General features: G+C 43.5%; 1 protein-coding gene and 1 long non-coding RNA gene across 9 annotated transcripts; both read left to right on the top strand.

Annotated features, from left to right (window-relative positions):
• Nucleotides 1-928: 928 nt before the first annotated feature.
• On the top strand, nucleotides 929-28,161 carry LOC110506624 (liprin-beta-2). 8 transcript variants are annotated; one of them, XM_036963565.1, is made up of 22 exons: nucleotides 929-1,486; nucleotides 4,113-4,199; nucleotides 5,963-6,076; nucleotides 8,913-9,044; nucleotides 10,566-10,853; nucleotides 11,216-11,308; nucleotides 12,032-12,140; nucleotides 12,929-12,990; nucleotides 19,541-19,616; nucleotides 19,762-19,886; nucleotides 20,147-20,199; nucleotides 20,384-20,444; nucleotides 20,823-20,946; nucleotides 22,381-22,516; nucleotides 22,676-22,804; nucleotides 24,579-24,729; nucleotides 24,955-25,066; nucleotides 25,243-25,331; nucleotides 25,751-25,873; nucleotides 26,038-26,163; nucleotides 26,332-26,520; nucleotides 26,719-28,161. In XM_036963565.1, exons 3-22 carry the CDS (start codon nucleotides 6,065-6,067, stop codon nucleotides 26,920-26,922), a joined length of 2,394 nt encoding a protein of 797 aa, XP_036819460.1. In that variant the 5' UTR covers nucleotides 929-1,486; nucleotides 4,113-4,199; nucleotides 5,963-6,064; the 3' UTR covers nucleotides 26,923-28,161. The 8 variants fall into 8 exon arrangements, with proteins under 8 accessions (XP_036819460.1, XP_036819464.1, XP_036819459.1 ...); XM_036963569.1 differs by lacking the exon at nucleotides 10,566-10,853 and having other exon boundaries at nucleotides 933-1,486; XM_036963564.1 differs by lacking the exons at nucleotides 929-1,486; nucleotides 4,113-4,199; nucleotides 5,963-6,076 and adding an exon at nucleotides 6,981-7,112.
• Nucleotides 28,162-49,722: 21,561 nt separating this feature from the next.
• Nucleotides 49,723-50,364, top strand: LOC118944517. The gene is made up of 2 exons (XR_005039861.1): nucleotides 49,723-49,843; nucleotides 50,006-50,364. It is a non-coding gene; the product is annotated as an uncharacterized LOC118944517 (long non-coding RNA).
• The last annotated feature ends 5,767 nt before the right edge of the window (nucleotides 50,365-56,131 follow it).

Raw genomic sequence — 56,131 nt, 5'->3', positions numbered from 1 at the left:
ACACCGAACAGTTTATAGTAATCAGATTTCAGAAAATCAAAACAAGTCCAAATGGATTGCTAAACTCTGGGATAGCTAGCGTTGAGGCACTGATGGCTGTATCTCCACTATGAGGCAAAATCTCTGGGTGAACAAAACTATAGATCATGTACAGTATTTACAGGGTACATGAAGGCATAAGGTCTGTTTTGTGGTGGTCTTTATTCAGGGGTGGATGCCCCCTCCCATCTCCTCTCCACCCAGAAGTAGGAGCCAGAGCAGGGGTCTCTGATCTGCCACTGGTAATGAGATCCAGCGGTAGCTGCTGCTGCTCAGACTGGGAGCAGTTAGTTCCCCTCCTCCATCCCTTCCTCCTCTTTCTTCTCCTTATCCACTCCTTCCTGCTTGCATTTTGATGTTGGTTTTATTTGCACATAAACTTTATCACATACTTACTATGCACATTCAGGGTAAGGAAAGGAACATCTAATAATCTCCCCACCTAACTACACTTCCCATTCCCCCTTCTTTCTCCTCACCTACCCTCCATCCTTCGCCTCACGCCTATTTCATCTCCTCATTCTCTTCCTCCTCCCCCTCCTCTCTGTCTACCTACCATTCCTGGTCTGTACCACATCTGTGACAAGCATGTGTAGCAGAATGCTCCCTCTCTCCCGTGCCCCCTTTTAGAGAGATCACAAAAGTAGCTACATCGACGGGTACTTCAGGGAGAGAGAGAGAGGGGGGGGGGGGGGGGGGGGGGGGGGGGGGGTAGAGCCAAAAAGAACAAAGTGCTAATGTTTGTGCATGAGACGGAGCGGGAGAGGCATAAAAAGAGAGAGACCGACAGAAAGCAAGAGAAAGAGAGAGAGAGAGAGAGTGTGTGTGTGTGTGTGTGTGTGTGTGTGTTTGTGCGTGCGTAAGAGAGAGCGAGAGAGAGAGAAAGAGAATAAGAGAGAGAGAGGGGAGGAGAAAAGGGAGAAGAAAGGGAGGGAGAGGAGCCAGCTGGCGTAGTCTTGAGTCGTAGAGCTGCAGTCTGATATTAGAGACTAGCCACTTCTCAGCCTACCTCTGTCTGGGCTCCAAACCACACAGCCAGGGTCCGAACCAGACACAGCACACCATAGGTTCCCCACTACAGTCTCTCTGCAGCAAGAGAGAGTGAAGGAGGGGAAGAAGAAGATAGAAGGTTTCAGGGAGATTAACAGTGATATAGTATCTTTCTTTCTGATTCCTACTTTATTAATCACTCTCTTTTCTATCTCTCTCTCTCTCTCTCTCTCTCTCTCTCTCTCTCTCTCTCTCTCTCTCTCTGTCTCTGTCTCTGTCTCTGTCTCTGCCTCTGCCTCTGCCTCTGTCTCTCTCTCTCTGTGTGTGTGGAGCCTCACCGCCTTGCCGGGATAAGTTGCAGTGTAGAGTTTAAGGAAGGAAATAGTCAAAGCTACAATGGGCCAACAGAATGGAGTATAACATCGATTTTTATAAGCATTTTGCCTGGCTGAAAAAGGTAAGAGACTTTATGAGGTTTCACTTTCATGCATTTACCTTGCTTATACATCTGTATAGAGGAATGTTTTTTCTTATTGTAAACAGACAGTGAAATTCCTTGCATACTGGTGATGCACATGGAGAAAGACGTGTATTGTGGAGTTGCTCATTGTAACACAGTTGGCAACATTGATAGTACAGACTCACCTGTTTTGACCGTAAGCTGGAAAGTTGTGCGTCATGCTGTTCTAAAAAGCAAAAAGGCAGTAAATGCTAATAGCGTGAAACTGAGAAAAATGGCTTTTATTTACCTTGGTTTCACAGTAACTTTATGCATTTACTACTAACACGACCCCCATTTTCTCCATAACACAATACAATAGAGGCAGGATACTTGTCCACATGATTAAGCATGTATTTAATGTAGCAATAAATTACATTAACTAATTTTTTACCAAATGAGCAGTTACTGCCTTTTTGCTTGGTAGGGCAGCATAGTACTCACCTGTTCTGTTGTCTGTAATTTCTACACCTTCACAGAAAAGGCCGGTATAGGGAAAAGCTTGGGAATTGTTGAAGAGCAACAGGTAGCATTCAATAAAACATGGTAACCAGCTTTCTGGAAAACACTTTGAACTCTCATTGACATGAACATTTGAGTCATTAAGCAGACGTTCGTATCTACTTACAGTAGTGAGAGCATACATTTTCATACCTTGTTTATTATCTTGGTCGTACTGGTCCCCCATCGGAATCCAAACCTGGCATCTACCAACTGATCCACAAAGGACCCAACTCTCCCTGTGTTTCTTTACTGAACAGGAACAATATGATATTTTACTAATATAAGTTTAGTTCATTTGTATTTTTACAGGGACAGTGCACATTAATCAACGATTCAGTAAAAGTTTTCAACCGCAGTCCCTGGGCAGGTTCTTAAAACAATTACAATACAGACAAACAATGAGCAGTGAGCACATGCAGAGCAACATGGAACAATAGCACTAAAAGCAACAAAACAAAATGCATAAAAGCAAGTGTTTCCACACCTCACATGCTACAGACAACATGGAAAGCAGCAATACACAGCTGGGGATTATGTTCACAAGTCAGATTGGCCTTTAACCATTTCTTAGTTTTTTTGTGAAGGTGGGATAGGTGGTGCAGTTATGCGTGTCTGATGACAGTGGGTTCCAGGCATGGGAAGCTCTCACAGAGAAAACAGATTGACTAAAGGTGCTTTTCCATAAGGGAACTATATCCATATATCCATAACTCTGCAGACGATTCATACATGGTACGATAACAGGAAAATGTCATTTCCGTATGGTTCAAATAGCTATATGGCTAATCTGTCAATCCATCTGTTGAGGAACTTTTACTGAATTTCAGTGAAGAATGTGTAGGCTAATCTGAGTCTGTGGCTGAATGGATGTTATCTAGGATAGGAGGAAAATATTTAAACGAGTCACTAAATGGGAACCAGATCTGGTATGGTGAGCTTGTGCACCAGGCTTAACCTGTTTCACGGTCCCTGCGGGCCAATCAGCAATCAAGGTCCCAGTGACCAATCACCAATTAGGGGCAGGAAACGTGTCGGGAGAAGTGCATTCTGGAATGTGTGAAAGATAAACACCAGACAGGTCAAGAGGTCATAGTACCTGAGGAGAATAGATGAATGGATGGGCAACATGTGTTTTCACTTCAGACTTTGTCCTTCCTCTGGGAGGTACAGTACAGGAAGCACCTGAAATAGACCTGATAGGACTAGACTAGATGAAGTTACGATCAGCCCATTCCTGAATTCTCCTTCACCATCTTGTTGTCATTAGGGAGATGTGATTAACTCTTTGCTGGCTCATACCATCTGGACCTCGTTGTTACGGTGTTAACTTGGACACAAAATGGCCTGATAGATGATTATATACGAAGTCTCTTTCTCTCTCTTTTACCAAACTGACTTGCTTATTTGGACTTGTTTACAGAATGTTTATGTTGGGAAAAAATGTGTTATTTGCAGCACTTGAAATAGCTGAAGAGAGAATGTATTTGCATATTCTATTGTTCAAAAGATATATGGCTATATGCATACTTTGTCTTCTTTTTCCTATGACTCGTAAAGAAAGTTAAACTCCAGCCATATGCTGTGGATTCTGAATCTAAAACAGTTAGATCTGAAGAGTATTCTTACATAGTCTATTCTTACATAGTCCTCACGGTCACTGCGCCACAAACTTACAATGGTTGTGGTTTAAAAAAGTTTGTATTTCTCAGCAATTTGCTCTAATTTTGTTTCATTCTTTATATGAATGGCTAAGCCATTATTTAGGAAGGCCCGAGGTCTTGCGCACTTATATCAAATTATTAGAATACTAAAAGGTTCAACATCATTTGATGAAAGCTTAAGAAGCATAAACCTCTTACAGAATTCCACACTCACGGCCACAATAGGTTATTTAAAATGTAATACCAGTGCTGTGTGTGTGTGTGTGTGTGTGTGTTCTTGTTGTTCTCTCCAGAGTCTGAGCTTTCATTTCAGAGAGCCCTGGTTCAAGGTAGAGCTGACACTGTGGGTAACTCCTCTCACTTCACAGTTGTATTTGTACTGACCACAAATTGACCAGTAACTGACCACTCCTCTGTAGGTAAACCAGCGGTCCCCTGTGAACGGTGAGACTAACCAAGAACGGTTGACACGCTTAGAGGGAGACAAAGAGTTCCTTGTCCTCCAGGTAAGATTACCTTATGGCATAAACAGTGCATGCATGTGTATGTTTTGCATTTGTATGGGAGAGAATAGTGTGTTTCGCTGCACATTAGCATATATCCAGCAGCATACCACTCTGCATACCACTGCTGGCTTGCTTCTGAAGCTAAGCAGGGTTGGTCCTGGTCAGTCCCTGGATGGGAGACCTGATGCTGCTGGAAGTGGTGTTGGAGGGCCAGTAAGAGGCACTCTTTCCTCTGGTCTAAAAAAAATATCCCAATAACACTGCCCTGTGTAGGGTGCCGTCTTTCGGATGGGACGTTAAACGGGTGTCCTGACTCTCTGGGGTCATTAAAGAGCCCATGGCATTTATTGTAAGAGTGGGGGTGTTAACCCCGGTGTCCTGGCTAAACTCCCAATCTGGCCCTCAAACCATCATGGTCACCTAATAATCCCCAGTTTACAATTGGCTCATTCATCCCCCTCCTCTCCCCTGTAACTATTCCCCAGATCGTTGCTGCAAATGAGAACGTGTCCTCAGTCAACTTACCTGGTAAAATAAAGGATAAAAAAATAAGAGTTGTGTTAATGGATATATCCTTCACCTACAGAAATTATTTAAATTCAGCTGAAGTTGAATCCCCTGAGTTGAATATGAGCCTACTGATATACATGAGGATACATTACACTGCATTGCCCCCCTTATGTATTCAGTCATAAGAGAGGGAGGAAGAGAGAGAGAGAGACGGAGAGAGTTGAATTTGAGCCTACTGCAATACAAGAGGATACATTACACCGCATTGGCCCCTTGGTGCCCTCTATAAAATATAAACAGTAGTATCTCTATCATGTATCAGTCATAAGAAGGGAGGGAGAGGAAGAGAGAAAAAGAGGGAAGGAGATAGAAAGATAGGGTGGCAGAGAAAGATACAGAGAGAGAGATGTAGAGAGAAAGAGAGGGATAAATATATATATATATATATATATATATATATACGTAAATATATGAGAGGGGGGGTGCTAATCCAGTGGTTGGCCTTAATTGCTGTGTTGTTTTGTTGTCAACAAGGGTTAGGTACAAGGGCAGTACTTCTTAAGTGTGTGTGTGTAGACTAATTCTCAAGGCTGTTGATTAAGGGTTTTTCTGCAGTCAGGTCCAGACTTGCTGGCTACAACACACCTCTGTTTGTTGGCAGATGTGATGTCTTGTTGTTGTGTATAGGTCTCATGTACACACTACCACATTCCTCCACTAAACTCCATCTGATTGGCTGGTTGAGCCCTGCCTTTTGTAACTGATTGGCTATTTCACTAGTTTGTTTTCTCAACAGCTTTATCTACATCATGAGTAGTGCAGAGCTGGCTTGATGGGCTGAACTGAGAAAAACTCCTGAAGGACAAAGAGTCCTTCATTCAGCTTTGGAAATATTTGCACTGTTAAGTTTCATCAATTAAGGAGCTGATATGTTGTAAAATGGATGGCAGGCAAAGAGAGGTGATTTTAATGACTTTGAGAAAGTGCATATGGATGGTGGGGTTAGATAACTTCCCAGGTCTGGAGGAGTAAAGGATGCAGCCAGGGAGGGAGAAAGAGAGTGTGGGAATGAAGGATGAGCAGAGGACAAGAGGGTTGACAACATTGAAAGAAGGGGTCAGAAATGTTGAAGTATTGCTGTCTACTGGTGTGACTGAGTTTCTACTCCATTCCACACACACACACACACACACACACACACACACACACACACACACACACACACACACACACACACACACACACACACACAGGTGAGCGTTCTGACGGACCAGGTGGAAGCTCAGGGAGTAAAGATCAGTGATCTGGAAAGTTCTCTGGAGGAACACCAACACAAGCTCAACTCTACAGAATAGATGCTGCAGCAGGTAAGACCTCACACTCTGGTCCTCTTCCATTCATACAAACCTTTGAACACCAACCTTATTTACAGTCTCAGTTTAGACTGGCTTCAGCATGATATCAACTTCCTCGATTTGTGTGGTTATCAGGTTCACTTCCGTATCTTCCCGTTTCTATTCAAATTGGGATCTGAAAGTCTGCATCACAGCAGCACAACTTTAATGCCTTCTCCCTTAGACTGACATGATGACATTTGCTTTATGTATGACTAGAATGCTTTAAAATGATGCATGTGTGAGCAGGGGACATCCAAAGCTTCCATCTACTACTTTGTATTTTAAGACTAGCACACACCCATGGCACAAATACTCCTCATACAATAGTCTTATATTCAGTCCACTAGCAGACTAGATTTAGACATGCTCTGTCTCCTAGCAGACTGTCTAGACATGCTGAGTCTCATGGTAGACTGTGTCGTAGAGAGGCCAGCTTCCAGGAGGAAATTCCTCCCTGGGATTCCAGTTAGCCGGGCTCCAAAGTCTCTGACAACCCAAATATTTAGTGTGGTCTGTTCCCATCCAGGACTGATTCTTGGAGTGCAGCGGCCGTCTGCTCTGGTAGGTTTGGTCGTGGTGCTCTGCTCTAGGGCTGGTCTGTCTGGGCATGTGTGCACAGGACCGGGAGCGTAGTCGGTCACACCCCTAACCCCCCGGTGTGTGTGTGTGTGTGTGTGTGTGTGTGTGTGTGTGTGTGTGTGTGTGTGTGAGAGAGAGAGAGAGAGAGAGAGAGAGAGAGAGAGAGAGAGAGAGAGAGAGAGAGAGAGAGAGAGAGAGAGAGAGAGAGAGAGAGAGAGAGAGAGAGAGAGAGAGAGAGATCTGTCATCAGTGGAGGTGGTGTGTCCATGTCTCCCACTCCTGTGAGGTGCAGTAGTGTTCAAGCTCAGAGCAGACATGGAAACTCAGTCAGAATCAAGGATCCTCTTTACAGCTAAGCTAAGATAACTTCATGACAGCAACATGCATGAAAAGGACTATCATCAGTCCATACAAACTGGAAACTGAGGTAGGACAAACTTTGTATACTAGTAAGCATTTTTGCTACAGTATATCATCATTCCAGGGAGAGGCTTTCAACTGCTCCAAAGTTCCCCTGAACAAATTCTGTATAGTAGGCCATCTTTGTTAGACTGTCATTAAATGCCAACAATGCATTTCATTTGCTAGCCATGGCAAACTTTGATTCTGTTGCAAAAAGTCTATTAAACAGAGGCAAAATAAATTAAATGGGGAGGGACCTACCAGTATTTGTCCAAAATAAACTTTTGATTTGCTCCGTTTGTTTCCATTCAAGGTTCCGACCCTTTTTTACAATTTTCACCTAAAGTGACATACCCAAATCTAACTGCCTGTAGCTCAGGACCTGAAGCAAGGATACCCATACTTTGAAGTTTGTGGAAATGTGAAATTAATGTAGGAGAATAGATATAGATCTGGTAAAAGAAAAAAACGAGTTTTTAAAAATTGTTTTGCACCATCATCTTTGAAATGCAAGAGAAAGGCCATTGTTATTCTAGCCCAGGCACAATTTTGATTTTGGCCCTAGATGGTAGCAGTGTATGTGAAAAGTTTTACACTGATCTAATGAACCATTGCTTATCTGTTCAAAATTATGTATGAAGACTGCTCAAATGTGCCTAATTGGTTTATTAATACATTTTCAAGTTCATAATTGTGCACTCTCCTCAAACAATAGCATGGTATTATTTCACTGTAATAGCTAATGTAAATTGGCCAGTGCAGTTAGATTAACAAGAATTTAAGCTTTCTGCCCATATCAGATATGTCTATGTCCTGGGATTTTTTTTGTTACTTACAACCTCATGCTAATCACATTAGCTCAACCGTCCCACAGGGAAGACTATCAGACTCTATCAATCCCATAGAGGTTAAACGATAAACAGTTTTAATAATGAATACACCCCTGGTTCACTCTGTACAGCAGGGTTGTTCTGAAGGGCCGGGTTTGTTTCCTTGAGACGTGGTCATTATGAGGCATTCGACCTGAGCCGCAAATATCTTATTAGTGACACAGCTCTAATATTTTCCATGTGCACTCTCCCAGAAACCTTAGAAAACAAACCATTTTCTCTTTAAAATGTCTACATTTTTAAATGCCCATGGTTGGACTGCCTCAGTGCTTCAGATATTTTCTTTGGACCTTTGTAAGGCTGTGTTTACACAGGCAGCCCAATTCTGATATTTTTTTCACTAATTGGTCTTTCGACCAATCACATCAGATCTTTTCACATCAGCACTGTTTCAGAGCTGCTCTGATTGGTCAAAATACCAATTAGTGAAAAAAATATCAGAATTGAGCAGCCTCTGAGACTTTGCACCTGCCTGAAATCAACCTAGTTAGCTGTTGAGTGAAATAGGGACATTCAAAGCAGACTGTTTTTCTGATAAAGAGGGATAATTAGTGGCCCAGGCAAGGTCCTAAGCAGCATCATGTTAGATTGATAGCAATCCTCATTTAAATAGGAAGGTAAGTGCTGAGCCTCTACAGTATTTCTAGTTGTTGTTGTATGGCAACTGTGCAGGGTTCTGTGGGCTCTTCACGCTCTCCTCTGCATGATTTGCACTTGTGTGTCTGTCTGTGAGAGGGGCAGTAAAAATAGTGCCCAGAGGCTGTGTATATTTAGCCGTGTGGACAGTGTCTGACTTTGAGAGAACTGAACAGAGCTAGGACGGTAGCTTCTTTAGTGTCCAGTGTAAAAGTTCTGTTTGGACTTGGTGTGGTTGTACTACTTTTTTTTTCTCCATTTGCATGATTGGTGTTGACAAGTGTCTCCCCTTGTGGCAGGAGCTCCTTAGCAGGACGTCACTGGAGAGTCAGAAGTTGGACCTGATGGGAGAGGTGTCCTACCTGAAACTGAAGCTGGTGGACATGGAGGAGAAACAGATTCATGGAGTAGCAAGGAAGCATAAAGCAGAGGTAAGGACACAGACACACGAGGGGTGACGAGTGTAATCCTAAACTTTTATGTATGACTGAGGCGGTTAGATTTGAGTCCCTGAGACAGACTGTACTGTAGCAAGACTGATTTTAGTTTTTTATATTTAATTTTTTAAACATCTATAGAGTAGTGAAATAATTAAGCTTCCCTGAGGGGGTTTGTTTCACATCACTTGTGATACTTATATTTAGTGAAGTGAGCTTTGCCAGGAAATGATAGGAGTGCATGTACACGTCCTGGTCATGTTTTGGGAGATATAACAATGCTGCTGACTTTGACAAACATGCTAAAGACAGTAAAATGTACTCCACCCTCTTCCTGGACTACCTAGGTATGAAACTACTCTCCATGGAGTCATGGCTCTGTGTTTTTAGTTCAACCTGAAATGTATGTTTGCTTGAGCCCATATGGTATGTTGGGTTACCTACACCCATCACATGAAGGTAAGGTCTAACATTTTTCCTCAGAACTACTGCAAAACCGGATAGTTATGTAGTTACTGTAAAAACATGGCTTGTCAAAGAGCCTTTGTGCCCCAGAGCACATCCAGTACTATGTGAAGCCATGGTGGTTGACTGGGTAAACCTGAGGGTGAGTAGGCTTTAATTCGGTGACAGGTTTCAGTTTTTAGTTTAACGTTTTAGTCTAAAGTCCTGATGTTTATGAAATCATGACTGGCCTATTATATGAACTGCAGAGGCAGGTGGTTTCCAAATGAGGAAACCCCACCCCTTTCAAGACCGGGTAGCATAACACTTTAGACAGGAAATGATCCATACCTGTGGTTTGTAATGCAGAAGATATTCAGTACACTTAGTAATATAAGGACATGTGTTGCGATAGTCTTTATGCTCTGGTCATGTACACACTGCCTTCCCTATGAAAGCTGACTGGAGAGAATGAGACCTCTGTTTTGAACATTCCTCTGATGTGCCATGTGTGACCATTCAAGCGTAGAGTATGTGTGTGAATATGCGCACGCACACTGACTCTCATTTTGGAAGCCTCACTGCTGTGGAGCGGAGTCCCTAAGCTCATGGTTATATATAGCTGTGGACAGGTCTCCATATATGTCATATCCTCTATACTGGACACCATGTGATACTTCCACAGTCCAGGTATAGCTCTATGGTTGTTACACTCTAAGTATGATAACATGCCCTGCTCTAATGGGCTAGACTGTTCCTTTCGTGTGGCAGTATCGCGCACACACACGTGTGAGATTAGGTACCTGTTCACACTCCAGTAGGTCAAAAGCATATTTAGACAAGACTATTTCACAGGCCCAGAGGTTGTTTAGATCTCGCAGCCCTTTGTTTCTCATTGTGGCTCACTCAGACGCATCAACCCAAATCACTGCATGGCTTTAAACATTCCATCTGTTACTTTATTAACTAAATGGGTGTAGAAAATGTAGGTAGTATATTGTTGAGGAACACCACGCCTTTTTCATTCTTTTCGGGGTTTTATTTTCCTTATTTCTCTCTTCCCTTTGTCAGAGTGTTGTGAACTTGATTAGTGAGCTGCAGGAGCAGATGTGTAAGTTTCAGGAGGAGATCAATTGCAGGATCTGGGAGAAAACAGGCCAGGCTGACAGTAGCCCACAGGAGGCCAGTGACATTGGGTTCACGGAGGCCCAAAACCCAGACCAGGGGCTCGCCTGTGAGGGTAGCCCAGAGGAGGTACATGCCAGTGGGCTGGAGGAGCCTCCTGACGTGATCCCATTCCCAGGCGTGGAGAATAGCTCCAGTACTTCTGAGGAGCAGTGCTGCTGTGGAAGCGAGAGTGTAGGCAGAGAATGTCTGCATGACCTTTGACCCTAAGCATGTAGTCGTCCCATCACTGTGTATGGAATGATCCCAAGGCTCTGACACTTAGCTCTATGCTTGCACTAAGGAACCCCTCACCACACCTTGTGTAGTTCATGAAACCCAATGCTATCCCATGACTTGTGTAGATAAGGGGGTTGCTGCATGCACTGTACTGCATCGTTTAAGAGGCATTTCACTGTAGTGTTTTGAGTAGTTGGCAGATAGAACTCATGGACTAATTGATAGTCTCCAGACTATTTAAGCAATCCATTATCTGTTGATGTACATTTGTGACAATGACATGTACAATTTGTAAATCCTTTTATCAATGTCCCCAGGTCATACTTCAAGAGCTCAGACTTCTCAAGGAGAAAGTAGACCATCTTGAAGACCAGAAGTCCCAGTATGAGAGGAGACTCAAAGCAACAAAGGTTAAACATGTTAGCCTACCTCATCTCCTGTTCTGTCTAGACTGTACTAGTAGTGCCCAGATTCCTCTGCTATCTACTGCTTTCCTAAACTATGTCCAATCTGCTTTTCTTCCCAGTTAGATGAGTCTTACAGACAAGTCATTCACAAAAGGCTATTTTCTGAACAAATCTGCAGACCATTTTCTTCGTAGAAATGGATTTAAATGGTGGTTAGGTCCTTGTCTCTTGGCGGTATTACAATACCTTGGTTAACACACCATTGCCATACCTCGCTGGCTCTCTCTACCCCTCAATTTCTCCTTTTCTTGAACTTCATTGCACTATTTTTTTCTTAAACTTTCACTCGCTTCATCTGTCCCATCTGCTTTTCGCTCACACTATGCATTTTAACTTGAATCACTGCTAGTGTAGCTCAGCCTTCCTAAAATGTATCTTTTTGTTATACATGGTCATGTTGCGTTACTCTGAACATCAGTGTGCCCTATGTAAAACATATAGCCTGCTCTGGAAAGATGAACAAGCCAAATCATGTAACTACCTGCTTCAGGTGCATTTTTCTGCACCTACTATTACGTCTGCTAAACAGTTTACGCCACCAATAAACTTAGTCTCCAACAGTTTTATGTGGAGGTTTTTGTTATGAGTGTTGACTTAGATTGTCTTTCTGAGTGTTTTTAGCTTATGCATGCTCCTGATCTTACCCTGTTCCCCTATCTCACACAGGCACAGATATCAGACCTCCAGCAGCTCCTGCTCAGTAAGAATGCAAAGATAGACAGCCTGCACGCACAGCTCCTGGCCAGACCACTGTCCTCTGAGACCTCCGAGAGAGGTAAGCACTTCAAAACTGTATTCAGGGTTTGTTATTCTGTAATGAAGGGGTTGTATGTCCTTTGTTGGTGACTAGCCAATAGGTTTTTGTCGGTCATGGATCAATAACATGCTGCGAGTGGTGCTAACGATGGTTCTCTCTTCACCTTGCATTTTCACTGTTGGAGGATATGTACAGGAGAAGACTCAACAATAAGCACAAGCCTTAACACTATTTTAACAACTTTAAAACACTGCTTCAACATCTTGTCCCTTACATGAATTCACTCGTTCATACCCTGTTGTGGGGCTCCAAGAAAATCAAACCCAGGAATGGATCTTGGCTTCCTCGGTCTGGTAACATTTTAATGAGCTCATGTTCTTCAGCTGAGTAGATTATTGAATCCCTTGATCAGAATACAGAATTTCCACTGGGAAGGGACTCTTGATCTGTGAATGTCAGCCAACTGGTGTCCAGTAACAACCTTGATATGTCATCATGCTCTTGCTACTAGAAGTATGGTTAAGTGAGTAAGTTTCATTTTCAGAAATCTTTTCCATTGCCTATTGCTGCCTGTCAACTTTCTCTACTTAATTTCTGCTTTATTGTATGGACCCCTAGCTCATATTGTTGCTTTTTCCCTGGCTAGGAGAGATGTTTTCCATCTGAGAAAAGCTCTGCTCCATCGATTTTACAAAACTATATGCATAAATGGGGTAGAAAAAGAAAGATTGCAAATACATTGTCATATTATGGTACTGCATACATAAGGTACATGATGGCAACTACACTATGACTCCTTTCTACAGACCAGGAGCTCCAAATGTTAAAGACTGGGATGGAGACGCTGCTGGTTGCTAATGATGAAAAGGTGAGTAGGTGTCTGTCAAAGGTTACTACTAATGCATGTTTGTCTCTCTTGGTCCAGTAGTGAGATCATTTGCTATACGTCACAAAATAAAACATTGAACTGACTGATTCCATTGCTTTGTACAGTGTATACAGTTGGGTGCCGTTGTATACATTAAGCAATGTAGGCATACATAGCACGACCATCACTGTTTGAATGGCAGGAGCTGCTGGAAGGCTGATGGCGTACGTAACCACACATCCATAGCACCGCAGTTTACAGCACAGAGCTTTTGTACTCTTAGTTGCACCCACGGGTGGAGTCTTTGAACAAATAGGCCTCATGCGTTCTCGCTCTCTCCGCAGCCATCCGTTTTAGGCAAAGCCACAATTAATGAGTCTTGGATATGCCAGACCTAATTTTGGAGTTTGGTCCATTAAGAGAAACTAGACCAGGCCAGGGGCACTGGCACCACTTCAACACACATGCACGCACTCCGTTACCACTACTGATTTCCAGCTGTGCCCATGTCACACAACATTTCTCAACTCTTATGTTAAAAGCATATGGGGAAAGCCAATTACAGTGCCTTGCTAAAGTATTCAGACCCTTTGGATTATTTCTGTGTTTGTTGACATCATTTTAATCCCACTAAAAACAATCTAGAGTAAAAAAACACATTAGCATAAACATAACAGACTTGCATAAGTATTCATCCCCTTTTGTTTAGCTAAACCTAAATTAGTTCAGGGGTAAAATATGGCTTAACATATCACAAATTACCTGGACTCGCACTGAAATAGTCATTCAAAAATCCAGTCAACCCCTAATGCTTTCTGTCCCCCATACACACATTTAAGGTCCCACAATCAAGTGTTGAATTTCAAGAACAAAAAGCCTCAAAGGGCAGTGATGGGTAACAACCAATCTGACAATGAAAGTATTTTCAGCATGATCTGGTTGATTATTAAACCACCCAGACACATCAGAGTCCTACTGAGCTGCAGGACAGGAATGACACTTCTCAGCGACTATTACCATGAGGCCATTTTTTTTAAATGGCTACGGAGTTCAATGGCTGTGCTGGGAGAACTAAGGCTGTATCAACAACGTTGTGGTGACGCCACAATTGTCTAAACGACAGTGACAAGAATACAAATGTACAGACTGCATGCAACAAGGCACTACAGTACTACTGCAAAAACACACGTACTCCTTTTGGGCTAAATGTAAAGCCTTAGATTTGCGCTTAACACATCACTGTGTAACTGCCTCATTTTCAATCATAGTGGTGACTGAATCATGGTATGGGTATGCTTGACATGGGCAAATACTGGAGTTTTTCAGGGAAGCCTCAAATTGCTGTCTAGCCATGAACCTCTCTCAAGATGTTGGGGATCAATGTTTGAATGTATTTTATTAGGTTAGCTGTTGCAAAATCAGCAGCTACTCTTCCTGTGGTCCACATGGAAGATTACATAATACAGAACATTATTAATGGACACGAACAGCTCAAGTACAAAACTGTTTTAACTCACGTAGCCGACATATCAACACAAACTATCTAGGTCCAATATGGGAGAGTTGTTGTGCAATGAGTTGATTAACCTGATTTAAAAAAATATATATATATTTTTTATAAACTAGCTTTGCTGGAGTTCCATGCATTAACAGCTCTATGTAATATTTTATGTTTTCTTTAATTTGTTCTGTGTTTACGGACTGTGAAAAGACCCCTAGTGACGTGTCAGAGCTGTGTAAGTTGACTCTGCAAACAATTTGGGATTTTAAAACTACTTTTTTTTTTTTTTTTAATAAGTGATGTAGTCGGTCTTTCCTCAACATCCGGCCGTGATTGGGAGTCCCGTAGGGTGGTGCACAATTGGCCCAGCGTCAGCTGGCGTAGGCCGTTATCGTAAATATGAATTGGTTCGTAACTGACTTGGCTAGTTAAAGGTGAGAACTCTTAGCCAAGAGAGACTGGCATACATCGTATTTATATCAGCCCTCTAATTACAATGACATGCAAGATGTACCACTCTTCCAGGCCAGATGCAGCTTAAATAGGTCTTTCCTTGCAGCACTTGACCACACGCCTGGACAATAATCCAGATAAGACAACTGGAGCCTGTGAAACTTGCTTTTTGGAGTGGTGTCAAAAAGCAGAGCATCTCTTTATTATGGATTGACCTCCACCCCATCTTTAAAACCATTGAATCTTTGTTTTGATCATGACTGTTTACGATCTAATGCCAAGTAATCTAGTCTCAATGTGTTCAACAGCCACACCATTCATTACCAGATTCAGCTGAGGTCTAGAACTTAGGGAAGGATTTGTACCAAATACAATGTGCTTAGTTCTAGATGTTCAGGACCAGTTTATTACCGGACACCCTTTTCAAAACAGACCAACTCTGTTAAAGGGCTCATTAACTTCATTAGCTGTGATTTCTGATGCATATATGGTTGAATCATAAGCATACATGGACACTTGGTGTAGTGGCAGTTCATTGGTAAAAAGAGTGGCGTGCCTAGAGATCTGCCCTGTAGTACAGTTTTTAATGGTAGCTTTTCTGAGTTCAATTAGTTTGCCATGTCATGGATTCAGAGCTGAGATTGAAAAATCCTAATTTCTCAACTGGTTATGGTCAATGATATCAAAGGCTGTACTGAACAGTACAGTTCCCACAATATTCTTATCAATTTCTTTCAACTAATCATCAGTAATTTGCCAGTACGTTGCTTGCCCTTCTCTATAAGCATGTTAAGACTTCCTTTGTTTAGAGAAATAGCATTGTATTTGGTCAACTTTTTTATTTTTTCCTCCAACCAAGAGCTGGCAGCAAGCTTGTAGGTGTGCTATTAGGACTAGTAAAGGCTGCTTTACCACTCTTGGGTAGCGGAAATACACTGCTCAAAAAAATAAAGGGAACACTTACACTGTGTTTTAACTCCAAGTCAATCACACTTCTGTGAAATCAAACTGTCCACTTAGGAAGCAACACTGATTGACAATAAATTTCACATGCTGTTGTGCAAAGAGAATAGACAACAGGTGGAAATTATAGGCAATTAGCAAGACACGCCCAATAAAGGAGTGGTTCTGCAGGTGGTGACCTCAGACCACTTCTCAGTTCTTATGCTTTCTGGCTGATGTTTTGGTCACGTTTGAATGCTGGTGGTGCTTTCACTCTAGTCGTAGCATGAGACTGAGTCTACAACCCACAAGTGGCTCAGGTAGTGCAGCGAGCTGTGGCAAGAAGGTTTGCTGTGTCCAGAGCATGGAGGTGCTGCCAGGAGACAGGCCAGTACATCAGGAGACGTGGAGGAGGCCGTAGGAGGGCAACAACCCAGCAGCAGGACTGCTACCTCCGCCTTTGTGCAAGGAGGAGCAGGAGGAGCACTGCCAGAGCCCTGCAAAATGACCTCCAGCAGGTGGTATGAGGGCCTGACGTCCACAGGTGGGGGTTATACTTACAGCCCAACACTGCAGGACGTTTTGGCATTTGCCAGAGAACACCAAGATTGGCAAATTCGCCACTGGTGCCCTGTGCTCTTCACAGATGAAAGCAGGTTCACACTGAGCGCATGTGACAGTCTGGAGACGCCGTAGAGAACGTTCTGCTGCCTGCAACATCCTCCAACATGACCGGTTTGGTGGTGGGTCAGTCATGGTGTGGGGTGGCATTTCTTTGGGGGGCTGCACAGCCCTCCATGTGCTCGCCAGAGGTAGCCTGACTGCCATTAGGTACCGAGATGAGATCCTCAGACCCCTTGTGAGACCATAAGCTGGTGCAGTTGGCCCTGGGTTCCTCCTAATGCAAGACAATGATAGACCCCTTGTGGCTGGAGTGTATCAGCAGTTCCTGAAAGAGGAAGGTATTGATGCTATGGACTGGCCCGCCCGTTCCCCAGACCTGAATCCAATTGAGCACATCTGGGACATGTCTCGCTCCATCCACAGACTGTCCAGGAGTTGGTGGATGCTTTAGTCCAGGTCTGGGAGGAGATCCCTCAGGAGACCATCCGCCACCTCATCAGGAGCATGCCCAGGCATTGTAGGGAGGTCATTCAGGCACGTGGAGGCCACACACTGAGCCTCATTTTGACTTGTTTTAAGGACATTAGATCAGAGTTGGATCAGCCTGTGGTGTGGTTTTCCACTTTAATTTTGAGTGTGACTCCAAATCCAGACCTCCATGGGTTGATAAATTTGATTTACATTGATCATTTTTGTGATTTTGTTGTCAGTACATTCAACTATGTAAAGAAAAGTATTTAATAAGAATTTCATTTAGATCTAGGATGTGTTCTTTTAGTGTCCCCTTTATTTTTTTGAGCAGGGTACTTTGGCTTCCCTCCAAGCCTGAGGACAAAGACTTTCCTCTAGGCACAGTTGACCTGACCGCGTTGAAGTGGCTAGAGTCCTCAGTAGCATTCCATCGAAGTTGTCAATGCCAGGAGGTTTGTCATTGATTGGTAACAATTTTTCCACCTCTCCCACAAACTTTACAAAATTAATAACAAAAAAAAAGTTTTATACATGAATACGATGGCTCACTGTTTGGCATTTCCTGCCAAAGTTTGCCCACTTTGCCAATAATGTCAATAAAATAATTGCCAACACTAAATGGCTTTGAATAAGCCATCTGAGTTTTTCCATTTATATAATTGATCTTGGCTTCATAATGCAGTTTCTTTTTGAGTTTAGTCACAATTTGCAGTACGTCAGCCAGTCAGCTGCGTAGACGACTTATTGGCCACTCCTTTTGCCCTATCTCTTTCAATCATACAGTTTAAGTTCCTCGTCAATCCATGGAGCCTTAACAGTTCTAACAGTCTGTTTTCTTAACAGGTGAATGTTTATCAATAATTGGAAGAAGCAATTTCATAAATTCATCAAGGGCAGCGTTTGGATGCGCCTTTCATTAATCACATCAGACAAACATATGTAACATCCACGTAAAATATTTTGTATGATCTCTTATACACGATTTTAGGATAGGCTTTGAAAAGTTGTCTTTCCTGACTATAGCGACAGTGTGATCACTGCATCCAATGGGTACGGACACAGCTTTACAATAAAGTTCTACAGTATTTAACAATGTGATCGATACATGTGGATCTTGTTCCTCTGGTGTTGTTGATTAATAACTTGAACCAGATTAAAAACACTGGTTACAGTGAAGCTTCCTCTTGAGCAGACGGCTTGATGAATCTGTCAGTATTCAGGACCCCATGAAAGTGTGATGTAAACAGTCTACTTTCATGCTTTTCACACATTTAGATACTGACTGTTAGCACTTGGTGGGCTATAGCAACACCCAAAATGAAAAGTTTTTTAGATTTGCCAAGTGAACCTGCAACCACAACACTTCAATAACATTTGACTTAAGCTCTTCTCTGAGCATTACAGGGATATGACTGAATATACAGTGCATTTGGAAAGTATACAGACTCTTTTTCCAAATTGTTACGTTACAGCCTTATTCTAAAAATGCTTAAATTGTTTTTAACCTCGCCAATCTACACACAATACCCCATAATGACAAAGCAAAAGCATTGCTTTGAGTCTTCTTGGGTATGACGATATATGCTTGGCACAACTGTATTTGGGGCTTTTCTCCCATTTATTCACTGCAGATCCTCTCAATCTCAGATTGTATGGGGAGCATCAATGCACAGCTATTTTCAAGTCTCCAGAGATGTTCGATTGGTTTCAAGTCCGAGCTCCGGCTGGGCCACTCAAGGACATTCAGAGACTTGTCCCGACCCTTCCTCTCTCTCAATGACTTTCATCTTACCATTCTGTTTCTACTCATCGTAGTGACTGGGAGAACTGCAAACTGTTCTTCAGTTACTTGAATCCACCTGTATTTTGACAAAACACAAAGCTATTTTCTTGTAACAACTGCTTGTAGAACTTTGTCATGGTAGCTAGCAACACAGGTTACGCTGTTTCTCTTTGCAGATCCAGACAGGGCAGGGCACAGGGACGATTGAACCTAACAGCAGGGATCTAAACGGCCACAAACTCGGGACGATCTGCGGTCCCAGCCACAATGGCTAAACGCTTTGCGGTCTGCACCTCAACCCCTCAACCCCGCTAGGTAAATTGCTCCTCAGACCTGGCCTTAGTTGGCAAGATCACTGGACAGAGACTAGCAGTCCCAGCAACTGATGCCAACTGTGTCGCGGGATCCAAACTAAAAAGTTAGCTATCTACTAAGAAACATATCAAAACACAACCGAGCTCTTCCTCGTTTCATGTTAAACAGGAAGTGACGATAGTTATTAAAAAAGAATAGGCAAATATTGCACAATCCAGCTGTGCAAAGCTCTTAGACTTACCCAAGAAGACTCATGGCTGTAATTGATGCCAAAGGTGTTTCTAACATGTTTTGACTCTTGGAGCTGAATATTTGAGTTATTACTTCTTTTTTTTTGTCCCACTTTGGCATTTTGTGTAGATTGACAATTCAATTTTAATACCACTTTCTAGTACAAATTGAGAAGAAATACTCAGAATACTTTTTGAAAGGTACTGTATGGATTCATCTCCCTGTTACAGGACCGGCGTATTGAGGAGCTCACACTGCTCTTAGTCCAGTGCAGACAGTTCAGAGATGTTGTGACCCCAAGACAAGGTAACAACCTTCACTACCATACTCTAGTTATTGATTTTTATTTTTTATTGAAAGGGTAAAACATTCCTTACATTCAAATGTATAATAAAGCAGAACATTTCCATTACTCATGATGGTATAAAGCAATGACACTTTCTTTTGATAGCTCCACCCACTATCCTCTCAGTATCCAATGAGAGGACTATGTCGAGCAGCAGCGAAGAAGAGGAGCATGGAGTGGTGATGAGGACAGTTCCTCCCAGTGCACTACCTGAGAACACAAAGACTGAGGTGGGTCAGAGGAAGGGGAATGTTCAGATGGGGGAACACATTGTTCTCTCAGCCCCAAGCATACACTGACAATTACTCCAGTTTTCAGTATCAGCATAATATGAAGGTTGAAAGTGCCTTTGGATTAAAACATGATTGATCCTGCCCAATGTGGTTCTGAAGTCTCATTTTCCCACAAGTCTTCTCTTGAACTAGAGGCTGTGGTGCTACAGTCATATTCCTCGTTCCCTGTCCTTATCTCCATCTCTCCTCTGGTCCAGATGTCCTTCAGCGGTTTGTCCCACCTGCCAACCCAGAAGGGGAGAGAACTCTGGTGAGACTCTGGGGAATGGAACACCTTTTACGGGACTGCACACAAGGGACTGCACACAAGGGACTGCACACAAGGGACTGCACACAAGGGACTGCACACAAGGGACTGCACACAAGGACATAATTGACTGCACTAATCAAGATTTTTCACTGGGAATGATCAGATGATAATGTGTTTTTATCAGGACGCATCCCCGACTTTTATCAAGCAGTATGGACAACCTACAGAATGGATCTTCACCGAAGGTAGTGGAGACATTTTCATCTGTTAACATTTACTGACCAGAGTAGAAAAATCTGACTAGAAAGGGCATTACTTTTCTCCCCAATCTGTATCACAGCACTGACTCCTTGTCATCTAATGACTGTTCTTCACCTTTCCTATCTCTAGCATGTAGTGGTGATTCCTGTAGAGGCTGAAGTGTCTACTGCGGTATTATAACTGTGAACAAAACTCTTCACTTTCATATCTAACCATTACTGTTCCCTTTGTGTTTGGGTCACACTTCTGACCACATTGTTTTGTCTTGTCAATCAGAATTTTACAGAAAAAAATCTATGAATTTGAAGTAAAATGAAACATTGTATTGGTCTAATTGTTTCATTTATCTGTTTGTTCTCCAGAATGGGCCTGTAGATAACAGGTGCCAGACCTTGCCGGTGAAGTCCTCCCTACCAGAGCATAATGGAGAGTGCAGTGAGACACCGAGCCAGAGGTCTCTAGAGGGGAGTGAAGACGGAGACTCAAGTAAGTCTGAAGAAGCACTACCCCCCCCCCCCCCCCCCCTCCATAGGTGCTTCAGACACCTTCACTTCAGAATATACTGTAGGTTTCCCTGTGTCTTGTTTATATAGTGGACAGACCTGCTCTGAGAAAACAGATGTGCTTAGTTCTGGCCCCTTCTACACCACAGAGCACAAAGCCCCTGGTAGATCAGACCAAGCCCTGGTCCTCCCTTTGAGACAGGGCACATACACAGGTCTCTGATCAGTGGCTAGTGGCACTGTGATCAAAGCTAATAATGGAGAGGTCCCAGCCGGAGCAAAGGTCGCTTACCTCAATTCCACCTTCTCTTTCTAAATGATCAAGGTCCACACAACCCCACCCTCTCTCATGGACCACACTCACCCCAACTCCACCCTGGGCTTTGGAGTGGCAAAAATCAAGCCCATGAGTGTATGATCCTCCCACAAAATGAATCTATTTTGGCCTCCCAGCTGTAAATGGTGCCATATTGATGCGGTGGTGGGATTTTGTGCTGTGCACATAAACGGGCACAGGCCCAGCAGCTGGAGCGCCTTTCTATGTGCGCTCACTCCTGTTGGGTGGTCGGTTTGAGCCAAAGGCCTCCAATACAAACATGAGAAAGCAAAGCGCTACCAATCCCCTAGTGGGCCCATCAGTGAGTCTTACTGGGGTCTGACACACATAACTAAAAAGACATTCAACAAAATACTTTACAATTTACATAAAAACAAAAACATGTTAACATAAAACATGTTAACGCTTTTAAGTGTGTGCGTGATCATCAATCAGTTACACATACATGTCAGTACATAGACACAAGATGGTCATATGGGGGAGAGACATTGTGCTGTGAGGTGTTGCTTTACTTGTTATTTTTTAAAACCAGGTTTGCTGTTCACTTGCACTATATAAGATTGAAGGGAGTCATGCACTCATGGCTCTGTATAATACTGTATGTTTCCTTGAATTTGTTCTGGACCTGGGGACTGTGAAAAGACCCCTGGTGGCATGTCTGGTGGGGTAAGTGTGTGTGTCAGTGCTGTGTAAGTTGACTGCATACAACTTGGAATTTCCAATACATTCATGTGTCTTATCTTTCAGGGATATGTACACGTAAGAGTGTCCATGACACTAGCTATGAGTTAATTAACATGTTTGTGCTAGTCATCTCTCCACAGGCTATTGGCAATAAACAGAATTCAATCATTAAGACTGAAGGTTCCCCGCCTGTATGAAACTTACTTGCACAAAGATAACATCAGCTATTTGTGTTGCGGGCCTGGAAAGAAATTACTTTTTTGAAAAAGTTGATTTCTTTCATTTTCAAAAGCAACTCTAATGAAAACTAAACCAGAACCTTCGCACAGATGTAAACGTCCGATTGAAACAACTAGAAAATAAATAATATTTTTGTTCTTTCCCCCCTTCTTACAGGAAAGACAGAGAAAATGGACGACACCTCATCCTCTGACCTTTCACCCCAGTCATCAGGGGCGGAGTCAGGTCAACAGACTATTGGCTCTCCAGAGCACCTGAAGAACAATAACAGTATCAGAAAACTCTGGGGAAAGTGAGTGGGTATATTTAAAAAAAAAAATATATATATATATTAGTAAATTAGGCATATGTACCTCACCTAAAATGGCAAGCTTTGAGATGTGAATGACACCCAAGTCATGTATATTATCTACAGTATGTCTATGAAATCAAATACTGTCCTCTCTTCCAGGATCAGGCGGACCCAGTCAGGGGGTCTGCAGGGGGAGGACCTGGAACCAAACCAGTTTAGGAGAGGGGGGCTGCGTGCCACAGCGGGGCCAAGATTGACCCGGACCCCTGAGTCTGGCAGCTCTGTTCGGTAAGACTGCGTTTGGGGGATGACTCCTTGACACCACATAATTCCCCAGTAGATTATTGGAATGAAAAAAAAATGTAGTAACACTTAATTTAGAGCATCTACAGATTTCTACTAACCTTAACCCCTACCCTAAACCTTATTATTAACCTTACAGTATCAAACAGTTGCTTATCAACAGATGGCTTGTTGATAGTATGCCCATATGTAGAGCATCTACAGATAACAATTCCAGACTATCCAAATAAAGGGTGCCCAAGATGTGACCGACTGCCTCAATTTGGTCTTATGTAGCAACGTTTGAAATGTTTTTTTTACATTAGGTAACAACAGCATAACTGGTGCATTTTAACACCAATAAATCTGTGCATTTAATATATCAATCTAGCAAACCAGGCAACTAAATGCAACTTTCTAAATGTTTTTGCTTAGTTTTCTAGCTTGTTAGAAGGTATAAACGGTACAGTGAAACGGTTACTTGCAGTCTTTCGTTTAGACAGGTAGCTCTGTAAACAATGAACCATAATCCCAACTCATAATATTAATACTCAGCATGACTCTACAGGTAGTTAAAGCTAACAAACTAGCTAGGTTCAATGTTAGCTAGCTAGCTAACATTAGTCTATAACTAGCAATGTAAATAGCTCTGAGATACAAATAACATTATTGCACAGATCATACACGTAATATTAGCCAGCCAGCTAGCGTTAACAGTACACTTTAACGTGCAATGAAAAATTATGTTCTAACAAAATTAGAAGATAATAATATCTGAAAATGTAGCTAGCTAGACTCTCGTACAGTATAAACGCTTCTCCCTCTTTGTCACAAATGCCATGGTTGCCCTTAGTTTGACAATGTAATCCAGACAAATGTATACTACAGCCTTCTGTGTTCTCTTTGACTCCCACGGCATTTGCAATCAAAAGCCTGCATTTTCTCCATCTCCTTAGCGATCATACTCTGCTTCCACCAGGCATTCCACTGATTTCAAAACACTGTCCTCCCAGAAAGTGAAGAGCCTTAGCAACACTGCAGTTCTTTGTGAAATCTTTCACTAAATGCCACTTTAGAAAGTATTATCTTAACATACTTAGCAGCTCATGTTATAGACAGAAGCATGCTACATGGCAGACCAATCCGAACTCCTCTCTCGCCATGTCCAGCCCAACCATTATCTCTGCCAATCATGGCTAGCGGCAGGTAGCCTTGCAGGTAGGAACTTTGGGCCAGTAACCAAAAGGTTGCTGGATCGAATCCCCGAGCTGACAATTTAAAAATCCCGATGCGCTGAATGCGTTGATGTTGATTTAAGGCAACTCTCATTCAGAGTGGTTGGGTTAAATGCAGAAAACAGATTTCAGTTGTACAACTGACTAGTTATCCCCCTTTACTGTTTTTCCATGGTTAAACCAACTAGGCTCATAATTTAACAAAATCAATTTTCATTTACAGACGGCATACAAGTTTGTTTTTAAAGGAACATGAAAGTTCACATGTTCCAGAATACATTTCTGCAAAAAAAGCTTTTTGATAAAATATGTAATTTGAATTAAAAAATGTCTCCAGTATTGACTTGCGACATATGCCTACTTTACTGAAATGAGTAACATATGTTTGCTACTGCACCTGTTTCAATATAGGGTATACTGTTCATAGTATAGATGTTGAGTTGGCCAAATACAATACATGTAGACAGATGCAAAACAAGGTTTTCCATTAGTATTCTCTCTCGCTCTCACAAATTCTTCATGGTTTCTATCATTCTGTCTATCAGGGATATGAACACACCATTCAGCCAGTGGACCAGGGAGCAGGTGTGTGGTTGGCTGGAGGACTATGGTCTGGGCCAGTACGTCAACCTGACCCGGCAGTGGGTCGACAATGGACAGACGCTCCTGTCCGCAAGGCCACAGGACTTTGAGAAGGTCATTGAGGGCGAGAGGGTTTCTACCATGATGAACTTAAAAACATACAAAATAGTTGCTTCTATGGTGCCCATATTTATGACAGCCTCAGGGTCGCAAGTAGGTCAAGTCAGTCACTCATGTTCTGAAGTTAGAAACAGTCATTGATTGGCCTTGGGAAACCACAGTAAAACCTTGCATGTGTTTTTGAACCTTATTTTAATGTAATTGTTTCTGTGTCCACAGGAAATGGGTATCAAACACCCGCTACACAGGAAGAAACTACAGCTGGCTCTAAGGGGGTTCAGTACTAAAGCCCTGGAAAAGTCCTCTGAGCTAGACCACATCTGGGTTACACGTACGTCGTCTACAACTTAAACCGTACTATTAAAATCTACTATATTCAGACGTTGCCAGAAGTGTGGTATTTGAGGTGCACAATGAGTCAACTGCATTGTCTGTAGGATATTTTGCTGGGAAATGTTCCTTGTTCAAAAGGAAGTTAAATGGTTAGCTCTGATTGGTCACATGCAGGATGGTTGGATGACATAGGCCTTCCTCAGTACAAGGACCAGTTCCATGAGGGGCGAGTGGATGGCAGGATGCTCCAGTATCTCACCGTGGTAAAGCTAAACAATGAGATTTTTGAAAGTGAATCCTGTTTACGTGCTCATGTGATATCATCACCATTTAATATACAATTAGTATAAAAGTGTTCCCATACAGTGAATATGCCCTAGCTTTCCTACTGAACTACAGTGAATATGCCCTAGCTTTCCTACTGAACTACAGTGAATATGCCCTAGCTTTCCTACTGAACTACAGTGAATATGCCCTAGCTTTCCTACTGAACTACAGTGAATATGCCCTAGCTTTCCTACTGAACTACAGTGAATATGCCCTAGCTTTCCTACTGAACTACAGTGAATATGCCCTAGCTTTCCTACTGAACTACAGTGAATATGCCCTAGCTTTCCTACTGAACTACAGTGAATATGCCCTAGCTTTCCTACTGAACTACAGTATCTAAACTGTTTCCCAGAATGACCTGCTTTTCCTGAAGGTGACCAGTCAGCTCCATCACCTCAGTATAAAGTGTGCTATCCACGTCCTCCACGTCAACACGTTCAACCCCCACTGCCTCCGACGCAGGCCTGGAGAGGAGGTGAGAGGGTTAGGACCCTGAGGAGGGAAATGAGAGGAGAAGCAAAAGTTGGCAAGATGGACGAGAGGAAAAGTTAGAATGAGGGATGAGAAATTAGTTAAAATTGGTTTAATAAGATTTTACTGCTCAGTGGAGGAACTCTCATTTCTCTCTCCCCTGGTCAGAGGAACCCCTCTCCTTCAGAAGTGATCCAATGGTCCAACCATCGTGTGATGGAGTGGCTTCGGGCAGTGGACCTGGCTGAGTATGCACCCAACCTACGGGGCAGTGGGGTACATGGAGGTCTCATTGTGAGTGGACTGCACCTCAGAACCATGCACGTGTCCCAATTCCCCAAACTTTTCTGAAGTGTGCAGTTGCACACTCCCTGTCATCTGCAGGTACACACTTTGGAAGAAGACTGGAGAATGTTCCTACCTGAGTGAGCTCCAGCCCTGTCCTCTACCCCTGTACTTTAGATTCTGGAACCATGGTTCAGCTCTGAGACCCTGGCCATGCTGCTGAACATCCCCCCTCAGAAGACCCTGCTCCGCCGCCACCTGGCCACCGCCTTCACCACCCTGGTGGGGATGCAGGCCACTCTGGACAAACGGGATTATGCCAACGCCACCGGCCATGCACCCCTCACTACCGCCGCCAAAGTCCGGGTACGACTGCTGTGTGTCCATGGAAGAAGGCCCATGATTACTATATAATGTGCTGTGAATACTGTGTACATGCAATGAAATCTGCCTAATATGCTGCTGTTGAGAGTTTTAGAAATAATCCACAGTAGTTATTGTTCAATATACGTATTGTGTACAGAGGACCCTAGCTTAAGCGCTTGTCTTCCTGTATTATTTCAGCCCAAGAAGCTTGGTTTGACCCACTTCAGTCACCTGAGGAAGAGGAGCCCAGATAATTTGGCGGACTACATCTGCCCGATAGACAGTGGGGGCCTTTCGGTCATGAATGGGGTTTCCCACCGGCCGTACGCAGGGGTCCGTGGCCTCAGCCCCATCCTGGACAGCGAGTCAGAGAAGCGGGAACCGGTGGGGCCCAAAAGCTGACACTGATGCTCCCCTCAGCCAATGAATGCAAATCTTATGGCTTTTAAACCCCACCCCACATGCCTACGTAAACACATCCCCGCTCTCCCTGAATCAAGTTGCTGATTCAGTGTAATTTCTAAAGCAGTGTTTTTACCAAATGGTGATTCACTGGACAATATACTGTGTGTGCATATAATGAATATCAGCAGGATGTGCTAATTGGGTATTTGCTGGATGATAATTAGCTGGATGTGCTAATGACTTGTTTACTGGATATGCTTATTAAGTAATTGACCTGGATATGTTGAAATGATGACTGACCTGACAGGCTAAATGAGGATTCATAATGCTATGGTTGTATAATGGTTCCCTTTTGAAAGCTGCTCTCTGCATTCCTGGGAACATGAGATGGATTAAATGTTCCCATCTTCTGTAATTGCTTCAGAACACGACCCTTATGATGTTACTGACCATTGTAGTCTTCCTCCTTACCTTGCTGGATTTCTTAGCCTTTCTTGAGTTATGGTACAAGTGAAAACCTATTCTATAAGCTTGTTTGATTTATTTTGTGCTATATTTAATAATTGGCAAATTCACAAAACGAGGTGCTCATGAAAATTCAGGTTTGCACACAATACCCAACTCAACTGGCCTATAATTATATATTGAAAATAAATAATAATTTGCAGGTGATTGTTTGGTTCATTTTAATCCTAAATGCATTATTTAATGTGGCGTAAGGTGATTGGGGTTAAAGGCCACACTAGCCAATATTGACTCTGAAGCAGAGTGCTCTTGCTGACTGACTCCACTATAACACACATCATGGATTATAGACGATGCTACAGCGGCTTCAAATAATTATTCCGTCAATGCACACCTGAATTTACGGCTACATCTGTACTATTGTATACCATCATGTGACTGGTAAGCCATGAATGCTAATGTTTTCAGATTGCTGATTTAATGTTCCATCAGGCATCCACTGAGGACAGTTGTCTCCAGCTCAGACTCTGAGAACAACCTGGTGAGTTTTAGCATTGTTTTTCAGACAACTGAAGACATGTTCTTTATCGTACAGTATGTCATTTTCCCTCATGGTGTTTGTGAAGCTATGGCTCAAGTTACAATGCTACAGTAGGTGGAGTATAATTCAGTATGTTGGACTGTTATGTACCATGCGCCTCCATGTTATTGCAACATTATGGTCTTCATTGCATCCTCAGGTCCATCATTAAAGTTATACTTTAGCCTCTGTATAGTCTACCTATGTGTTATTCCAGTGTGACGAGCCAACGCAGTGAACAGATTCTGCCTTGGAATTTGTGAGAAGCAGAAACCAAACTAGCAGAAATTCCCAGAAAGCCCTGTGTACTCACCCTCGTGAAGATCTGAAGTGGAGGATGGCTCTCTGAAGGATATTTTTAGGTTGGAAGCCCACACCCAGTTATTCAGCTATAATAGAGGGAAATCAATGGCTGTAAAAAAAATATATTTACAGTTTATCAATGCAACTTCTTTGATCAAGAATGTTATTCTGTTAATGATGAAATTGAGTGGCTTCATATGTCAAAAAAGGCAGACATATCCAACAGTTGGATTGGAAGAACAAAACATGAATGACCAGTTCAGACACTATTAGAGTACCAACATCTTGAAAAGTACAAACAAGAAGACATGTTATCTTCATTAGGAAAGAAGTGTAGAAAAGAAACAGATAAACATTCAACAATCCAATTTACATTAGGGCTTTTCTTGCATTTCATCATTAGCAGAGGAATGTCATGTGATTTACCCAGCTTCACACAATCATCTCACTCCTACGCTTGTCCACGACTGATTTTCTAGACATGGCAACAAAGGTTATTCTGTCCAATGTGAACAATTATAGCTCTGTCAAAGAATAGTTCATGACTGTCTGAGGGGAAGAAAATAAGTCTGGTGATCTGTTTGACTGGTCTAGTACTGCTCTCTACTGGTTTAAGGTGATCTGTTTGACTGGTCTAGCACTGCTCTCTACTGGTTTGAAAAGGCAAGGACATGTCTCAGGATTGGATTCCCTTGAGTTTTATAGAATTGAATTAAACAGGAATAACCCCGTTAGACAAGTATTTTAAATGAAAGGCTCAGCGTGAAGGTAAACCATTTTTTTCCATTGTTTCTGCCTTTAATTCTCATTACTATATATATATATATATATATATATATATGATACATTCTCGATATTAAGTGTTGGACCTCGTTTCCTGGTTAGTATCTACATAACTCAAAGACCTATGCAGTTCTGTGTAGATGCATAGTGCCATGTGTTGTATGTGCAGTCTAGTTTACTAGTGCAGCACTAATCGTCAACATAATGCATGTTGTGGATGAATTACTGTGATGTCTTTGCAGCAGTTTACATTTGGTTTCATTGACCGTCAAGGATGTATTAAAGTGTCTCAAAATAACATTCCTCACATTTCCAGTTTACGTGAACCAGACTGGGGTTATTTGACAATACATGTGAGTAGCCTGTATCCTGGCTACATGACCAACCTAGCTGATCATAATACCATGGTCACATCAACTTTGAGAAAAAAACACTTTGGCCGAGATTCAAGTCGGTATGTGACGTCATCCATGTCTGAGGACGTTGGGAGATGTGAAAACGGCCACTGGGGGCAACAGAGCGCCGTTAACTTCAAAATATGTTTCAGTTTTGCTGCGTATGGTGGATGGGTGTAAGCATCTGCCTCTGATTTCGAAGGATGCATGTTCAAATCCAGCAATAGAAAGTTGTTTTTGAAATTTTTGTTTTAAGCCTATCCCAAACCTTAACCCTTACCTTAACCATTCAGCGTTAATGCCCAAACTTAAAAATCATGAATAAAAAATAACGATTTCTATCATCCTAACTTAGGTGTAGGTTACATCTCACTTTCCAGTCTTCAAACTTCTGAAGAAAGGATTTATGCGACATATGTCCCCCATCCCCTGTGAAAGTTAAGAGGCTGGAGCCATCTAATCCTAAAGCACCCTCCCATCCAGAGCTCTCTCCTCCTGCAGTCACCCCCCATCTGGAGCCGCCTCCTCCCCTCTGGAGCCCTTTCCTACAGTTACCTCTCCTCAGGAGCCCTCTCCTCCTACAGTCACCTCCCATCTGGAGCCCTCTCCTCCTACAGTCTCCTCCCCTCTGGAGCCCTCTCCTCCTACAGTCACCTCCCCCCTGGAGCCCTCTCCTCCTACAGTCTCCTCCCCTCTGGAGCCCTCTCCTCCTACAGTCTCCTCCCCTCTGGAGCCCTCTCCTCTTACAGTCACCTCCCCTCAGGAGCCCTCTCCTCCAGCAGTCACCTCCCATCTGGAGCCCTCTCCTCCTACAGTCTCCTCCCCTCTGGAGCCTTCTCCTCCTACAGTCTCCTCCCCTCTGGAGCCCTCTCCTCCTACAGTCTCCTCCCCTCTGGAGCCCTCTCCTCCTACAGTCACCTCCCCCCTGGAGCACTCTCTTCCTACAGTCACCTCCCCCCTGGAGCACTCTCTTCCTACAGTCACCTCCCCCCTGGAGCACTCTCTTCCTACAGTCACCTCCCCCCTGGAGCACTCTCTTCCTACAGTCACCTCCCCCCTGGAGCACTCTCTTCCTACAGTCACCTCCCCCCTGGAGCACTCTCTTCCTACAGTCACCTCCCCCCTGGAGCACTCTCTTCCTACAGTCACCTCCCATCTGGAGCACTCTCTTCCTACAGTCACCTCCCATCTGGAGCACTCTCTTCCTACAGTCACCTCCCATCTGGAGCACTCTCTTCCTACAGTCACCTCCCATCTGGAGCACTCTCTTCCTACAGTCACCTCCCATCTGGAGCACTCTCTTCCTACAGTCACCTCCCATCTGGAGCACTCTCTTCCTACAGTCACCTCCCATCTGGAGCCCTCTCTTCCTACAGTCACCTCCCATCTGGAGCCCTCTCTTCCTACAGTCACCTCCCATCTGGAGCCCTCTCTTCCTACAGTCACCTCCCATCTGGAGCCCTCTCTTCCTACAGTCACCTCCCATCTGGAGCCCTCTCTTCCTACAGTCACCTCCCATCTGGAGCCCTCTCTTCCTACAGTCACCTCCCATCTGGAGCCCTCTCTTCCTACAGTCACCTCCCATCTGGAGCCCTCTCTTCCTACAGTCACCTCCCATCTGGAGCCCTCTCTTCCTACAGTCACCTCCCATCTGGAGCCCTCTCTTCCTACAGTCACCTCCCATCTGGAGCCCTCTCTTCCTACAGTCACCTCCCATCTGGAGCCCTCTCTTCCTACAGTCACCTCCCATCTGGAGCCCTCTCTTCCTACAGTCACCTCCCATCTGGAGCCCTCTCTTCCTACAGTCACCTCCCATCTGGAGCCCTCTCTTCCTACAGTCACCTCCCATCTGGAGCCCTCTCTTCCTACAGTCACCTCCCATCTGGAGCCCTCTCTTCCTACAGTCACCTCCCATCTGGAGCCCTCTCTTCCTACAGTCACCTCCCATCTGGAGCCCTCTCTTCCTACAGTCACCTCCCATCTGGAGCCCTCTCTTCCTACAGTCACCTCCCATCTGGAGCCCTCTCTTCCTACAGTCACCTCCCATCTGGAGCCCTCTCTTCCTACAGTCACCTCCCATCTGGAGCCCTCTCTTCCTACAGTCACCTCCCATCTGGAGCCCTCTCTTCCTACAGTCACCTCCCATCTGGAGCCCTCTCTTCCTACAGTCACCTCCCATCTGGAGCCCTCTCTTCCTACAGTCACCTCCCATCTGGAGCCCTCTCTTCCTACAGTCACCTCCCATCTGGAGCCCTCTCTTCCTACAGTCACCTCCCATCTGGAGCCCTCTCTTCCTACAGTCACCTCCCATCTGGAGCCCTCTCTTCCTACAGTCACCTCCCATCTGGAGCCCTCTCTTCCTACAGTCACCTCCCATCTGGAGCCCTCTCTTCCTACAGTCACCTCCCATCTGGAGCCCTCTCTTCCTACAGTCACCTCCCATCTGGAGCCCTCTCTTCCTACAGTCACCTCCCATCTGGAGCCCTCTCTTCCTACAGTCACCTCCCATCTGGAGCCCTCTCTTCCTACAGTCACCTCCCATCTGGAGCCCTCTCTTCCTACAGTCACCTCCCATCTGGAGCCCTCTCTTCCTACAGTCACCTCCCATCTGGAGCCCTCTCTTCCTACAGTCACCTCCCATCTGGAGCCCTCTCTTCCTACAGTCACCTCCCATCTGGAGCCCTCTCTTCCTACAGTCACCTCCCATCTGGAGCCCTCTCTTCCTACAGTCACCTCCCATCTGGAGCCCTCTCTTCCTACAGGCACCTCCCATCTGGAGCCCTCTCTTCCTACAGTCACCTCCCATCTGGAGCCCTCTCTTCCTACAGGCACCTCCCATCTGGAGCCCTCTCTTCCTACAGGCACCTCCCATCTGGAGCCCTCTCTTCCTACAGTCACCTCCCATCTGGAGCCCTCTCTTCCTACAGTCACCTCCCATCTGGAGCCCTCTCTTCCTACAGTCACCTCCCATCTGGAGCCCTCTCTTCCTACAGTCACCTCCCATCTGGAGCCCTCTCTTCCTACAGTCACCTCCCATCTGGAGCCCTCTCTTCCTACAGTCACCTCCCATCTGGAGCCCTCTCTTCCTACAGTCACCTCCCATCTGGAGCCCTCTCTTCCTACAGTCACCTCCCATCTGGAGCCCTCTCTTCCTACAGTCACCTCCCATCTGGAGCCCTCTCTTTCTACAGTCACCTCCCATCTGGAGCCCTCTCTTCCTACAGTCACCTCCCATCTGGAGCCCTCTCTTCCTACAGTCACCTCCCATCTGGAGCCCTCTCTTCCTACAGTCACCTCCCATCTGGAGCCCTCTCTTCCTACAGTCACCTCCCATCTGGAGCCCTCTCTTCCTACAGTCACCTCCCATCTGGAGCCCTCTCTTCCTACAGGCACCTCCCATCTGGAGCCCTCTCTTCCTACAGGCACCTCCCATCTGGAGCTCTCTTCCTACAGGCACCTCCCATCTGGAGCCCTCTCCTCCAGTAGTCACCTCCCCTCTGGCGCACTCTACTCCTGCAGCACAGCCTCCACTAGACCAAACACAATAATTAGTGTATATTTAACCTCTGCATATCATTAGTTCCCTAACGAAGGACATCCAGATCAATGATTGGAAATGACAAGATCATAAATAAATTAGTCCCACCGATAGTGTGCCACACCAATCAATGGCCATGTTAAATGCTTATTAGAGGAAGAGAGGAGGAGGGAAAGGAGTGGGTGTGGAGGATGGAATGGGTAGGAGGGGACAGGGATGTGGCTGAGGCTTAAGGGGAGATGGGGTGTATATATAAAGATATTGGGTGTGGAGGATGGGAGGGGTAGGAGAGGACAGGGATGTGGCTGAGGCTAAAGGGGAGATGGGGTATATATAAAGATATTGGTCTGTGGGTTAAACTGTAGGGGGTTGCCTGTATGTGATTGGTGTTATACATGTGGAAGTTTCAGAAAAGTTTGGCAATGGCGGTACTCTAAATATCATGTTGGACTGTGAAGATTTGACTGATGTTCCACACCAACAGGTGTCAGTGTTGTCTGTAGAATAAGTTGCCGTGACGATGCCTACTAACACCACTTATCACTGTCGTTTATTGCTCTTTTTCTACAATTTTGTATTGTGCTGTCAGGCCATTATAATCTCTCAACTAAGAGGAATGAGTGTGTCAATTAATTTTGACTGAAAGTGACTAATGTCGTCTAACAAAGGTTGGACCTTGCTGGAAGTAAACACTTTAAAGTCGATTTACAGAATGATAATGACAACTCTTGTCTTTCATTGTTCCTTTCCCCACATACTTTATAATGGTAGTTCCCAGTCCTGCCTGTGTTAGTCAGGGCATCAGCGGGGTCATGGTAATACTATCTCTGTTACAGCCCCTCATCTCAATGTGACACATTTGTCAGGACATACGTGATTACAACACCCCCCCCAAATGTCTCTCTGACGGGCAGGAGGTGAACAGGGGTATGATGCCAACGCAAGGACATGATTGGATGTCACAGCACCGGTCAAGCACAAAGGCTCATCTTGCGTGGTCCGATGGACACTTAATTAACAGGACGTCACGGTCAGGATTTGGCCAGATGCCCTAATGGGAGTCAGGATGGTCAAGACAGATGCCCTAATGGGAGTCAGGATGGTCAAGACTGATGCCCTAATGGGAGTCAGGATGGTCAAGACAGATGCCCTAATGGGAGTCAAGATGGTCAAGACAGATGCCCTAATGGGAGTCAGACACAGTGTTTCAACTCACCCGCCCAAATATGGTGGGGACAAAAGAGCCTTCTGTGTGGAAACAACCTTAAAGCTGGGGGGTATGCCTTTGAACTGCTCTGTAACTGTTAGCAGTAAGTAGAAAGACCTTTCCTCTCCTCCTTTTTGGCCTGTTTCCCTCCTGTAATGTTTGGGGGTGTGTGCTTCTGTAGAGGGAAGGCCTCGTTTATAATGGTGCATCTTAGCTAATTTCGGTAATGTGATCCAGCTCCCATTGGCTGACAGTTTAATGACTATTATTTGTGTCACCCTCTCTCATAAAGCATTGGCTGTAAATGGCAGTGTGCAGGAAACTAGGGGATGAATGACAGCACGCCTTGCTATATGATATCTATTGTTTTAATTAAGTGAAAGCGATTGTGACATTTATTGGATTCCAAGTTACTTGTTAATGGCAGTCAGGAAAAAAGTCTGAGTAAATTATCATGGCTTAGATTACATAAATAATTTGTAAACCCTTTGCTAATGATTACACATTATTCTCCCACTGTGCCTGTCCATTCACTTGAAACATATCACATAAACTTTGGATCGGTAAGGCATTGAAAAAATGACCCTCTTGACAAAGTCCTACTCCGCTTGTAAGTGTGCATGCTTGCTTGCTTTTGTGTGTTGTTGCTATTTTACAATTGTTACAGATTTTTTTTAATCAAACCCGTCTTCTTTCTGTAAAGAGCAAACTTGCATTCTCTATCAAGAGTGTTAGAAGTCACAGTAACAACCAAATCTGAAAGCACCTCCATCACCCTGTCGGTGTGTCTGTCTGTTTGATCCTTGAGCTCCCTCAGATGTCTGGAGTGGAGCGCGATCATGTTGTATGATGTCACTGGTCGTTCTCGTCAACAGGCTTTCCACCAGCTTGCCAGTTTGGGGAACATATTCCTTGGCAGGGTGGCGCATACGTCACACACTGGTCGCTGGGCGAGCTGAGGTCGGATCTGTCTCCCGCACACCAGTGTTTTCTGACAGGCCTGCCACAACGATGAGTGCGTCATGCGGACGTGGCCAAGCGGCCTGCGAGCCAAGCCTGACATGCCGTCAAAAGGAGCAGCCAGACGTTCGCATAAGCCTCCTTCTGCCTCGTCAAACCTCACAGCCTATCTTGTCCTATACGGCTGTGCTGTATCAAGACCTCTGTGTCTCCGTCCAACCTGCCCGTCTGTCTGTCGCAACCTTCACTGTATCAAATGGAGCAGTCCTATCTGTGTGTCTCTCTGTCTCACTGTGTGTTTCTCTAGCATTAAAGCTGCAATATGTGACTTTTTGGGCGACCAGGCCACATTCACATAGAAATCTCAGTTATAGATCTGTCATTATCATTGACAGCGAGTCTAAGAAGTCATAGATCTGTTGTATGTCGCTATTTCTATGCATCCCGTTCTTAAGTTTAGTTTTTGCATCTTTTACTTTTAGTTTTGTACACCACCTTCAAACAGCTGAAAATACAATACTTTTGGTTATGGGAAAGATAGTACAGTGATTCTCTACACTATACATATTTTTTCACATAAACTGAAATTAGGGAAACTAATTTGTCTGAACGATTTCTGCATAGTGCATCTGTTATGTTTAATTTCAATTCCCAGTTAAAATATACCAAGTGAATTCCTATATGTTGTCTTATTCTTCAAAATTGAGTTATATTTCAGGATGTTTCGAATGAGCCATTGGAAGCATGGGAAATGTGCCTTTTCAGTGATTCTCCAACCTCTGTCTGTCCTTCCCCCTCGCAGTGGTCTGAGCTTTACAGACAAACAGACAGCCCAACTAACGTCCCAAAACAAGCTTGATGGGGTATGATTCAGAGGACTAACTGGGATCTGTTATGATCGGCCGCCCGCGGCACCCAAGGGCCTTTTTACAGGCTCCCGAGACAACTCCCTGTCATGTGTGCTTAGGAGCTGAAAAAGGACTGGCCTTTTCGCTGCCTGAAAAATGCAGTGGGAACATGTTGAGACAGGAGAGAGATCAGTCACGGAGAGATGAGAGAATTATAGAGACATTTAAGGAGTCCTTCAACACACGAGATCGAGCATCAGGTCATTTAGCAAACGCTGCACACAGAACTTTAGGAATAGGATAGATGTATCTCTCCCACTGGTGGAATCTAATGGAACAACATAACCACAGCCTACTGTACAGACAACATCATTGAGATTTGATTGATCCACTCAGACGAAGGAGTTGAATACAGAAATGGTATTCTTCCTCTACTGTTGCTTTCATTTCTTCAAACAGAAGGTTATTTTAGAGGCCTTTTTCTTCATGCAACAATGGGAGATTATAGCCAATATTGGTGTAAATGAGAAAGTATGATAAATGTTCTCCCTGAACTCTGTGATCATCTATGATAAATGTAATAAATTACTATCCATCCATGTGGCTTTTGAGTCCAGTATGTATTACATGAAGCAACGTAACTTGATTTTGCTTTACATTCCCCATCCCGGGAGCATGCAGCCGTGCCTTTCAGCGCCTTGGCCTTGCCTTTCAGCGCCTCTCTCCTCTCTCCTCCACATCATAAACATGACACCCTGGGAGCACCAGCTGCAGGTCCACCACCATAAAGAGTCTTTATGTGTCCGGCCATGCAGTCATCATTCATTCATAGGCTGGGGTCAGGGGAGACCATGGGGATTCTGAGGAACCTGGGGCCCTCTGTGTCTTCAAACTGGGGAGGAATAGAGAGGAAGGAGAGGAGAGCGGTGTTGGAGAGACATAGAAGAAGATATTTTGTATACAGGATAGCGAGACAGAGATGTGTAGAAAGAGGAACACACATGAGCTGGAGTATAGAAGGAGAGAGCAGGAAAAGAAAAATAGACATGAAAACGTTTAGTAACAGGGAGAGGGAGAGATGGAGGAAAGATTTCGAGGTCAAACATTTGCACAGTGTGTTATGGTGACCTCTCGCTTGGCTGTTTCCTCAGCCTTATTCCTGTGAACTGGGCCAGAGTGCTGTGTAGAGAGGGGCACAGCCTGGGTTATTAAATAGATCTGTCAAGGCCTGCTAACTGTTAGAGGGGAGCACAGACAACATGTGCCACAACAACAGAGCTGGCCAGATTCACACATGTATAGCATTTAAGGATGCAGAATTAAATCAATGTCTATGTATTTTGGAAACAAAGATTTAGGGCTACATTTCCATTTTTGTAATGCAAAAGCATTGTAGAAAGACCTAACAATACCGTAAAAATTATAATATTCTCACAGTATGAATTCATTTGAAACTTTTCTTCAATGTGTGATATGAAGAGACAATTCTTTTAATTAGAGTGAAGTAAATTGAGCAATACGTAAATAGTTGCCTCTTCATAACGCACATTGTGGATGAAAAGCTACCAATGAAATAACGCTGCCAGTTTATAATGAGGTTTATGGTAATTTCGGGACTTTGCAAAATGCTTTTGCACTACTTCCATGTCGCCTTTAAATGATGAAAAATATAAACGGCTGCCCGCTAGTACACTTCGGTCATTTTAGAAACTCTAATACAGTGTTTTAGTTTTGTTTTTAGAAATGACAGGAAAGAGAGAGAGAGAGACAGGGAAAGACAGGGAAAGAGAAATGATGCCCCTTGTTGTGAGAGACTGTCCATCTCGATGTAGCGTTGGAGGTTGTTGCAGCTGCCAAAAACATCCTAAAAGTGCTGAAACTCCAAAGAGATCCCATGTTGGTGGGAAACTAGCAGTTTCATAACCCCAGGCCAGCGTTAGTGGTGATCAAGAGTGACATCAATCATCAGAGACCTTCATGTCCAATGAGAACACCTGTCTGACTCTCAGGGTGAAACTGGACAGAGGGATGCCACAGCAAATTATGTTTCATATGTGTTTTCCTATGTCATAGTGCACTGACCGACACAAACTACTAGGACACACAAATAGATACAAGTTGTATTGTAGAGAAAAAACCAAACTATATTTGTAGTATTTTTACTATTGTTATTTTGTATGAAGTTTGTATACCAAATTGGGTCACTGGAGTAGGCATGCACATAACGATAGTAGGCATAGCCTACATTCTCAGAAATAGATGTTCCATAAAGGTGGTTCGGCTGTCCCCATAGGATAACCCTTTTTAGTTCTAGGTACAACCCTTTTGGGTTCCATGTAGAGCCATCTGTGGAAAAGGTTCTACATGGACACCAAAAGGGTTCTACATTGAACCAAAAGGGTTCTACCTGGAACCAAAAAGGGTTCTTAAAAGGTTTATCCTTTGTAAATCCAAAAAGCTTTAGTGTCTGTCAGACCACTCAAGCCATGCGTAGGGTGGCATTGAGGTTCAGAGATATTTGTTGGATTTCCTGGCCAATGTTCAATGCCCTCTGAGCTGTTCAGAGAGAGAGAGACAAAAAGAGAGAGAGAGAGAGAGAGAGAGAGAGAGAGTGACAGAGAGAGAGTGAGAGAGATCAGATTTCTACAAACCTATGGTCTTATATACTGTAGCTACTTTAAGACAGACCCAGCATGATTAGACTACCAGTCACAGTCAACGGGCTGTAGAGAGGGATTATTTCACTCCCATTGATATCCATGTAGAGAAGTGTGATGGATGCCATTATGGATGAAGTAGGCCTATATCAGATTTTGAAAAGTGAGCGAGTCATTAATTAGGGGTGACGCTAGTAGTGGACCGACTGTATGGAGGATTAATTAAGATCACGGCTGTATCGAACATGGTCGGTTTAATATCTTTGTAACAAACAGTATGTACCCAAAGTCGCTGCTGGCAGCTGGGCAATAAAAATCTATGTTTAGTTTGGGTAAATTATGTAGGAACTGTTCCTTTTATATTGATCAGCATAGGCTACTTTCTATTTGAGGCCTTCTCTTGAAAAGTGTTAAGGTTGATTGTGAATGTTGGATGCGATGATGTGAACAGTCCGATATGAGAGGAGACATGGAGCAGAGGGCTGATACAGTGGATGTAACGTGAAACACTTAGACAATATTGTGAAAGGAAATAGAGGACGTAAACAACAACAAACTAACCGTTTTCCTCAAAATTACACACAAAAAACAGTCTCTGATGAATTGCCACTTAATTACCACTTGATTAGCATAATTATGCATGTTAATAGCATCTCAAATGAATTGCAGTTGTCAGAAGGGAGGAAGCATCTGTAGTGGTGGCTGACTGATACATATTTCTTCCCCATCCAGCAGCGTTGTGTTACTCTTCCCCCTAAAGTGTTTCCCATTAATCACTACACAGTCGTTTTCCTTTGGAGTGAAATTTTGAGTTTTGGGATAATTGGCCCATTATGGGACGCTCGTCACATCTGTAATAGAGGGCTAACGAGACCCCTGGTGCGCTGGCATTCAGAGGAGGATGGCAGAGTTAGAGCATCGCGAGTGGCATGCCGGGTGGAGGTGGGGCACCCACTAGTTCTCTTGGTGAATGCCTACATTTTTCATTTCTGACACTTTATTTGTAAAACTTTGCTCTCTAAAAATGTATTGGTCAAGGCCTTATTATGTGTAATGATTTTCTGAAATATGTTACAAATTATGTTACACTGTCTTAGCAAAGAACAAAAAAGGTTATGCATTTTTGGAGCTGTATTGGGGTTGTCTGAGTATATCTGCTAGGTAAATTAGAATCTTGATCAATAGCTGTGTTCCTTGTTGGAGGATTGGCTAACACTGGGCCAACACAAGAGACAGAGGTTGATATCAGGGTCTTGTGACTGATCAATAAGGAGTCTTGAACTCCGAAATACCTTCCTGTGTTTGGTAATGAGCAGAATGGCAAACAGGCCACTGGGGCCAGGTTACAAATTGAGATGGCAGCTTGAACAAGGGAAGTGAAGGGGGGTGGGGAGAAGGGGAGGGATAGACAAGAGATGAGAGGGAAATGAGAGACAGAGGAAGGGAGCGAGAGTAGAGTGAGTGAGAGATAGGTGTCGACGTGTGCCAGGGTATTCTTACTGCCAAGAGAATCAGGGAAAAAAGAGCTATGATTTCTACACAGAAAATTGTCCACATAGATATAATCAGAAACAGTGTAGTAGCACCATTGATCCAGAGAGAGGCTCCTTAGACCTTCCTATTCTTCACTTCTCCTCAGGCTGACTCACTCTGGAGACTGACTGGAACATCATCAGTACAGTTTCAGTATAAGTTACACTGTCTTTGACACTATATTATTCAACCAGTCCTAATTTCTCCTTGAAATTCAACTGCGATATTGATCAGATGAAATTGTGATGAACAAAACAGACAAGCATGAATAGTCTTTAAAAAAGGTATGTTTCCCTAGTTAGGTCATACAGAGTCTTCCCCTTCAGTCAGTGTGCAGTGTTTCGCCAAAGTGTATACTTTTGTTGAGTGTTTATGGATGCCTAGTGGGTGCGCGTGTGTGTGCGTATATTTGTTTGTGTGTGTGTGAGTACGTCCGCGTGTCTGTGTGTTGTGTGTGTGTGTGTGTGTGTGTGTGTGTGTGTGTGTGTGTGTGTGTGTGTGCATCCGTGCTCATGTGTGGAGGCTATATGAGTATCTGGAGAAAGGGAAAGGGGATACTTAGTCAGTTGTACTACTGAATGCATTCAACTGAAATGTGTCTTCCGCATTTAACTCAACACCTCTGAATCAGAGAGGTCATGGAGGGCCGCCTTAATCATCGTCCACGTCATCGGCGCCCAGGGATGCATGTTGTTATGTTCTGTTAATTACTGATGTCCCCTTTAAGAATGGAGCACCCTTGGTCATGCGCAGTGTTGTTCTATGTTATTCTGGTACTAACTCATTTTAGTAAATGTGAAGCTCCAGTTCAATTGTTCGTTTTCAGGGTCTTTCTTATTATATAATTAAGTAATAAGAGCTAAGACACTACACGTGTAATGGGATGTTCCAGTGTGGACCGCTGGCTTGGTATCCTTCTGTCAATCCAATATTATACAGACTACCTCCAAAGCCAGTGAATATCAACAGGGTTGGTCTTGTATTTATATATCTTAGCTGAGCCCTCCAATGCATATGCATTAGCCTGCTCCTGTAATTAGGGTTTGAAAGGTGGCTGAGATGTATGTGTATGCCTTCTTTCCTTAATAAATGCTGGGTTGAAGTGATTTAAGGACTGTTCCGTTCCACTGCTTTTTACAATGAAAACAAGCTTGTCCCTGCAGTAGAAATGACAACACAGGGTGTTTTTAGGTAAGCCTCCACTCTTTACTTTGGCAAGAACGCTAACTGTCCGTTTTAATGGAAATGAAATGTGTTGGCATAACCTCTCTTTCACATGCTCTTTGCTCTGCTGCCATACACATAACATATGTGCACCCCTACAGACAGGCACACACACACCTTCATTGGTGTTTCCTCTCACAGCATAATCATCTTAAATGTTCTGTTTCTATTTAGATGTTCTGAGTCAAAGTGTTTCCGGGGGAGGATGAAACATTTATGGTGTTGGGCACACACAACAAAATACTTTGAAGAGTACTTAAAAAATGAGCAAATACCTGCATCTGTCTTGTGTTAAATAAGGCTTCACCTCTCAAAGGCAATGACATGCATGACAGGAACACACTCTGGCAACCTCTCTCTCTCACACACACAGGCAGAGAGATAGAGAGAGAGATAATCTAGCGGTTTGCCTTAATGAGAGAGGCCCCATAGTTTGATAATAACGTCCAGTATTTCAACAGCCAGTAGTCCTCTCTCTCTGAGAACGCAAGCATTAACAGAATGGAACACAGTATTTAGAGATACAAACATTGTATTGCAAAAATATAATGTGAAAAATACTAAGGTGATTAAGCAAAGACACATACACTGAGTGTACAAAACATTTGGAACACCTGAACTTTCCACGATATAGACTGACCTGGTGAATCCAACTGAATGCTATGATCCCACCTGTTAAATCCACTTCAATCAGTGTAGATTAAGTGGAGGAGGCAGGTTAAATAAGGATTTTTAAGCTTTGAGACAATTGAGAAATGGATTGTGTGTGTGTGCCATTCATAGGAGAACCTCCCAGAAGGACAGCCGTCTCTGCAGCACTCCACCAATCAGGCCTTTATGATAGAGTGGCCAGACAGAAGCCACTCCTCAGTAAAAGGCACATGACAGCCGTTTGGAGTTTGCTAAAAGGCACCTAAAGGACTCTCAGACCACGACAAAGACGATTCTCTGGTCTGATGAAACCAAGATTGAACTCTTTGGTCTGAATGCCAAGCGTCATGTCTGGAGGAAACCTGGCACCATCTCTACGGTGAATCATGGTGGTGGCAGCATCATGATGTGGGGATGTTTTTCAGAGCCAGGGACTGGGACACTAGTCAGGATCGAGGGAAAGATGAAGGGAGCAAAGTACAGAGAGATCCTTGATGAAAACCTACTCCGGAGCACTCAGGACCTCAGACTAGGGTGAAAGTTCACGCTCCAACAGCACAACAACCCTAAACACACAGCCAAGACAATGCATGATGGCTTTGGGACAAGTCTCTCAATGTCCTTGAGTGGCCCAGCCAGAGCCCAGACTTGAACCCGATCGAACATCTCCAGAAAGACCTGAAAATAGCTGTGCAGCGACGCTCCCCATCCAAACTGACAGAGCTTGAGAGGATCTGCAGATATGAATCGGAGACACTCCCCATACAGGTGTTCCAAGCTTGTCGCGTCATACCCAAGAAGACTCAAGGCGGTAATCGCTGCCATAGGTGCTTCAACAAAGTACTGCGTAAAGGGTCTGAATACTTATGTCAATGTGATATTTTTGTTTTTTATTATTATTACATTTGCAAAAATGTCCTAAATCATGTTTTTGCTTTGTCATTATGGGGTATTGTGTGTAGATCTTAAAAACGATTTAATACATTTTACAATAAGGCTGTAACGTAACAATGTGGAAAATGTCAAGAGGTCTGAATACTTTCATGAATGCACTGTAACTGATCACATAGTTCAGCTGTGATTCTGATGCCGTTTGTCCTGTCTGCATGGGACTGCTAAAGGTTTCAACAAATCTACAGATTAGCGAACGCAATCAAAAACACAGCGTTCACTGTTCCCTACCTCTTTATCTCATTTAGCTGCCTTATGTCTGTATGCTCTGTCCCAGGTTTCAGAAGCTGAAAAACAGATTTAATTAGCACTGTTCCTTCATTTTCCTTATTTCTGTCGTGTAAACTCAATTGGAGAATCCATATGGTTTTCCATTGAGTTTGTAATACTTTCCCCTTCCATAAATCAGTGTTATTGCAAATGTGATACTGTATAGAGCGCGACTGTTTGAAAAATACTAGACGGTATTTGGTGACACTGCTCTTCATATCCACTCTCAGGGTTTTTACTCTGGTCTCATTGCTCTTCCAGTATAGGCAGTCACATGATGCTAATTAGTCATACAAGAGACATGACATGCCCAAGAGCAAGAGAGTGGTGAAACTATCCCCTCTTTTCCTCTAATACTCATACTCTTCCAGTGTGAAAGAAAGCATGGAGAATACATCCAGCCCTCTCTGAGAGTTGAGGACATTTTGAGGCTGCTGCTGCTGCGGCTCTCCTGCGGATTTGAATCCTTTCCTCCAGCGGGAATCAATGGAGTGATGGATCACGTTGACGTCCCTTTCCCCTGAGCTAAGACGACACTACCGCTTTAGCAAACGCCATTTCCTGCCACTCTCTCTCTCTGCGCATTATTGGCACACCCAGTGGAGGTGAAGAGGGAGGGATGGGTGGAGGGAGCTGAGGTGTCTCAAGGTTGCAGCTGGCAGCCAGGAGCATTTATGGATCGAGATGGAGGATGAGGTTTGAGACAGGCCCTGACTCCATGTCTTCTTGGGGAATTCTACTCAGAATTATTGGACTCCTGTTTGGAACATTTCCTCAGAAATGATTCACTTTATGTTACACAGAATACATCAGTTTACAGGTTAATAAAATGCATATAATTTGGAAAAGTATACTTAAACAAATAAAAATGGCCAATTTAGACATTTTCTTTAATTCAATGTTTATCACATATCACAACCTCCCTAAACTTTGCGTAAACAATACCGAGTATGTCCTGACCTTTGTATCAGCTCAACCATTTCAGTTTACCCAAAATGGCACACAAAACTCTCCAATAAGTATAAATAGCATCTAGTTGGGCCAGTAACCGAAAGGTTGCTGGATCGAATCCCTGAGCCGACAAGGTTCAAATCTGTCGTTCTGCCCCTGAGCAAGGCAGTTAACCAACAACTGCTCCCCTGGCCCCAATGATGTGGATGTCGTTTAAGACAGCCCCCCCTGCTGGTTTCGGGTTAAATGCGGAAGACACATTTCAGTTGAATGCATTCAGTTGTTCAACTGACTAGGTCTCCCCCTCTCCCTTTCTCTGGCATGGAAGGGTGTATTGGATATTAACTTACAGAAGACCAGCGCTCCCTCACTCCCATAGACAGCCTGTTAATGCCCTAATGTCCCATTTGCATTATTGATGAGCAAACCCTGTGTCACCTCAAACATAGACTATTTAAGGGGAATAATTTTATGCAAACTACATATCGACGGCCTAATGATCAATTGGTCCCTGGTTTTGTGTTAATATGCAACTGTTGCAGTGTGATATGCATCTTCAATTAGACCCGAGTTGCCCTGCTCAAACAAGCGGTGTGAAACAAGCGGTGTGACCCAATGCATTGTGGGTGATGACCTTATGACACTGACAAGTCTCCATTTTGGGTCAAAGCAGCAAACAGCAGGGGCATCCACAGAGTGCAATGATTTAAAAAGTAACTGAATTGTCTTTCACAATATTTCATTGTGTGAAGCTAAGTCAATTCTAAAAGACTTTTGATCCTGTACTGCAAACACCCCTGATAAGTGATGCAGCTTGGACACTCTTCGGGGGTAATGGTTAAACGGTACAGTTGCCAGGCAGAGACGGCATGTTTGAAAGGGTGTTGTTGGATAAACATGTCCCTCTTGTCTTACATAACCACATTTACTGGTGTTTACTGGAGCTGAATAGAGATTAGTCTGTCTTGCTTTCCTCGTTTTAGGAGACACATGATAAGATAATGATTGAACATCTATTGATAATAAAGGAGAGCCGCACACTCTAGGAGCTCAGATCCAAAAATGTAATGTCCAACGTTTTGACAGGTAAGCTGTCTTCATCAGGGTATATCGTTGGACATTACATTTTTGGATCTGAGCTCCTAGAGTGTGCGGCTCTCCTTTATTTTCAAGTTTTCCACTCCGCTAGCCAGCACCTCGTCTAAATAGATGTGTGTTTCTTTTTCCTCTAGATTGAACATCTATTGAAAACATAGAGCTATTGATACCATGTCGTTAATTTTGGTACAGACTTTTGTTTTGATTCAACTGAGAGTATAACATTGCTCCCTCAACTTCTTCTAAAATAATTTCAGGAAAAGATTAGTCATAGAGTAGTATTACCGCTTAGATATTTTCCTTGGGAGTTTTGGTTATCCCATTTCACAGCAAGGAACATACTCATTGCCCAAGCCAATACGTTCTGCATATCTGTTAATGACAAGAAAAGGTCAGGGAAGATACATTTACTGATCTGATTGATGTCCAACCGTTTCAATTCCTCTTCAGGGACGCCTCATCTCTCCAAAAAGACAATAATCAATGATGAAAGCAATTCTGTTTGTTGCACACACAATGATGCAAATGGGCTCTGCCAGCGTTGCCATTGTGTCCCTGACAAATTGGGGATCTGGTTTGTATTCCGAGAGAAAGCCTGTCTCTTACAGAATGGAGCACGGCAGGCACAACACAGAGGATTTATCTCTCTGATTGATTGAAATCATACATTGATGCTTATCAGTTCAGCAGATACTTTTGAGCAGTGAATGAGTCTAACAACAAATTGTTCAAAATAAGATTTTTTAATCAATCTACCCCAAAAAGGTGGTAATGTTCAGTTTTGTTATTTATATATATATATATATATATATATATATATATATATATATATATATATATATATATATATATATATATATATTACAGTGTCACTGTTTAGTCAGAGTCTCTCAGCTGCTTCTGGTTTGTTCCATTGCCAGGGATCTGATGTCAGAGCGAGAGATTGATTATTGTTCCTCATATGGAGTGCGAGGGGACACTAGGGACATGCGTGTCTGCGCATTGTCATTTATATCTATGACCTACAAGATATATGGATGTCAACACTTCCCATCCAATCAAAGATGGATGGTGAATATAAATAATTTAGCAGTCTGGCGTGGAGTGAATACACCTGCAATGGTCTGAGTCCCTCAGCCTGCCCTAAAGCCTTGTTTTTTCAGAGGGGCCTGTTTTGTTTTGAATGTGTGGAGAGAGTCACACACACACACACACACACACACACACACACACACACACACACGGCGAGGTGAGCTTGTCCTACTGCTGCTAATCCATCTCTCCCGCTGTGGTCAGCCCCAAGTGCTCATCTTCTCCCCTTTAATTCACAGACGAGGCGTCTGTGGCAGTGCCTGACACTCTAAATTAAGAGGCCCATAAAGCAGCTCCGCTTTGGGGATCTCAATCACGGGGTGAGGGCCCATCACCACCCCTCAGCCCCCCCTCCCCAGCCTGCCGAGTCCCTTTAAAATGAATTAACACCATCTCCTCCAGGACCAGGGATCCTGGGCCAGATTGATGGCCTGGAATAAAACGTCGCTCCTCACTTTTGGCTCTGCCACATATATCAGCTGAAAGGCCCATCGTTTATCAGGCACAATACTGCTATTTAGTATGCTGACTGCTACCATTAGGATAACATATAATAATGTAAAAGGGTTTAGGAGAGGCTCCTTGGGTCAGCGAGCCAGCTGTCAGTGGGTTGGATTTAGCTCTGGTTGGCGGCATTAGGGGGAGATGGAATGAGACTGCTCTGCACCACAGAGCCTGTGGGGTTGGGGCTTTCTGGGTTCTTAGACGAACTAACGGTCTGCATACTGGGGTAAACCCAGGTATGGACATCTATCAATCCATCCATAGGTCGGTCCATAAAACCATCCATCTAGCCATCAATTCATTCATCCATCCATCTCATATACTGTACTGCTCATTGGCAAGGGTAGGGCAAAGGGAAAATGGGTATCTGTGATGCGGCTCAGTGATGGAGTGGAGTGAGTGCTCCGGGCATAATAGGTCTTGGCACTCAAAGTGGATCTGTCAGCAAAGCCCAATGGTTTTCACCAATGGCGAGGTTGAGAAAGGGGCAGAGGGCATTTTGAGTGAAGAGAAGAGGGAGATACATGGGAAAAAATGACAGGAATAGCAAAAGAAAGTGATATACAATGAGGAAAAGGGATGAGAAGAACGCATTAGAGAGAAAAGGAGGAAGGAAAGGGGCCTAAAAGGAAAGAATGACAGAGAGGAAAGGACAAAGGAAGGGGCAGTGACAGAGGAAGGGACAGAGGTTCTGTCTACAGTGACAGTGTCCCCTCTGACGTTGTGTCACTCAGTTTGTTATTGGACAGTCTTTTACTCTCTCCTTCTCTCTATCTATCTCTCTCTCTCTAACACAAGCAGCCCCACCTGCCTGCCAATCATGCTGGTGTTCCTCTGTAAGACAGCTGCTGTCAGAGCTGAAGGCCACTGGTACTCCCTGAGTCCCCTGAACTAAACCAATCTTACACTTCGGAACCATTATACAGTAACACACACACACACACACACACACACACACACACACACACACACACACACACACACACACACACACACACACACACACACACACACACACACACACACACATTTCTTGTATCTTCGGGAGCAGCAATGATTCACTTTATGGTTCACATAAAATGAGTGGGTATGGTCGTGTCGTGTGGGAGAAAATGTAAGAGTGTGTGTGTGTGTGTGTGTGTGTGTGCATGCCTGTGTAGAGGAGCTAACATTCTTGTGAGTGATGATGCAGAGACTTGATGGGACAGTGACAGAGCTGGTGAAGACAGGACTGGTCAGCTCAAATACAGTTTAGGAATAGGGCCAAATACACAGGTCCTGACAGCTATATAAAGTACTGGGGTCTCATTTATAAAATGGACTTACGATCAATTTTGACCACGTATAAGTAGTTTTTTTTATAAAACCTTACTTTGATGTGGAAGTGATCTTATCTCTACACAAAGTCTATACTTGACTTAAGTGATTTTCCTGCTGGTTATGTAGGGGTAGGAACTTGAACTTTGCGTTAGCTTTATGAACAACTTGTTAGGAATGATCAATTAAAGGTGTGAGGAATTAATTGCCAGACGCAAGGTGTTTTGAATTAAAAACAGGATGCGATATTCTATAAATAGTGTGTCAAATTTGACAAAAGTAACCATGGGTGTTCTTGCGTTATTGGAAGACATGAATAACCCCGAATCTGGAAAGGAAGACACGATGTAATCATGCCATACCCGCATCTGTCCATTGGGATTCCTCGCTACTGGAACATTCCAGAGGGAAATGAGTGACAGGTCGGGGTATATCCCAGCCATCATTAAACCGCATCCTGCCACAAGTGTTCGAGGCGATTCTAGACGTATTGTTCACGAGACACATTAGTTTCCCATTTACAGCCGAAGAACAGGCGCGCGTCAAAGCCCGAGTTTGTCCGCTCATTTAATATGCATGCAGTTGACTGCACGCATATTGCCTTACGCGCACCGTCTGTAGATGAACATGTATATGGTAACAGGAAGAACTTCCATTCATTGAATGTCCAGATCATCAGCGATGCCCGAATGCAACTACTCAATATATGCTCCAAGTGGCCAGGGTCTACGCACGACTCAATCATTCTGCGCCACAGCAGAGTAGTCTAGAAGCTGTTGAGAGTGGTTGCGGGTGGCTTCCTCCTGAGTTCATTTTTTTCTTTATTGTAGCCTATTAATAGTGCAAAATAATGTAACACAACGGTTTTACCCTATTAGGTAACAGGGGCTATCCACTGAGTGGCTTCTCACTCCCTTTGTCATCCCCCCTAAAAGCTGAGGAAATGCGCTAAAATTTGGCCATGACAGAACAAGGTTGGTTGTAGAGCGCACCATCGGACTGCTGAAGAGCAGGGGGCATTGCCTTGATGCATCAGGTGGAAAAGTCCTCTACAAGCCAGAGAAAGTAACTTCATTTCATAAAAATACTAATCTTAAATGTACTTTTAAATGGGTCAACTTAAAGCAGCATACCATTTTATATTTAGCATTTTCTTGAAATTGCACACCCAAATGTTCTGGCCAAATAGCTGAAAAAAGTTTATAATTTGGCCCTAAGGTTACTGAGATGTCCCCTTGAAGCGTGTTCATTTTGTAGCAATGCTAGTGTAAAAGAATGGAATCAGCTGATTCCAGTCATTTCCACTAGCATTGCAACAAAATGCAAACAGATTTCAAGTCGACATCTCAGTAACTGTAGGGCCCATTAGTAGTTGAAGTTTGTTTGACAAGAACATTGGTGTGCAATTTCAAACCTAAATATAAAATGTTGGCCTGTTTTAAGAATTTGTGGTTTCCCTCCCCAAAAGTGAGGCATGGTATTGAAATGGATGTGGAGATTAGAATGGACCCCCAAGAGCCTCCTAACCCAACACTCAATGGAGCACCTGCCCTGGCTGAGGAGGAGGCGGCAGCTCATAGAGAGATTTGTGGTAAGAAACAGAATGCCAGACAACATACAAAGCATAGGTTTTTTATTCACGTTGTGGAAAACGTTCAACAATAGTGTTATGTAAATGAACAACACTGTGTATTCTTCCAAGTTCAGTCACAATCTGCCCAACCAATGTGTTCAACTCGTTCTGGGTTTGCAGGACTGAGGCGGTCAACTCGCAAACTGCAGACGTGGATTGACCCTTGACACCTGTGGCCAAACATTCCCCCTCACTCCTGGCATCTGTGGGTCTGTGACACTTGTGAACTGGGGCCTCACGGACTTCATCCCAGTGCACGGACGCAGATGTGGACGGACCCTCGACACCTGTGGCCAAACCTTCCCCCTCACTCCTGGCAATTGCTGATTTGGGAGCCTCACGCACCTTATCCTTGGGTGGAGGCTGCAACACAGCTTCCCTTGGTGGCGGGGGCACCCTCACCCGGCGCATGGGCTGCAACACAGCTTCCCCCGTTTGTGAATAAAATAAATCATGTCCTGTACTGTATATTCAGGTACTGACCAAGTTTCACAATCTCTTAATTACTTACCGTGATCCAGTGATGTAGTCGTGGGGGATTCACACGCCGACTTCACAGTTTCCGATGTTACTGCTAAACCATGTAAAACTTGGAATTTAACCATTTGAAAAATGTGTATGCGCTTTCCCCAATGATTGCCCTGATGCGCTGGTCCATTAGGGAGAGCTCCGGTGTGCCAGGCCCTCTCCCGTTGCCTTAATGCTGCGGTTATGCATGGCTATTCTTTTTTTCCCTTGCAGTTTGTCAGACCATTTTTTTTCACATCAGCCACAGTTCTGTCTTGCTGCCCCACCTTGTTCACTGCATTGGCAACACACTCCCAAGCTACCTGTTTGGCTTTGTCAACCCACTATTTAGTCCACCAAATAATACGCGTTGCCTGTTTTTAATCTCCTCTACCATCGCCGTGATCTCGTCTTCCAAAAGGATTGCTTTTTTCTTTTGGTCCATGGCTATTCCTGACAAAACCCTTATTTGTGCTAGCATTCTATAAGGGGAAATCACTGATTGTAAAGCATGTTCAGGTGCCGTCAATTCTAAGTTAATTTCAGATTTATAGCTCATCGGTGCTAAGTTACAAATGGGCTTCTTAGAACCTACCTAAGCAAGGCTTTTTATGCTCAGTATCTTTTATGAATCGAACGTAAGTACAACGTCGGAAATGATCTTCGACTAAGTATAAAGTATAAATCATGGTCTTCTCTAGGATTGGGGAAATAAATATCTGAAACGTACATTACAAATAGGGGTGGGCTGAGGGCGGAGTCTTGAATCTGTAAGACATAATCATTCCCACTGCTATTTCTCGCTGATTTATAAACACAACCATCTGTTAGAGAAGCTTCAAGTTGGCATCCTGCAGCCTGTACAGGAGCCCGTTGTGCCACATCTTTTCAAATGCTTTTTTGATGTCAAAGAACACAGAAATGGTTACTTGTTTCCTGTTAAAAGCTCTATGAGTGTCTTCAGTCAATTTCAGAATGTTTTCCATGTTGGAGGTGTTTTCTTAAAACCCTGCCTGGTGAATATAACCTGGAAACAGTTGAGTCCCTTTAAGTGTAGGGAACACAAACAAGGTTTATACTTGGCATGTAGGTTTCTCACTTATGGGTGGCACAAATTGTGATATGGGGGAGGGGAATGGACAGGGTATATGCAAATTAAATACTGTAGCATATACTATAGTAATTACTGCAGTGTTTTGCGAACTGTAGTGTTTTTGCAAACATTACTGTAATATTTACCATACTGTTTTTGCGGTCTATGGTATACTGTAGTATTTACTGTAGTATTCTACAATATACTATACAGTTATACAGTAAGATTTACACATGTTCAATATACTACAGCATTTTGTAGTAAGCAATGTAGAATTCTATAGTAAACTAGATCAGAGGCAGGGGATGGACCAGGGATGTCCTCTTGATAAGAGTGTGAATTGGACCATTTTCCTGTTTTGCTAAGCATTCAAAATGTAAAAAGTACTTTTTGGTGTCAGGGAAAATGTATGGAATTAAAATACATTATTTTCTTTAGAAATGTAGTGAAGTAAAAGTTGTTAAAAATATAAATATTAAAGTACGGATACCTCAAAATGATTTAAGTAGTACTTTAAAGTATTTGTACTTTAAGTACTTTACACCCCTGTCTGTGCATCCATGTATATACAGTGCCTTTGGAAAGTATACAGACCCCTTGACTTTTTCCACATTTTTGTTACGTTACAGCCTTATTCTAAAATGGCAACAAAAAAAAAGTATCCTCATCAATCTATACACCATAATGACAAAGCGAAAACACGTTTTTAGATATTTTGGCAGTTTTATAAAAAAACGAAAACAGAAATACCTTATTTACATAAGTATTCAGACTCTTTGCTTATAAACGTCGAAATTGAGCTCAGGTGCCTCCTGTTTCCATTGGTCAGCTTTGAGATGTTTCTACATCTTGATTGGAGTCCACCTGTGGTAAATTCAATTGATTGGACATGATTTGGAAAGGCACACACCTGTCTATATAAGGTCCCACAGTTGACAGTGAATGACAGAGCAATGAGGTCAAAGGAATTATCCGTAGAGCTCCAAGACAGGATCGTGTCGAGGCACAGATCTGGGGAAGGGTACCAAAAAAGAAAGGTGACCAAGAACCCGATGGTCACTCTGACAGAGCTCTAGAGTTCCTCTTTGGAGATGGGAGAACCTTCCAGAAGGACAACAATCTCTGCAGCGCTCCACCAATCAGGTCTTTATGGTAGGGTGGCCAGACAGAAGCCACTTCTCAGTAAAAGGCACATGACAGCCCACTTGGAGTTTGCCAAAAGGCACCTAAAGATATAGGCGTGGCTTCGAGACAAGTCTCTGAATGTCCTTGAGTGGCCCAGCCAGAGCCTGGACTTGAAACCGATCGAACATGTCTGGAGAGACCTGAAAATAACTGTGCAGCAACGCTCCCCATCCATCCTGACTGAGCGTGAAAGGATCTGCAGAGAAGAATGGGAGAAACTCCCCAAATACAGGTGGGCAAAGCTTGTAGCGTTAAACCCAAGAAGACTCGAGGTTGTAATCGCTGCCAAAGGTGCTTCAACACCTTTTCAAGTACTGAGAAAATGGTCTGAATACTTATGTAAATGTGATATTTTAGTTGTTGTTTTTTATAAATTAGCACAACATTCTAAAAACTTGTTTTCGCTTTCTCATTATGGAGTATTGTGTGTAGATTGATGAGGAAAAAAGGATGTAATCAACTTTAGAATAAGTCTGTAACACAACAAAATGTGAAAAAGTCAAGGGGTCTGACTACTTTCCGAAGGCACTGTATGTGTGCTTATGAACATGGGTAACTCCTCAGTCCTAATGCATGTACGTATAATGTTGTATATTGTACCTTAAGCAAAGCATATTTACCCATTCATTATGTTTGAGCCATTTGTGTGGCATGTCTGACTATCAGAAGGGAATTGGTCTGTGCTTCATAAGCATGTCTACACATGCCTGTTTCCCTTGCCTTTTCTCAGACAATGCTGCCTCTCCTTCCTCATTAAGACAGAAAAAAAAGCAAACGTCCTCAAGGGGTAACAAGGAGAGGGAGAACAATACCCATTATGTGTGTGCTTGTGCGCACGTGTGCATGTGTGTATAGATGGTGTACAGATACCCTAGCGTGTGTGTGTGTGAACACACAGCAGGCCCGTTTCAGGGTACTGATTTGATTGATAAATCCTCGCTGACGGGGAAGGAGAAAAGAGGCTCCATATAAATGGGAAATTAGCAGCAAACGTCGTCAAAAATAATTAACTCCCCTCCGCACCGCTGTCCATTAGGCCTGACACTCTGACACGGGAGGGGGGGGGGAAACGCTCGTGTCAACTCTGGCAGCCGCCCGCGTTGATCAGATAAACATTTTTTTGTTTTGTTTTGAGGCCTGATTACAAAATGATTAGCCGGCGTGCCTGTCTCCTCCTTACCCTTCACCTCCCCCGCTGGGTGAGTGACAGGTGAGGTGATCCTCTGCTGGGGCCGTGTAAGATCTACCCCCGCCTCCGTCCTCAGCACTGCAGCATGGGCTACATGATATTGAGGCTCGCTGGGTTTTTAAAAATAGCTATTTATTCAGTTCAATCAAAACCTCCTTTTTATTTTATAAACCTTGATGTCACAGAGGAGAAAATGTGTGACTAAAGTTGGTGCATTTTGCTGTATATTCAATGTGAACATGTGGGAGCTCATGTTGTTGTATTACACTCTATAAAATGTCTCCCTCAAAAGTGATAGTTGTGTTGATGAGAAAATGTTTTTGTTGATGTGGTCCCCTACAGTATTCTCCATTACGAGTTTATTACTGTGAAGAGGCTGTCCTTATTGTCCAGTTATGGATTATGTTAACCGTTCTGTTCTATCTATCTGGGTGAATCATTCATCAAACACTCATGTCCCACACCAACTTTACTCCACCACAGATAAGACACTGATAGTATTCCTGGTGGGAGTGTATGCTAGAGTAATAACAATGGGCCAGAGTGTCAACCTGGATAAGACACAGACTCTGTCTGACTGCTAGAAGACGACTTTGCCTGGACATATTCCTGAAGGATCATAATGTCTGATATAGGCCTACATAAAGTACATTGAAATTGGATTTACTAGATCAGCTTCAACATGGTTTAATTTACTGAATTAAGAGTCCAACTATTTGTGAGGTTATTTTGTTCTATTTCTCTTGTCTCTCTCTGTGAGAGGATGCCCTTTAGTTGCCGCAGTAGCAGTAGAAGTTTTTCACAGATCCCCCATAAGGCTTTAGGAGCTGATATTTTGATAAGGCCATGATAAGAGTTTGATAAGGACAGTATCTTAAATCTGTGGATTTATTGATTTACTGCATGTCTGTATACGGCTGGCACCCGTCTCTCCCTCCTCTCCTTCCTCCCCAAACCGTCCTGAAGATATGAGGATCTCAGAAAGGTAAAAACACATTACGTAATAAAATTCCCCTCAGGTGCAGGGTGTAAAAGAATATAGGTGCAATCAAACTGAAATCAAACTGATAGGACATGTACACCTAGTCTTTGTATTACCTCTAATGACATAATGTGGTTGAACCAGTTGAACCTCTGAGCGTTAACAGTAATGGGTTAAATGAAGGAAATGTTTATATTGAGGTTTTTGAGAAGGACTGTATTTTAATGGAACTTGAATGCTGCTGTATGTTGGTCCCTAATCACCTGTGGAGAGACCTGTAGTACAATTTAATCAAAAGCAAACTGTCACAAATGTAGGAATGCAAATCAATGTGTAAATGGTCTCATAAGAATTCCATAGTCCATGCAATATGGCTCACTGAGCACAAGGGCATGATAGCTGACCGGTTGTCATCTGTCAGATATACAGTAAACCTGGTTTGGAATTCTTAGTTCCAACTGTACACATTCCCGGAGTTTAGTATAGCAGCTATATGAACCAAGTCACCTTTGAGTAAAATTTGTACAATGTTTCATACCTTTTATACTTGTGTCCTTTTTATAGCGAGGCTGATAGCTGGCTGCTAATAAGGAAACATAAGCTGTAAAACCATAAAGGCAGGTAACTACTGCCTTCACCAAAATGTTGTAAATGTCGATCTCCATTTTTTGCCAATTACAGTAATAAACAGCATCATTTCAACTTTGGACCTCATTCACACAGGCTGCAGTCTGCTGGATCCCTGCCAGAGTTACTCTGGGCTACTATCTATCACTGTTAGGCATGCATTTATTATTGGTCATTTATAAGTGTGGATAGCATCTAGATAAATGTAGGAAACTATTTCATTTAAGCATAGGGCTGCTTTAAAAATGGTAAACTATAATGGAGACTGCTTCAAAATATGTGTCCTGTAACATAGCTTCAAGTTAAAAAAGTCTGGTCAAAAATCATTTGGAGGCATAAATGGCTTCCATGAAGTTTCATTCTCCTCCATCCATCCACTTCGAACACGGTTAATTATTTCTAACCGTGCCTGAACTTAACATGCGTGCTCTGAAATGTGACCACAACTCCAAGAGCTATCACAGCAATCAGTGTCCAAAGTCCAAGGCATAACTCTATGTGTTGGTGCAAATGCTCCTAACTCTGGTGCTCTCCAGGTCGGGATAAAAGCCAACCTGTGAGCTATGGAGCAACAATTCTAGGGGCTGCAGGTAGCCTAGTAGTTAGAGCCTTGGGCCAATCCCCAAGCTGACAAGGTCATTCTGAAACATTAATACCTTAAAC

This window comes from Oncorhynchus mykiss, chromosome 26 (genome assembly GCF_013265735.2).
Source record: "Oncorhynchus mykiss isolate Arlee chromosome 26, USDA_OmykA_1.1, whole genome shotgun sequence".
NCBI lineage: Eukaryota > Metazoa > Chordata > Actinopteri > Salmoniformes > Salmonidae > Oncorhynchus > Oncorhynchus mykiss.
The sequence above is the reverse complement of the archived record's forward strand: the minus strand, read 5'-3'. Positions and strand labels throughout refer to the sequence as shown.

What these genes read in the sequence shown, in the direction of transcription:
- LOC110506624 (XM_036963564.1), top strand. Translation starts at nt 7,056, where the DNA reads ATGACAGCAACATGCATGAAAAGGACTATCATCAGTCCATACAAACTG. An exon ending in ATCAGAAAACTCTGGGGAAA is followed by an intron (nt 22,517 to 22,675) that starts GTGAGTGGGTAT and finishes CCTCTCTTCCAG; the next exon opens with GATCAGGCGGACCCAGTCAG. An exon ending in GGGTACATGGAGGTCTCATT is followed by an intron (nt 26,164 to 26,331) that starts GTGAGTGGACTG and finishes CCTGTACTTTAG; the next exon opens with ATTCTGGAACCATGGTTCAG.